We start from the raw sequence: 72,089 nt of genomic DNA, 5'->3' as shown, positions 1-72,089 counted from the left end.
CTATCCACACAGGGAGGAACCAAACCCACAGTCTTCCACAGTCTCCTTACTGCAAAGCAGCAGCACTACCACTACGCCACCTATGAGGATTAAAAGCGTCTTCCATTAAGAAGTGTCTATTGAGTGTAGAATGAAGGAAGGAGTGAGCAAAAATGCTTGCCTGGCTAGAGGGAGAGAGTGAGAGAAAAAGAGAAGATTTGAAAAGATGTGGGATATGAGATTGCTGTATTGCATATACATATTTCTACCTTTGTTCATCCATCATTTGTTTAACAAAAGTCAGTCAGTCAGTTATTTTGTTAGTGGCCTCAGTAGAACCATTTTGGGTTTGAGGCCACCACAAGAGCACCATTAAAATTAAAGAAAACAGAGGGCAAGCTAGACAATAGAGGTGACCAGGAGGAGAAAAAATATCTAAAAATCTTAGTAAAAAGTTCTGTACTGAGAATTTGTCCTATTTTTCATCAGAACCTAAAAGCTAATAATCAAAGCCAAAGACAGAAAAAGGGTCTATAATGGCCAATGTGAACATGAAAACCAACATGCAAAGATTTCTTTTAAATTATCTGCAAACTCAGATGCCTGGGAAGTGTCCAGTGTCAACCTTTTATCCTGTCATAGTTATACATTATCTCTGTGTCCCTCTGAAAGGTTGTTGCATATCATAATTAATGGTCAAAATGGTGAGACCCAGAAAAACAAAAATGGCATCAGAATAAGACATGAAAAATATAAACTATTAAAAAAGAATCTCCAGTCTACAACTAATGTCAAAATTGGGCTCTATGACCCCAAAATCCAAAATTCAGATTTATAATATTATAAACAGTGCGCCAATCAATGCATAATTAATTTAAAATGGCCACAAATCATACCACCCTTAGAACCCACAACGCATGTTATACAGTATTTTATCAGTATAAACTTCCAAATTATTCAGGATATCTTCTCTGCAAAAGAGAACACAATCTGTTTTGAATCAGTCTCTGTTTGCTAATGCAAGTTGGACAGTGGACAGTGACAGACTGTCAGTAAGGACAGTAGACTTTTATTATGTAGCTGGTAGCCCAGAAGTAAACATCTGCTTAGCAGAAATAAAGTGGTGTGCCCCGATAGTACCACCTTTGTATTTTCTATAATTAGAAACACAGCAGGATCATCTGCATTAAGACCTCACATGACCAGAGGGTACTTTCTAGCAAATCACCTAACCTTGAAATGGAATCTGGTCAATATCTACATGCAACACTTAGAAGAGGTAAATGGAAGTTCCTCCCAAAAGATCCATGAGCATTAGCAGGCAGATCATGTTTCCAGCTGTGTTTGAGAAAATCTGAAGCTGAGGTAAGACAAGCATGTTTAGTGGGTTAGGATGTGTCGGTAGCATTTAAATGTCTTCATTATTTTCTATTATGTTTTTCGAAGAAGAGCATCTTTGGAGTGTTTTTGTGCTTGTCTGTAAAAACAACAACAGAAAATCTAGTGTTTGGTGCTCTGGTTTTCTCTCACCTCTCAAAGGCATGTAGGGTAGTTTGATTTGTGACTCTAAACTGACCTTGAGTTCAGACCAGATTTGTTTCTAGTTTTGTGCCCAATGCTTCCAGGATGGCTCCCTGACACCCTGTGTTGAAATAACCAGGTTTAGAAATATATGATTATTTACACCTTTCCAAAATTATAGAATAACCTTAACTTTGATGGCAGTTTGTGACCATTTCCTTTAGTCTGTTCTAGTAATTTTTCATCTATTTAGGGACGTTGCATATCCTACTTAATTAATGACTAACATTTTTCTCGCTGAAAACTCATTAGCTTCTGCATATCTTTACCCTATTGCAATTCATCTCACTGTTTACGAGACTCTAAATGCCACAGGAATGTTGTTTCCAGCAACCAACACCCACCATGTAAAAGAATACTTCCTTCTAATCCATACTTTGGGCTTTTGTTCCCTGTTTTATAAAGAAAATACTTCCTTGTTTAGAAACTGTTATCTCTTTTAAGAAACACAATGTTTATTTCTTATCTACTACAAACTAATGCTCACAAGGTCAGACATATCCTTTTCTTTCACTTACTCTACTTTATTTTACTGCTCTCTTCTGAATGGCCTCTAAACTGTTTATGTCATTTGGTAGTGAGATTACTCAATCTGGAATATCGCCAGCTGCTTGAGAGAAGCAACACGAATCTAGCACAGCCAGTTTGTTTCTTTGATTTTAAATTGACAAGAAAAGACAGAAGTGGGGAGGGTTTATATCATGTTGTTACTATATCAGCTTGAAATACACTACAGTTTGGGACTGTTATTTTCTTTCACAAAGTATTTTAATCATTGATTTTAGTGATTAGCTTACACTTAAAGGTAACTTGAACCCCCCCCCCCCCCCCCCCCCCAAGTGACTCACATGACACACTGTGACTGTGCAGCAATAAAACTGGCCAATGAATATTCCATTGTAAAATCGTAGGGCCTGCTCCTCACAGTTATCACTTCAAATTCTTAGAAAACAGTTCAGTACTGAGAATCTGTCCTATCCTCTATAAGATGGTTGGAAATCTTTATAGCATTACCTACTTTATTACATAAGGTATTACACTGGCAATATATTTTAATATAATAACCAGGAGCCCAGTGATGGGCCTGTGATCCTGCAACCATCCCTGAACTCAAATCTAGTCACAAAGCCTATTGACCACTATTATTCCAAACAAAATTTATATAACACACTATTAAGTTATTTGTACATCTTCCTACAAGAAACCACCAAATAGAATTATTTAAAACATAAATTACAGAACTACTTCAGGGCAGGCAACACTTTAAATTGAAGTCATAACCATGCACAAAAATGAAAAATGCCTCTTATAAAACAAACAAATCAAAAACCAGCCAAACAATATCTTATATGGAATTTGTTCACAGACACACCCACACACGCACACGCACACACGCATGCACACCCACACCCACACATGCACACACACGCACGCACACACACACACACACACACATACATATTGTAAGGGACAGTGGGCAGCCCAATCTGGCCGGGATGCCCAAGAAACATGAGGATTGGGGAAGGCAGCTTCTTTAGGGTGCTGCCTCCCCCAGAATACTAGATAGCTGCTCCAGTAGGTTGCAGCAGTGCTGATGGACCACATGTATGGAAGATCGGAAGCACTTCTGGGGCAGATAGAAAAAAAAGGCACTGCCTGCCTCACAGAGATGAGCCAGAGTCAGATGGAAGGTGGACGAAGCTTGCTGGGAGGAATAGAGAAGGCAGTGATCAAGAGAGGGAAAAAAGTAAAAGAGTAGTGTTGTATTTGTGCATAGTTGTACTTGTGGCAGTGGGCGGGGAAACGCTTGTTATAAGAAGTGTTTCCCACAATAAAAGGCTCTTTGTATTTTAAACTTGTGTCCGGTGTCTGTCTGTGTTGGGTTTGGGGAGTTGGGGCACCCCCTGGTGTCCACAATATATATTGTGCATGCACTTGAGAGACAGCTTTAGAGCTCTACTAAATGTAATTACCTGCTGAGCCAGGGGTTGGCACTGTTTTATGCTCCTTTCTCTCTTTCTCCTTATACAGATGAGTGATTGAAGGCCCTACTATTACTGATATCATCTCCAGTGTTCTTCCTCCTGGACCATCTTTCTTCACAAATCGGCAAACCAGTTGCCTACTTTGGTTCTGTTTGGACTCGTGTCTGTAAAACCATCATTGCAACTAATTGCATGTTGATTTACACAAAAAACCTGTCAAATTACATGGGGTTTAATCAACCCCAACTTTTTATCTGTGTTCTTTGTGTCATTTTACAATATATATTGTCATGCATGTGAGTGTGAGGGACACCTCAAAGACTCATCCCAGGTGTGTAATACCCCACCAGGTTGAGTGGGGGTGCTCCTGCAAACAGGCTTGTCTGTTTCTTCTGCTTCAGCCCAGAGAAGATGCCCCTGAGAGTATCTGACCATGCCCCTTCTGGCAGGGCCAGTATAAAAGGGAAATGCCCCCAAATGTTGGCATCCCATTTGAACCCAAACGTCTGAGGATGGAGCTCCCCAGACCTTTGGAATGAATGAATTGGTATAGCCACTGAGGAAATGTATGTTTATTTCAGCTGCATTTGTTTATTTTGTATGTAACCAGAATAAAGGTGGCGACCCCGTTTGCACCCCAGCATTTCACAAGGACTAAGAATATTTCTTCTATCTGTCCACAATATATATATTGTAAGTACTGATCTCTTGTTTTTATTTTTAGATTTTATTTTTTTCTCCAGCCTTCTGGAGTTTTTTTTTTGTTTTTTCTGTCCACCCTGGCCATCAGACCTTACTCCTTTTCTATGTTAACTAATGTTGTCTTATTTTAATTTCTTACTTTGTTTTTTATTTTTCTTTTCTTCATTATGTAAAGCACTTTGAGCTACTTTTTGTATGAAAATGTGCTATATAAATAAATGTTGTTGTTGTTGTTGTTGTCTGGCTGGGAGGCTATAATGGAAACACAGCATGAATGGAGGCGCAAGCCAGCTGGGATGATTGTCAATTCTTATCCTAGTCAGGATGAAAGAGTAATGGATGGACTGAAGGAGACTTGGTATTTTCAACAGTTCATTCTCCAGTACAAGAGGTGGCAGTGCTCCTCTGGCTTGGTCCCAGTCTAGATACACGCAGAGTTGCCTGGGACTTGTAGTTCAGAAGGGCAGTCCTGTTGGGGTCCTTGGAGATCCCCATTAGATTCTGCTGGGAGAGGACCTATCTATTATGTGCAGCTTCCATATGGCCCAGAAGTGCTTATGTCATTCAATGTCATGGCACCGGACGTTCTCTGGGATCCAACATGAAAGGAGGCATCTCACCTCACTCTGGAAGTCAGAGTCAGGAGGAAAGACAACACTGGCTGAAGAAGAGTGCAAGGAGATGGGATTATATATCTGCTTAGTTATACCGTGCTGGCTTAATTAAAGCCTATTTAAGGTATTGTTTGTTTACTTCAATCTAGGACTGCATCTGGTCAAGTCTGGTGTTTGGGGTTCTAGGGTTCCACCTAGTGGTCATTTTCTTTGCTTTTGGCATAGATAGATAGATAGATAGATAGATAGATAGATAGATAGATAGATAGATAGATAGATAGATAGATAGATAGATAGATAGATAGAAAATGAAATACCTTGACACCACAAAAAGGTTTGGGGCAGCCTCCCTGTATACTTGAATATACTTGAAATTTGACTGAAAAAGCAAAAATAAGCAATATGTTGTTTACAGACAAGAGTTCAAAATAGAATTGACTGGCAGAAGAAGTACAGTACTTTTTAAAGTCAAGAGAAATTACATCATCTGGGCAGGACCCGGAAGTGACATCATCCGGCCCAGAAACGGAAGTGACATCATTGAGTCCAGGCAGAATTTTCTGTGTTTGGTCTGCAGGGAGAAAAGAGAAAGGATTATTATACTCTGCCACCCCCTGGTTTGGCTTGGAATTACCTTCTTTTGGCCCTTTAGCTGCCTCCCATGTGCACGTGTGGGACAATAGATGGGCACTTTGACCAGTCTGTGGCAACACAGCCCCATATGCAGCATGCTGCGATGCACTGTGTGTTCTGACACCTTTCTCTCATGTCCAGCATTAGGTTTTTCAGCAATATGTGCTACATACAGTTGCTGTACTGTGGTATTTGACCAGATGAGCAAGCGCCCATGCGCATCAGTAAGCCTTGAGCAAGATCCTATCACTAATTCAGTGGTTGTCCTTCCTTGGACCACTTTTGTAGGTAAGAATCACTGTATACTGGGAATACTCCATGAGACCTGCCATTTTGGAGATGCTTTGACCCAGTCAACTAGCAATCATAGTCTGACCCTTGTTACAGTTTGTGGAAAGCATACCTCCAGACACAGACAGACAGACACCAGAATGTCCAAAACACACTTCTTTATTTCCTTTTCGCACCACAATGCCTTCCTTCACCAACTCTTTCTTCTTTCTCTTTCTCTTTCTCTTTCTCACCGCCTCTCCCCTCCTCACAAGCTTTGTCTCCTTCCTCCCAACTCTGGCTCAGCTTCTGGAGGGAGGCGGTCCCTTATATACTGACCTGGATGAGCTCCAGGTGCTCTCCTTGATGACACTTCCTGGTGTGGCGGAAGTGTCAAGAAAGTCCCCGGAAGCATTCCGGGTGCCCCTGGGAATTCTTCCGGCAGCACTTCCTGGTGTGGCGGAAGTGCTGCCATCCAGGACTTCACGACTGTCTGGGCGCCCCCTGGTGGTGATCACGTCCTCCGGTAGGGATGAGTGTCCCAGCTCTGGTCCAGTGGCCCATAAGCAGACCCGGGCTGCTGCCCCCTCGTGGCCCAGGGGAAGTATTGTCCATCACGGGGGACCATCCAGGCGTCCCAGCTGGGTAGGGTCCCCATCCATCTGGGACAAGTTGCTCAGATCTTTATGCTTGCCCATTTATTCTGCTTCCAACACATCATCTTCAAGACCAGTTGCTGCCTGATATATCCTACCCCTTGACAGGTGCTATTGTAACGGGATAATCAATGTTATTCACTTCACCTGTCAGTGGTTTTAATATTGTGGCTGATTGGTATATATGCCAGAAAAGTTTTTCCAAGCAGATGCAAGTAGGTTGTTTTATCTTGGTGTAAGTGGAATTTATGAAGCTTGTTATGGGTTGTGGCAACCCCTAACGGGAGCAGCCGAAAGAAGAAGAAGTTATGGGTTGGTCATCTGGGCAGGAACCGGAAGTGACATCATCAGGCCCAGAAACTGAAGTAACGTCATTTCGTCCAGGCCTAATTTCCTGTGTTTGGTCTGCAGGGACAAAAGAGAAAGGATTAGTGCACTCTGAACACCCCTTCCCCTGGTTCGGCATGGAATTACCTTCTTTTGGCCATACAATGAGGAAAGTGAAGCTGAACTAGTTTTGAGTGGATTATAATGGTGCAAAATTTCAAATGCCCCTTTAAGCTAGGGAAATGTCTGTCAATTGTTCTAGAATGATTATTATGGCCAAAAAAGTGACCTGAGCTCTGAGGCAGCAGTACTAATCTGTGATAAAATTTATAGAAATTAATGTTAGCGCTGTAACATTTCTTGCACTCTTTGGCAGACAGGAAACATGAATCCACTCGTCACTCCTCCCTGTTTCCATGAACTGCCATCTTTTACAATATATCATGAGCACTTACATACTGGTTTTACTGACTGCACTGGATGACAACACATTAGAATAAAAAAGGGAATAAGAAGAAGTCACAAACTCTAAACAACAAGCAAATAGTTGTAAATGCGAGGACAAAAACAGATAAACAAAAATCAGAAAGTGAAGCACAGATTTATATTGAGATACAATGTAAGATTGCTTAGCCAAAGGAAAAACTTAACCAGAGTCAAGTTGAGCAGATATATTGTGGTTAAGGAATAAAATAAATTTTGGTAACAAGAATATGCTAACAATAGCAATCACATAAACTTTATTTTAGGAGGAATCTATAATCTCAGACAATCGAGAAGTACACAACACTGGCAGTCATCTTGCTTGGAAACAGCTTAGCAACCATCAACAAAAAGGTCTCAACATGGCGGCCCCAATAAGAAAACAATACGGCGTCACAGGACAAATTACTTTTTAATATTATTAAAAGCATGTTGAAATAAAAAAATAAAGGCAATAAGTGGATTCATTAGTCTTTAAAAATCCTAGAGTCAATATTCAAAAAATTTGAGAGAATAGTCAGAAAAATTGTATGTCGCCAGTCAAATAGTAACATTGCATACAGTGATTTGTTAATTTTGTTTGAGAAAACCAGGAGACCACCCAGCCTGGGCTGACACACACATCCCTCTCACAGAGACACAACCACCTGAAAGGAGAAAACACTATTTACAAATACAAAACAAATGTAACATTATTTACACTTGGTAAATCATAACAGCTACAAACCACAAACCATTAACATACATAAACTCAATCCAAAAACTCAGACCAGTTAACAGTTGCTGAAGACATAAGTTAACAGTTGCTGAAGACATAAGTCCAAGTGAATTGGCCCTAATGAAATCTGGAAACCTTGCAATACCGTATTAAGATCTACAAAGAAAGGAGTATGTAATGATGATTCCTGACAAACAATCTAGATAAACACTCCAAATGCTGTGAGAAAGAACACCAAATCCCAAATTAATCTGTTATCCTCAGATATGTGCCAAATGATGAGACGTATTAATACAAAAAAAATGAATGGAAAACACAGTTCTGCAGCTGAAAACTAAAGACAGATGCTGAGAGAATTTAAGAAATCTCAGGAACACAAAAGTAATTTGCAAGTATTTGTAAAGGAAGAAACAAATGGAATGACCCATGCAGAAGTGAAAACAAACTCAGAGTTTGTAGATTTTAAAATAGAAGTGTCAGATGTGCTTTAATCCCTCGATAAATTGAAGACTAATAAAACCCCTTGAACATGATGGGATTTTACAAATTGTACTGAAAGAAATGAAAGACATCATCTATAAATTCTTATTAGGCATATTTGAGCAGTCACTTTAAAAAGGAGAAGTACCTGAGGATTGGAAATTTGCAAATGTGACTCCAGTCTTCAAGAAGGGAAACAAAATGGATCCAGGTAATTACAGACTAATAGGTCTTTACTTCTGTAACATGCAAAATGTTGGAACCAATAATAAGAAATAAGTTAGAAAAGTAGCTATATAAAAATAATTTACTAAATAAAAACCTGCAGGGGTTTATCAGAGAAAAATTCTGACAAAAAAATATTAGTTTTGAAAAGGCACCTGGAGTAGTTGGTAAAAACGAAACATATGACATAATGTATTTAGACTTTCAAAACGCCTTCGTTACAGTCCCATACTGAAGATTAATTTTGAAACTAGAAGCAGTAGGCATCAGAGGTAACCTAAAAACAGGATCTCAAGCTGGTTAACCGACAGGAGAGAAGGAGTACAGATAAGAGGAGAATACTACATGCAGAGTAAGGTCATCTGAGGAGTCCCTTAGTTAATGTCCCTTCTGTTAGTTTTCTCTGATTTATATTAATGGCATTGGTTCTGGTATAGTTATTAAACTAGTGAAATTTCCAGGTGACAGAAAAACTAGAGGAATGACAGAAAGTGAGAAGACAGTAAAACAATTCAAATAGACTTGGGCAAGTATCAGAACTAGGTGAACACTTGGAAAATGCAGTTTAATGTAGAAAAGTACAAAGTACTGCACATGGGCAAAAGAAATGTCATTTATAAATCCAAGATGGGAGACACAGTTCTACAGGAAGCAATCTCTGAAAAGGATTTAGGAGTTTATGTTGATACATCGTTTTCATTGTGAAAGCAATGTGCAGAAGCAATTAAAAATGCAAATGAAATGTAAGGTTTTTTAAGATGAAATAATGCAAAAGTGTGACCACATCTGGAGTATTGTGTTCAGTTCTAGTCACCATGGTACAAGAAAGACATAGCAGCACTTGAAGCTCTGCAGAGGAGAGCAACCAAATGAATCCCAGAACTTAAGGACATGTCGTATTCCAATATACTCGAATTAAACGTGTTTGGTTTCAAGCATAGAAGTCTCCTTTCGGACCTAATCCAAGTCTTCAAAATTCTCAAAGGCATTGATAAAAAAAAGCACAGCTGATGTCTCCAGTGGAAATAAAAGGAAGTGCATTTTAGACTGAAGTACTTATACAGTATATATGACCTGTTTTATATATACAGTATATTGTAAGACTCATTAAGACACCCCAATGCTAAAACGTGACACGCCCATCTAGAGAGTTGTCCATTCACCCGCAAGGCAACTGCAGGTTCACACGAGTTTGCAGCCTCGCTGTGTAACATGTCCGCCACCCGATGGTTAATGTGAGGAGTATTTTAATCCAGCTAGTGTTCTGGCCCATTTTTTTTTTTTCTCTGTCTTCTCCCCTCCAGGGTGACCCGATCCCAGCCGCTGATCCACAATTGCTGGACCGACCTAACGAGGAGGACTATCCTTTCCTGAACTGAAGAAGGGCAGGACAACTGATAACGTCACTACTTTGTTTGCTGTATCTGTGTGTATTGAAGTGGTAGCTCCCATTTCAATAAATACCGTGGCTGTTACTGTTTGAACTAAATAAAGCTGGTTTTCCTGAAGCCCTTGGATTCAGCCTTGTCTTTCAAGTGCAAGACAGCAACTCTCATGTCACTATGTACTGTATATATACAGTACACATATATACAGAAAGAGTAAAAGTAATGAGGTCCATTTTGGCTTTCTTCACCTTTCACTTTAGTTTTCCTAGCTATTCTTTCTGCATCTCTACTTTAATTTAAAACTTGACTCTCTTGTCTTTTTTTTTTTATTGACCTAGCCTGACTCGCTGTGTGTTTTTATCTCCTGGTCCTTTTCATCTAACAATAATTTACTTCTACTGTTCTACACACAAAATATTGAATATCAGCAAAAGACAATGACTGACAGCCTAAGAATATTTTAAAATTTGAAATATAAGTTCTTCAAAATAATGATTGAAAATATTAGTTCAGTTAATGACACCCTTACTTTCTTGAAAAGGGAGGTCATCTGGCTGAGAAAGGTAGTAAGGTGACACCCACAAATGTCTGTAAGTAGTGGAATCAGGGAGATGTTTATGCAGAAATATATTAGTAAAATACTGACCAAAACTGAAGGAGTAAGAAAAATCACTGGTCTGAGGAGTCAACATTAGATATTTGTGTTAGGAGAAATATTTGAGGATACGTGGATGCTGTGTGTGGGTGCCTAACTCACAGTCAGCTTGTAAGGATCTACCTAAGTCTTTCCAATCATAACCAAACTACAGTATATCTTATCCTTACACTTCTGGTAGAAACTGTGACTCCTAAGATTAATAGTCTTGGAATTACAATCTTCTTATAATAAACTACTATCACACATGTATGAAAAGGGGGCACTCTGTGTTCTGACAGTTATTCCATCCCAGGTTAAGAGGGGTGTGATGGTGTGGGCTGGCTATGGCCAGGGAGCCTCTTGAACCTGCCTCCTTTGATAACGTTATCGAGATTAGCCGGGCAAATACATTGCACATACATAGCAAGGGGTAGGTGCAAAAGCGTGAACTGTGCTTTTATTAAAACTTCAAAAGCAAAATAGTGTCCAAATTAAAGTCCAGTGCAATCAAAAAGTAAATAATCCATTAAAAGTCTGCCATTGTGGAGGTTGAAATATTTAATAAATAATTCTTTAAAATCAAGGTTTAAAACCCTAGGCAGGAAGCCATCTTTTAAAACTCCGAGCCCTGGTGCAACCCTTTTAACCTGACGTCTCCTCCCCTTATCCTGTCTGGACCTTGCAGAAGGATGAGATGCTCAATCGACAGTTACAGCCATCCAGCTTCTGCAGGTCCAGGTCCCTGCTGTCCCATGGCTCCCAGCAGGGCTCCCCATCCAAACCTCACCTAACCAAGCCTTGAGTCCCTGTGACCATCTGTGGCCCAACAGGGCTCCTCATCCGAACATCCCTGACTCCTGCTGCCTTCCCACACTTACAAAGCGACTCCCACCAATGGGTTACTTCACCTCCATAATCGCTCAACTAGAATAGCCTTCTCCAGCTCCTGAGCGTCATCCACGTACTCTCCTCGAAGGTTCTCCTCCAGGCTGTCTGCTTTTTCTCTTTCTTTCTCACTCACGTACTGGCTCTGTCCGGCTCCTACCTTTCTCTTCCATTCTTTTGTTACAACCTCCAACTCCTTCTCTCTGTTTCTGCCAATCTGTTTCTTCTCCCTCTTTGTCTGTGCAGGCTCCTTATACACTCTGCTTCCTAATTGGGCACCGTTTCGATGAGATACACTCTCCACTGCACTATTGAAGCATCTGACTCATCCACCCACCTCTGCATGTATATGCAGTGTTGTCAGCCAGCTTCTCTATTAACCGCACGGTGAAACGCACTAATACACACCTGCACCCATTTGGTGCCTGCACTTTCTTCGGGCACGATTATATATTTAAAATTTACCTGACACTACGGACCATCTTTCACAATGGGGTGCTGTTATCACATCATGTTCTTCATCATCTGCAGATCAGAATCCCCCAATGTTGAGGACCCATGACATCATTTTTGCTTCATTCCCTTAAAACCACCTCATCCAGTCCAGAAGCCTTCTAAAGCAAAATCTTGCAATATGGAGCCAGTCAACATATGGACTTGCGTCTGAGATGATGTATTACTATTATGCATATTTTCAAACCTTTTACAATTTTGCCATCAATATATGGGGATCACTGGCTGACACTCAAAACTTTTTTCTGTTTCGTACATTTTGTTTAACACTACCTTTATTAAAAAGGTGTGTTACAGGGGGATTTAACGGTTCAACAAATTCAAATACAAGGGTACAAACCACTAAACCATTAATAACTGATGTCATAATATTAAGTGGATTTAGATAGAAAAATTATTAAAAAGTAGAGAAAAGCAAATAAAATTGAAGCTGCATTTTCTCTGCCTATTCCTTGGCCTCTAAAAATAATGGAGATATCATTCTGGGGTTTTAAAGGTCAAGGAATTAAAAGGTCAGATCATTTTATTGATTTGCCACATTTTGTTGTTCAGTGGGCACCTCCATTGTTTTCAGTTTGTGATGCAGGGTTGCAGGATGATCAAGAGTCTGCAAAGTGTGACCCCTTTGTTGCAATAGTATAAAGATCAGCATCATTTCCTAACTGTCCAAATTTGTGAATTTCAAAAATGTAAAAACTCAGTCATTGTTTAACTTTCTTAGTCCTGAACAGGGTCACAGGAGCTTATCCAGGCTAGCATATCTTGCAAGGCAGGAACAAACACTGGACAGGGTGCCAGTCCAATGCAGGGCAAACACATACACGCACCAATTTAGCATCACCAGTCCACCTAATCTGCAAGTCTTTGGACTATAGGAGGAAACCAGATCACCCAGTAGAAATCCATGGGGAGAACATGCAAATTCCATGTAGGGTGGACATGGGATGCAAACCATGGTCTCCTTACTGTGAGGCAGCAGTGCTACCACTACATCACCATGCCACCCATGTAAAAGATCTTGTATTATTATTGTTAAAATATCTTGACTCCCAATTATTTTCTGTCTTTTGAGTTTGACTTAGATGTTGTGTTTTGGCTTAGACTATTAGGCTATGAAAAAATATTATGGTTTTGACTGTGTCACAGCATTTCACCCTCTATGATTCTGTCGCACATGCTTGTCTTTGTTTATTTAATTCCTGCCCTGCCAGTTATGGCTTTGGCATGTTATTACAGTCACGATCCATGTCCTGATTCCATCTCACTTTAAACTGCTGCCACCCGGTGCTGCTAGTACATCCAGTTGTTTGATAATATGATTGAAAAATTTGGTCAAAGAACCAGAAAAAAGTATGCTTTGGGCAAGGACTGAGTTTAATCATTCCAGGATTCCCAAAAATGATCAATTAATATTTATTTTATAGCTACTGTTTCAATGAACTTGACAGAGCAAACAAGAGTACACTGCAATTTACCTGAAAAAAGTACAAGAAATTTTAATTGTCTGTTATTGACAATGTCTGCTGTCAGAAGTCTAAGAAAGATATGCAATTAAAATGTAATTGTACTTGAATAATAAAGCTGTAAACAGTATAGAAAAAAAATATATAGAGTTATAGTTGAATTGGGACTAGTGTAGTAAACACTAAATATGTGTACACCTCGGACTTGACAGATAGGAAGTGAACATAAAAAAGAGAGAGATGCAAAGGTATTTCTACATTAAAAGTCAGTGAGCCACAGTCCCACTAAATTTTATGCAGAGTAAGTAAGACATTTCCCACAAGAGTTAACTTATTATTAAAATATGTATAACTTTCAGCTTTTTCTTCTTAAGCATTTATTCCAGATTTCTAACTTACACTCAGTGTTATTATTTATCTAATAAAATATTGCCTCTTGTTAGGTAAGAAATTGCCTTCACGCCACATGCTACAAACCTATTTCCAGCTAAAGGGCTGAACAAATTGGCCCTACAGTATTCTCTATTCCCTTTGGTCTGTATTTACATGTCCATCCTGAACTGTCCAGTTTAGTGATGGGGCTTGAAGGTCACCACCCATATTAAATTGAAGACCTCCTGTTATTGCTGTTTTATTTTTTTAATCTTGTGTTTGCACTCCCATTTCCATCTTTTGCCAGATTTAGCCATGCAGCACTCAACAGTGAAAAGGTATATAAAGTACTATTTAACCACAAAAAGAAAGCGAATCAATATTAGGAATACATCATGCACAAGACATTACACTGGATCTTGATTTTCACCCACTGCTGAGGAGGGCCAAATGTGAAAAAGCCATCGATTAAGCCAACATACATACTCTTACCTTTTTGTGAACAAGAAGCCAACAGTCAGATGTTCCTGTTTCAAAAAAAGTGTAGAGTCCTAGTGCAGAAAAAACAGGTAGTTATGTAGAAAATCATAATTTAATTGTTTGCTAGACACTTGGATGCATTGTAGTTATAGTGCTGCTTATGGACAGGCAGTATGTGTAGTCTGTGTATTCTTTGAGTGTTATTGTGGTTTGATCTTCTACACCAAAAAGGTGTTTGTTTCTAAACTTAGAGGTCTTTGCAGTTCATGACCAGTGATGGGAACACTACCAATGAACTTAATCTTGTTTGCCTTATGGAGCTTTTTCAAAGACACTGAGCTGTTAAAATGTGCTCACCAGGGTTTAAATAAAATCACTCTTTATTTACATTGACTTGTTTTTGTGTGCTTTGACCCTAGGAGCTGGAATGGCCTTCATCAGAGTTAAAACTTGTGAGTCCTCAAATGGCTTGGCAGGCTGTTCTGCATTAAGTTCATTTGGCCAGAGGCAACAAGAAAGGCAGAACTTCCTCCTCGGATATAAAGGTGTCACTCACATGTTTCCTTGGAACTACAAGATCAATAACAGCTGTTTTTCAGGTTCTCCCAGTGCTTGCTACAGCCAGCAATGCTGTTTTCTTTTTTATTTCTTTAGAAGCTTAACAGATTAATCCAAATAAAAGAATGTGAAAAATGGTGTACTTAGGATCCACATTCCCAGGTTCTAAATGCTAACTTTGCTACCTGATACATTCAGTATCTTTGACTCTGCTTTGACAAACAAATATAAAAGTAGACCAACCCTTGATATTAATTGTAGCCCATGATCTTCCCATGTCACAGCTAGCCAGGTGTGTTGCTTAAGTTGTTGTTTATGGTAGACAGAGTGGTATAGTAGTCAAGGCTTTGGACTTCAAATCCTGAGGTTATGGGTTTAAATCCCACTACTGACACTGTGTGACCATGAGCAAGTCACATGACTTGGCTGTGCTCCAGACAAGACAGACAAGTAGGTGACAGAAAAAGAAGAATACCAGGGATGGGAAGAGAGAGAGAGGTTTACATATGCATGGTGAGAGCAAGAGAAGAAGAAGAAATCATATCAACCGTGTCAAATGAGATTATGGCAGCAGGCTGTTATACATCACAGTTTGTACTTGAGAAATGCTGGTCTGTGAGTACAGACAAATCTACCATGCTCTACACTGAAATCCATTAGTGAGAATTTTCTAGCTTACCAACAGGTTAGATGTATATTCTGCAAGAACATATGAATGAACATCATTTACATTATTGTAAAAACAGAATTTCCTACAGAAGGATGTTCTTGTGTTTCTGCTTTACTACAAAACCTAATGACTATTTCTTCTCTTGGTGTTATCTTGGACAGTAACCTCTCTTTTGAGAAATAGATTAATTCTGTAGTCAAGAGTTGCTTTTTCCAGCTTCATCTTTTAGGTAGGATCAAGCCTTTTTTATCTTCTAGGGATCTTGAGAAAGCTACTCATGCTTTTATGTTTTCTCTCCTTCATTACTGCAACTTGCTGTATTCTGGGATTAGCAAATCCCTGATACGCAGGTTACAGTTGGTCCAGAATGCTGCCGCTCACTTTCTGGTTGGGGCAAGAAAGTCTGATTTTGTTTCTCTAATATTAGATTCTTTACACTGGCTGCCTGTCAGTTTTCAAATGGATTTTAAAATCTTATTGCTAGTTTTTAAATCTTTACATGGGCTTGCTCCTGCCTATTTATCTGAATTGTGTGTTTTACACCAGCCATCTAGAGTGCTCAGATATTCTGGTCAGTTGTCTCTTGTTGTTCCTTGTACCAAGTGTAAAACTAAGGGGGACAGGGCTTTTGCAGCTGCTGTTCCTCGCCTGTGGAACTCTTTACCTCATTACATAAAGGAGTTGTCTACAATTGAACTGTTCAAAACAAGAATAAAGACTCATTTCTATTCACCTGCTTTCTGTGACCTTCAGTAATACTGATGGTTTCCTCATTGTGATTATGTAATCTTACTTAAATTTATTATTTATTTTATTTATGTTCATTTATTTTATTTATGTTAATTGTATGTTTTTTTCATTTTTTATTGTAAAGCACTTTGGCCACAGCATTCCTATGTTGTTTTAAATGTGCTATATAAATAAATTGACATTGACATTCTCTGGTGGGAAGGGAAACATTGCCACTGCTGTGGAAGAAATTGTCATTATTGGTATGGTGATTGCCGACAATGCAATAAAACTATAAGAAATTCAAGAGAGAGTATTGGCAGACAACACTGACTTTAGGAATATCCAACATGAAAGCATAACAATAATTTCTGGAGTCTTAAACAAAGCACCAAATAAGGATGAAAGAGTTGTACACTCCCTTTTGAAACAAATTCTGAATATGTGAAGGAACTTAGATATCATTATGTTCAAGTGAGATGTCTATACTGATTCTGATCAACACTAAATGACACAGCATTACCAGGTTTGTTTTACAGTGAGACAAAACGTGACTTGTATGTCATTTTTTGTGTTTTGGTCTTTCTATATTTTAGAGAGTTATGTTGCTTGAAGCAAACACCCCATATATTTGTCTTTGTTCATTAGACTGGGTTCATCATAGTCAAAATACACTGAAGAGGAAGGACTTTTATTGGCAGAAGAGCAACCATTAACATTCCTGGTCAGAGGGGAGACAATATTACAAAGTGTGAGCAATATTTTTAGGTCCTGTTCAGCCTATATACATCGGACTTCCAATACAACTCGGAGTCCTGCCACGTGCAAAATTTCGCTGACGACATTGCTATCGTGGGCTGCATCAGGAGTGGGCAGGAGGAAGAGTATAGAAACCTCATCAAGGACTTTGTTAAATGGTGCGACTCAAACCACCTACACCTGAACACCAGCAAAACCAAGGAGCTGGTGGTGGATTTTAGGAGGCCCAGGCCCCTCATGGACCCCGTGATCATCAGAGGTGACTGTGTGCAGAGGGTGCAGACCTATAAATAACTGGGCATGCTGCTGGATGATAAATTGGGCTGGACTGCCAATACTGATTCTCTGTGCAAGAGAGGACAGAGCCGGCTATACTTCCTTAGAAGACTGGCGTCCTTCAACATCTGCAGTAAGATGCTGCAGATGTTCTATCAGACGGTTGTGGCGAGCTCCCTCTTCAACGCCGTGGTGTGCTGGGGAGGCAGCATTAAGAAGAAGGACGCCTCACGCCTGGACAAACTGGTGAGGAAAGCAGGCTCTATTGTAGGCATGGAGCTGGACAGTTTGACATCTGTGGCGGAGCGACGGGCGCTCAGCAGGCTCCTATCAATTATGGAGAATCCACTGCATCCACTGAACAGTGTCATCTCCAGACAGAGGAGCAGCTTCAGTGACAGACTGCTGTCAATGTCCTGCTCCACTGACAGACTGAGGAGATCGTTCCTCCCCACACTATGTGACTCTTCAGTTTCACCTGGGGGGGTAAACGTTAACATTATTCAAAGTTATTGTCTGTTTTTACCTGCATTTTATTACTCTTTAATTTAATATTGTTTTTTGTATCAGTATGCTGCTGCTGGAGTATGTGAATTTCCCATTTAACTCACCTTACTCTCCTTTCCTCAATGCCATAATGGAGTTCTTTGCCTTATGGAAGTGGAAGGTCTCTGACCACCGTCCACATGATCATATGCACCACTTACACACGAAGAATGCTCTGTGTCTGGAGATATCTGCAGAAGTTTGCCAGGGATGGATCCAGCATGCAAGAAAGTTCTTTCCCATGAACATAGTAAAAGAGGACATTTGATATGGATGGAAGTTTCAAGGGTCAAATAATGTTAATCTTATTGCACAAAATACCTTTCTCCAAAACAAGTACTCACAAGAAAAGTTCCAGTAATAATTCTCTTCTACTCTCCCGCCTCCAACTCACCTGGATGAATTTGAGCAGCTTCCTTTATGCCAGACCTGGGAGTACTTCCGGCACCACATGATTACACCCTGGAAGCACTTCCAGGTCAGGCAGAACCTCCTTAAAGTGTGTGAGTCCATTCCACACAGCTCCCTCTGGTGGCACCCACATACCCCAATGGGGCTGTCCATCAGGTGGTCGAGGAATGCTACCACCTGGTGTGCTGGGGACTATATGGCCTCAAGAGACAGTCATTCTCTGTCCTACCATTGTATGTCCCCAGCCAAGAGTCGTACCCGCAGCCAACCCAGCTACATCTCACCTGTCCATCCAAAACCTTCCCTTATGGCCTCCTGTCCAGGTAAGGGACCATCCATCCTCCTGGTTGGGATTCTAGTCCTTCCATGTTGGTACCTAAAGTCTTCATTCATTATTAGTTTCTTTCTCCCCACACTACAAACATATCATGCTATATCCTGGAATGCCAACTGTGTTGGTTACAGTATTTTTCAGTCATTTTGCCTTTTAGTGGCAAAGCAATTCAGGTACTGTATTTGGCAATCTTTGTTAATGTTTTGAAATATGTGATATGCTTTAGTGGTTTCAGTGCATTACAGAGGCAAAATTAACTTGGGTATTGAATGCATTATGGTGAGAAAACTGTGAAGAGTTTGGAAAAAAATGAACCCTGCATTGAGAAATGCACAAGTCATTGTCATAGTGGGGGCCTTCCCCAACCTATGTACTTAGATTCCTGTAGCAGAGTGAGCCCTACCTCAATGCACTTTGTACAGTCTCTTTTTTTAGTGTTTCATTTTTTAACTTTTATATTTTTAGCCTTATGGCTTCAAGCCAAATGCTTTAATTACATGGTAGTGATAATAAACAAAAGAGAATACAATGTAAGATGGGTGGACTGTTTAGAAAGCAAATAAAGAAACAATGCCCTGTGCATTTACAATAAATCCCCCATATGCCACAGTGTAGCTTGTTTATCTTTAACAATGTTTATACAGTATTTATTAATGTTAATAAATACGACGCAGGGTTACAGGGAGTGGAGCCTATCTAGACAGCATTGAATGCAAGGCAGGAAGCAGCCCTGGATGAGTTGCTAGTCTATTGCAGGGAACACAACTTTCTAGGATGTGAATGGAAATAAGTGGACATGGCAATAGCATGTATGCTCCCCACTGACAGTGACCAAGATCACTGATCACAAGTGATTACAAGTCTGGAGCTGTAAGGCAGGGGCGCTAACTACAACACTACTGTGCCAGCCATTATGTGGGCATGCAGTACAATGTATTGTGGACTTTAAACCACAAGGCTGCCAATTCAATTGCTACATCTGATTTGCTGTGTAATCCTGAATAATTCAGTTAGCCCACTACTGCTCCAAATCTAATGTATCATGATATTGTTCAACCACAATGACTAAATACATTATCACAATAATGTTCCTATCTTGACATTATTCAGTGGAACTTCAATTTTTTCTTAGATATATGAAAAGAGATAATTATTAACTAAAAATTCAAGCTGACTTAAGGCATGGGCGGCTGTTGCCATGGACCAGTAACTTAAAACTAAAACATCAAGGGAAATGTCCATGCCTGATTTTTAACAAAAAGAACTCCAAACTTGAGACAAGAGAACTTGTTTTCTCTGAAAACAGCCTGTTTCGATCCATTAAAGTTGAAGCAACCAATAATCTCAATCCAGTCACACTAAAAGCTTTTGCATGCCTGTGGGGAGTCCTGTTTTTGGAAGCAGACACGTTACCTGAAATAATAGGAGATAAAAGGTGGCAAAGTAATCCGAGCACCTTGTGAAGCAGTTTGTTACTTGGAGACAGCAGATAGCTTATGGCGAGTTTACTCTCGCCTTGTAACCGGTCTGTTACACAACAGAAGTGTATTAACAAGGCCTTCCATGAGAGCCTCCTTTCATTTGACATTTTTTACCATGAGAAGGAGCAATGCTGTTTTGACTAGATCTGATTTTTCAGATTTTAGCAGAGAAAGGCGATTTATGGAGGTAGGTTTAATAATTATTTCTAATAGTTAAATAACTAAATATTACACATGAGGAAATACATTCTCCTTTACTGCTGCCAATAAAAAGAAAGACCCTAATCATTTTTAATGCTCTCTTTTTTTGCATATTATTTTGTCAAGTGTAATGTAGCAGTCACATGCTAAAAATAATCTTCTTTTGTCTTTATCTTTCAGTGGCAGCATGAAGAGATGAAAGAAGTAAAGTGTAGTCCTGTTTGTGAGTTAAATATAAAAGGTAAACATCAGCAGAGTTGGATTATTGAATGAATCCAAGTTTTTTGTAAAACCAAGTATATCTTACTTCCATTATCTTCATCGTTGCAGGAGCATCAGCAGGGAAAATGAGCCAGGTAAGCAGGCACGTTTGTAACACATTAAGTGAGCCTTAGTTGTTCCAAGTAAAAGATGGTTTATTAGATGATGTGGAAATAGTTTACTTTTTAAAAGAGATTACTCAGAGGAAATCATCTCCTTCAAACAGAATCATGTAATCACCAGAAAGTCATTAGAAGAGTCAGTGTTCTATTCACTCCATAACTGCATTGTGTCATCCATCCATCCATTTTCCAACCTGCTGAATGTAGTGCCTATCAGTGAGCATAAATAATAATGACTGAGTAAAGTGAATGATCAGTTAGATTATGACACTGCTGCCTCACATGGGTTTGAATCTCAGATGCTGTGTGGCACTTAAACATGTTCTCGCAGTATCTTTTGGGTTTTTCTCCAGGTACATTGATTTGTCTCTCATGTCCCAAAGATGTGCATGATAGACTAACTGGTAAGAGGTCAGGGAGTGTAAAGCGAAAGTGTGCCCTACCAGAAAGGAAATGGCACCACCCTGAGCTGAATCAAATAGGTTCCAAAATGAGTGAATGGATGGATTGTTAACTAGTAAATATAGTAAATTAACCTTCAATAATTTTATGTACAGTAAATGGAACAGCACTTGTGGAAAAGTAGCTAATGTTGCCTCTTCCTGTCTTCATAGCTGTGATAATATTGTACATGTCAAACTGATAAAATGTTTTGTTAAGTGCTAAATGGGAGCATTTTGTTCATTAAGGTCACTTTTTTGGTAGCACTTATTTTATTACTTTCATTAATAAACCTTTACAAACATTTACAATGGAAAAGTTTAAACTTTAAATTAGGTACTGCAAAAAGATGTATAACCAATGAATAAAGTATTTGCAAACATGCATTCTGTAGTGCCTCTTCTTCTTCTCATATGCCTTCTTCAATTGGATTTGAAGGATAGTAATGACTACTTTTCACTACTCCTTATTTTCTACCTTTTTTTAGCTTCTCCCATTTCTTTTGATGCAGGCCATTTTTTATATCATCACCCTGTGTTCCTCTTTGCTTTCCTTTGTCTCTATAGTTTTATCTGTTCTAGTTTCTTTCACCAATTGTGCATTTTCCCATTTGACCCATTTAACATATGTTCCACAAATGTCATTTTTGCAATGAGGCACCGACTAGTTAGCTATGACTGCTGAAACTGCTTTTAGTATACAACCCTGAAACCAAGACTGGACTTCTGCAGGAGCTAATATAGGCTGCAGGGGTTAATGTAGGCCACAGGGCCCCTGAAATTGATCAAGATTAAAACTATTTGTTATTTGTTTTTGAATGAAATATTCATGCTGCTAGACCTGCAGATCCAGTCCCATTTAACCCCTATACCATTATCTGTGTGATATCTCATCCACGGTATGGACACATACACACTGCAATCTCCCAGTTTATGAGTCTCCAGTGACCTGCTGGTAGTGGTGGAGGATGGCTGCTGGACAGCATTTCTGCCAGCAGTACAGCTGAATATGGGCTGTTGGAACAGAAATTGCTACTATACAATCATGTGACCACCCATAACAAACATTGGTTAATAACCCATAGTTCAAGGTACACTACTATAAGGCATAAATAAAGCAGTTTATCACATATAATACGTATATGATCACTAAAAACATAGGGAGAATCAGAGCAAAATCAAAGCACTTAATGCCAAATTGATATCGCAGCCATGGACCATCTCATAATGTGCAGGGCTAACAGGTTAATAACAACTGAGCTAGAAGACCACAACAAAGTGAAAAGATTTGAGGAGATTTCACCTTAAGATGGAAAGTAAGGAAATGAAAGAACAACCAGAAGAAATATGAAAGGGTATAAATGAAAGTATACTTGAAGCAGTGCAGGAATTATTGGCATTTACAGGATTTGAAACGGCAACATTCCAATTGCCAGTGCAGATACCTAGCCTCAAAACCACCACTCAAATATTACTAAAAGAGAAAAGTGGAAAGCAAACATATTTTTAATAAAACAATAATTATCATTCATGTTATTGCCAGTGTAAATGCTTAGAGGTAATCTTTAGTAAAGTGGAGAAAAATAAATTCTTTATAATGGGCGCCCCCTAGAGGAAGTGTTGATTTTTGAAAGGATAGAATGAATGGCTGCTTAACTTTGACACTTGGCTCATGACGGATAAGGAATAAAGTGTTAAAAATAATTAATCAATTCAGTTTATTTACTTTACCTTAATATTTTTTTGAAATGAACATTTCAACCATTAATAGTATATTTTTCTAAATAAATCTGCAGATAGTTCAACATACCAATTTTAATCTTACAACACATCTTACAGATGTTCTTACTGCATCTGGTGATATCCATGTTGGTCTTCGATTCTCTTTCTGCTGGTACCAAATATTTGTGACTACCATATGGTACATTTTGGAAAATTCTATCAGTTTCTCTCCATTCTCTCCAATAATACTCTTCACCTTTATGTTTGTTACTTTGATGTTAAAATCTCCATTAATTATCAACTTACCCATAAGTTCTTATTCTCTTTAATCACTTTCCTTATGTCTTTATAGAAGTATCCTTCTCCTCTTCCTTTGCTGATACATTTTGGGCCATACATTTGGATTATCGCCATTTCATAGATCTTCACCTTTAGCTTGATGACTGTTGCATTTTCTTTGTAGCATGGTAGCAGGCCAAAGACTTCATACTACTTTTTTGATTTAAAATGAAAGTTGCTCCTTTCTTACCTTCCTGTCCTCCAGAATAGATTGCCTTGTATTTATAATTCAGTCTTGGAAATGATGTTATGAATTTTATTTTTTTCTTTCTAATGTGTTTCTGCTATCCCCATAATGTCTACTTTCATATTCTCCATCTATTCTGTCACACTAATATTTCATGTGGCAGCATTGTGACAGCTTCATTAAATTATTGGATTCCTACCTGTCTAATTAAGTTCTCCCCATTTTACTATCCTTCTTTTCCAAATTTCAATTTTCATATTAACCAGTAACCAGATGCAAGTATTGTTTATGCTCCACTATCCCCAGACCAAGCAAGCCTAACATTACCTTGTTATCTGACATCTCATTTGCCAGACTGGCTTCTTTAGTAGTGTATCACCATGGTTTATTATTACATTTTTTAGGATATGTTATGGGTCCCCTGTTACCTCACATTCCCAGCAATTCAATTGTTATGGATAATTTTTTTTCAGTTGTTGCCTCTAAATGCTATCCACTTTCCATAAGTTATCCCACCATTGCCAATTTAGTGTTCTTCCGTCTACCAGACTACTGCTAAGTTTCTGCCTCCTAGCTGGTGGTTGATTCCTTTTAGTTTAGCCTGTACCCTCCCACCTTACAGGCTTGGTTAAACCTTAAAGATTTTACTCTAATCTGAATAGCTGATTGGGTCTCAGAGGCAATCAAGCCCTCCACCACATCAAAGTTTGAATTAAGGAAGGGATATAATGTTTGGTAATTATTAGTTAATAAGCTTATCATAAAGTGTTACTGGTACTGTATATGAATTATCATTTAATAACATTTATAACTATTTGAATGTACATAAACTAAAAATCTGTTAAGCAGTATACTGTTTGTTAATGAATTATTAGTAAATTTAAAAATAATAAATTATTTATTTATTTAAAAGTAAAATGTTACCCATTTTTCCTTGAACTACATACATGACAAATGAAAAATTGAGTCAATTTATAGTCACCTTCCATCTAAATAGTGCTATGAAATCCACTCTTCTATGTAGTTTTACTTACTATTATCTCGTTCACTGTTGTTTTGGTGACTAATAAGTTCTGTGTGATCAGATACAATAAAAATTTCAATATTTACAGTAGATGAAAATTAAATTTTAAAATGCTTCATGCTATAATGAGGTACATGAATATTTTGACTCACTCTTACTTTTTGTGACCCTAAATTGAGATTGGCAGGAAACATTGAAAGTTGAAGATATTCTTTGACTTTCTCCCAACGCAATTTATTATTTACCTTTCATTACAGAATTAAAAAACGGGGTGAAGGATGGCTCTTCCAACCATATTACTGTTTCTATGAATTAGTGGTTTTGTGCTCCTTACTCCAGCTCATGCGCCTTTGTGTCCTGGGTTTGGATACAAGTGGTTTCCAAATAGCAGCCCTACCTTAAATTCCAGCTTTTTGAAGTGTACAGCACACAGTTTATGTTGAGACTACATAAAAAAATTTTGGCGTAATTTTTGAGGCTGTACTTTTAGCAACAATATTGTAAATTGTCTGTATATCCCAGTCATTAAGTTTCAACTTGTCACCTCTGTTTGTCTTTTTTATTCTATATGTGGCATTTGTTGCCCTTATTTTTGGCAATGTTTCCCTTGACACAGTGAGTAATTTTGTATATTTTTTACCAATTCATATGCAATTTAGGCACTGTTGATACTGCATCTTTAGGTCTCTTTTTATGCCTCATATTGCATAACAAAAATATTAATTATCAGATCTGTTGTACAACTGCCAAATATTGCTAATTCACAATCAGTTAATAATGCCTTGTCTTTGCAGTTAAATATTTTTTCATGATATGTCTCCATTAATTTGGTTAGGTTAGGAAAAAAAATTTAGTATCGAGGACAGGGAACAGAAATCGAAGAAGGACAAGGAGACTAAGGGAGAACTTTAGTATTTGAAGAAATGTCCATTCACAGCAGCAAAGCACAGGGAATATAGGAGGTCTAGAAGAAGGACAATTGAGCATTACTTACAAGAGGTCAGGTGGAATATATGGAAGTAATGGAGTTCTGTATACTTGTGATTAGGATTCTTTGAGCAACAACATATGTTCTTCAGTTTGGTATCCTGTTTTAGAGTGGAAAGAGTTTTTGTGATACCACTCCTCCAAATGTATATCTTCTCTTAACTGTGCATATTCTTTTTAACGTGCCCACACAGTGTAACGTCTAACCTCTGCCATGACTTTTGTCTACCTATTCTTAAGCCTGTCAGCCTCTGGGAGTATACAGTGATCCCCCACTATATCGCAGTTCAGCTATCATCTCCCCGCTACATCGTGGATTTATTAATACTATTATTATTACTAGGGGGCTCCGCCCCCCGCTCGCTTCTCTCGCCCAACCCCCGGGTTTGGTTTACCGGATAAACAATTTAAAGAGATTGTTATTTTCATGGGAATTGTTACATATGCATTGTTTTCATTTTTACTTTTGTAAAAATAATATTTGTCCTTTATTTCCTGGCCCGGGCGTGGTTAAATCTCTTTCTCGTGGCACTTAAACCCCTGCTCGCGTTGTGAAGGGGGGGTCTGAACGCACGCTAAAGAGATGCAATCGGTTCAGCTGGTGTCTTGCTAATACCGCTGGCCTGCTGTGTGTTGTGCTTGTCGCACTTTGCGTCAATCACTTAAAAGCCTGTACAGCAGCTGTCCTTTTGCCACTTTGCGTCTCTGCCGCTCGCTTTGTGAAGGGGAGGAGGGAGCTGAACGCACGCTAAGCAGAAGTGGACTTTGTGCTGCTTCTGCCAAGATGCTTGCTCTGCTTGTCGCTCTGTGCGTTCTGAAGGGGGGGGGGGGGGGGGAAGGCTGAACGCACGCTAAGGAGAGGTGCTTGGATCATCTGCTGGGTTTCTGCAGCTGCTGCTGGCAAGCTGCATGTTGTCGTTGTTTTAAGAGTTGGGAGCACCTGAAGTTTGTCTACCAAAAGCATTCCAACAACTGCTAGGTTAGATGTCAGTGAACTTGTTTTAAATTGTTTGTAAGCAGGGCGCGTCATCAAAGTGTCTGTCCGAGATGATCTGGTCTCGATTGCTTCACTCAAACCCCTCCCCCCCACCCCACTCCCTGGAGGTGTGATACGCTACTGCCACTTCATGTTATAAAGGGGGAGGTGAATGCACGCTAAGGAGAAGTGGACTTTGTGCTGCTTCTGCCAAGATGCTTATTCTGTTTGTCGCTCTGTCCGTCAATCATTTAAAAGCCTGTACAGCAGCTGTTCTCACTGTTCTGTCTCACTGCCTTGTCTTGCATGACGTTAAAATATTTTATAATAGAGAGATGTTACTCATATCCTTAGCCCGACATCCACATATCATATATGTTTACAAAGTGTGTTTTAATAAGTTTACATGTGTTTAAAGTGTGTGGGAGGGATATTTTAAGGCTTAAACTATAAAAAAAAAATGTTTATTTATATGGTCTTTCTATATCGCGGATTTTCACCTATCACTGATGGGTCTGGAACGTAACTTCCGCGATAGGTGGGGGATCACTGTATAGTTCACAGGTGCAATGCACTTGCACCAGTATGGTCCACTGTGATGATGCGGGTTCTGCTCCATGCTCCCACTTTCCTTTTGGGAGCCTCTTGAACCTGACACCGTCGGTAATGTAACCGGATGAGCTGGAAAATGAGGACACCAATGAAGCAAGGGGAAAGGTGCAAAGTGCAGAAGTGCTTTCATTAACAACAAAAAAACAAAATCAGTGTCCAAAACAATGCTGTTATTCAAAATGGTCAAATAAATAATCCATAAAAAGGTAAAATCCAGACTAAAATCCTGTCGCAGACATTGGGATCACACCAGCCAAGCACAGCTCCTTCCCAGTATCTCCAGCTCACCCAAGGAATGCTCAGCGGGAGCGACTTCAGCTGCCACGGTCCTCACACTACCAACCCTGTCTTGGCTGCCTCTGTTGGCGTCTGCCAGACCACTCGGGGTCGGTTGTCCTCCCACCTTCTTTCTCACACTCGTAGTTGTCCCTGAGATCCCTAGGGCAAACTCCTCCACGATCACACCCTCTCTCCCATTCAGTGGGCGCGATCCTTCCCTTGAGCACCGATCCTTCGCTGACCGCACTGACCTCTTTCTTTCATGCTGGCTGGCTGGCTCGTCATCTTTCTTTCGCCTCCAATGCTGCTCTTGATCTCTAAGCCTTTCTTTCCTTTAAGTTTCTTTTTTTCTCCTGCTGTGCCGGCCCGTTCTTATATGGCTCCGTGGGCGCAATGCCTCAATTGCACACTGCAGGAAGCCGATTAAGCAATTGAGAACAATCGCACCCTCACGTGCAGGTGCAACTTGCTCCAATTACTCCATCAACTCCCTGCAGCTACACGATCGCACCCACAGAGACTGACATTGCGAAAGGATTATTTAAAAGCTGCCAATCTTTCATAGCCATGGACCTGCTACACCACATCCAATGCCTTCTGCTCAATAGCTCCTTCAGACTTCTTCCAGGTATGCTTGTGAGTGTAGCTACTATGTTGGAAGTGTCCTCTTTCATTCCTTATTTATTTAGCTGACAAAGGAACCTTCAGTAGAAGAATAAAGCATAGTGCAAGCAGGAAAAGAAATGTAGAGTTTTAATCTTTAGACATTTTCATAAATAGCTAGTGTCATAAATGAAAACAAATAGAGTTTGGCAATACATGCTACATAACCTGCATCATTCTGCACTTCTATACCCAGATGAAGATTTGCAACATATCCAGGATGTGTTCCAATGTCCAGGTGGCAGAGTTGCTTGATGTCTTGGCAGAGGCTTTGTCTTCCCTGTTCTATATCATCAGCTCAATGGTCTGATCTTCTACAGTTATCCTTAGATATGATTCTATCTATAAGGAAACAGAAAAAACTAAAACCCTGTTTCCAAAATCAGCTGCTTTGGGAGCTCACATGTCTGACATTAGAAGCACGAGGCTATAGCAAAGCATATTTATATAACTTAAAAACAGCTTAAAGACACAAAAGTATACAGTATGTGCTTTGGTGTAGCAGTTCTTATACATCTGATTCAAAGCAGTTCTTATCTCTTATTAGAGAAATGAAACATGCAAAGCCAACATTCCTAAAACTCTACTTACAATTCTGTAAATCTTTGACTTTTTTACTTAGAATAATTATTAAAATATTCAGGTAATTCTCCACTAAATACAAAAAAAATTACAAACAAGGTACACTTTGCTTATAACATAATAGGCCGATTTAACATAGAAAAGGAAAAGTGTCTTTTTAAAAGTCCTCAAGTTAGTTTACGTCACACTTTTAAACAATAGAGGGTAGAGTGTGGAAGATCAAGTAGCCAACCAAAGCGTAGGGAAGAGTTTTATAGACAAATCTCCATTGTAAAATGTATTGCTGAGAACTAAGATCTTTAGGAGTCAGAGAAGAAAAAAAAAGATGTGAGATAACAAGGGAAGAAAGAGTAAGTGACATTCCAGAGATTTTTATGTAGAGTGGGGTTGCAGGTTCAAAAACATGGAGGAAAGAGGGGATTTAGAACACTGTAAAAAATTTGGAATGTGCAATTTTACCTCAGTGAAAGGTATAATTTTAAGAACTTTCAAACCCACCGGACAAGTAATCCTCAAAGGAGGCAGTGCCAGCAATATATAAGTTAAGTTCTATAGTTACCGAGCCAGAAATTCTGAAAATGTTCAACCCATTCTCATCAACCCTTGTAGAATGACCAGGCTCCATGTTCTAGGTAGTCAAACTTCTAATTCAAAAGGAACCATTCAGGTATTTACCTTTCAGTGAAACACTGTACCAAAACTTTGTCCTTGCATTTACATATAAGGGGTCTTAAACTTTTCATTGACTTTGCAGTGTTGATGTACTTATGGACAGGTAAGCTGGAGTGGTATAGAGTCAAGTGTTATGTGATCAAGATAAGACTTGAAACTTACACATCTGAGATCATGTTCTTGTCCGAGAGAAGAATAGCTTGTACAGTAAGCTTTTCTTGAAGTAAGAGTTTTTATCCATTTACAAACAAAATTTGGCTTTTTAAATTTGTTCTGGTAAGGTGATCACTTTCTTACACATTCATAGTTGTACTGCATATGTATTAAGATATCATACCATTTTGTTCTCATTTCGAAATGTTTTTCTTCCTACAGGAAACTTACAGGCTGTTGGTTGATCAGCTAAAAGAACTCAGCCTTCCAAAAACAATTTGCAGAAGGCCAAAGGTAATCATTGTATGACTGAAGTGCAAACTGTACAGCTGAATTGATATTATCAGAAAAAATAATGTGCATAGTAAATAACATGTACAAAAGATCACAGATCCCAAATCTTCATTCAAAATTAACATTCAGTTCTTTTTTTATTGTGCTGTTGATTTAAAATGAAATCCCAGAACAAGATTATACCAGGATTGTGATATCTACAACATAATGGACTGATTTTCCAATTATTAGTTAATATTTTGGTCTTACTGTTGTGACCAGCACCAGTATCCACCCATCACAGTCTTAAGAATGTTTTAATGTCTTGATGCTAAACAAATTAACATTCCTGAACAAAACTCATGCTTAAGTGAGTTTTTAAAGTTTCACATTGGTGTAGAATATGACAAAACATGTAAAAGAGTACAGTTTAAAATCCATTTTTTTGTCATGGTATGGTCTTAGGGTGACATTGTTCTCATTTATACCAGACATTAACAACATGTGCCCAAATCCTCTACTCTTACACATGATCAGGACTGACTGTAGTGGTGGTTTAATACTTCTGTAACCCAAGACAATTAGACAGAGCACCAGAACAGACAGGAGAAAAAGGTTGCTATATATAGTATCGGGTGTGCTTATTGATAATGTTCTTGACATAGTAAATTCGTCATTAGATACGGGGGGTCTTCCCAGACTGTCTTAAGACTGCGGTAATTAAACCCCTACTTAAGAAAAATAATCTCGACCCCTCTGCTCTTGAAAATTATAGACCCATCTCTAACCTGCCTTTCTTAAGTAAAATTCTAGAGAAGGCAGTCATTATGCAGTTAAATGAGCACCTCAATAAACATGCTATTCTTGATAAATTTCAGTCAGGTTTTAGAACAAATCACAGCACAGAAACTGCACTCGTTAAAGTAGTAAATGACTTGCGGGGTAAATGCAGACAGAGGCCATTTATCTGTTCTCATCCTCTTAGATTTGAGTGCCGCATTTGACACTATTGATCATAATATTCTTCAGAATCGCCTTAGTCAATGGGTGGGCCTCTCTGGCAGTGTCTTAAACTGGTTTGAATCCTACCTGGCAGGGAGAAAATTCTTTGTTAGTTGTGGTAATTATAACTCAAAGACACATGATATTCTATATGGTGTTCCACAAGGCTCTATCCTGGGTCCGCTGCTCTTCTCAATCTACATGCTTCCATTAGGTCAGATTATCTCGGGACATAACGTGAGCTACCACAGCTATGCTGATGACACACAGCTGTATTTATCAATAGCACCTGATGACCCCAAATCTCTTGATTCGCTAACACAATGTCTAACCTGTATCTCAGAATGGATGAATAGTAACTTTCTCAAATTAAATAAAGAAAAAACCGAAATCTTAGTGATTGGCAATAATGGATACAATGAGGCTATTAGAAATAAACTGGATGCATTAGGATTAAAAGTCAAATCGGAGGTGAAAAAGCTTAGGGGTAACCGTTGATTGTAATCTGAATTTTAAATCGCATATTAATAAAATCACTAGGACAGCATTTTTTCACCTAAGGAACATAGCAAAAGTTAGACCTCTTATATCATCGAAAGATGCAGAGAAATTAGTTCATGCGTTTGTCTTTAGTCGGCTAGATTACTGTAATGCACTCCTCTCAGGACTACCCAAAAAAGACATCAATCGTTTGCAGTTAGTGCAGAATGCAGCTGCTAGAATCCTTACCAGGAAAAGAAAATCCGAACACATTTCTCCAGTTTTGATGTCACTACACTGGTTACCTGTGTCATTCAGAATTGACTTTAAAATTCTGCTTATGGTTTATAAAGCTTTAAATAATCTCGCCCCGTCTTATATATCGGAATGTCTGACACCTTATATTCCAAATCGCAACCTCAGATCCTCAACTGAGTGTCTCCTTAGAATTCCAAGAGCAAAACTTAAAAGAAGTGGTGAGGCGGCCTTCTGCTGTTATGCACCTAAAATCTGGAATAGCCTGCCAGTAGGAATTCGCCAGGCTAATACAGTGGAGCACTTTAAAAAACTACTGAAAACACATTACTTTAACATGGCCTTCTCATAACTTCACTGTAATTTAATCCTGACACTCTGTATATCCAATTCATTATAATAACTATTCATTCAAAATTTGTACTAACCCCTACTCTCTCTTCTGTTTCCTTTTCCGGTGTCCTATTGGTGGTGGCTTGTGCCACCACCATCTACCCAAAGCACCATGATGTTCCAACAATGATGGATGGATTAAAAGCCAGAAGTCTGTATAACCATCAGCATAAAGTGACTCCGTGAGAACCCTAACTACAAAGAGGACTATTTCATTTATGTTAGGTAGAATGCCCAAAGGGGACTGGGCGGTCTCGTGGCCTGGAACCCCTACAGATTTTATTTTTTTCTCCAGCCTTCTGGAGTTTTTTTTTGTTTTTTCTGTCCACCCTGGCCATCGGACCTTACTCCTTTTTATGTTAACTAAGGTTGTCTTATTTTAATTTCTTATTTGTCTTTTATTCTTCTTTTCTTCATTATGTAAAGCACTTTGAGCTACTTTTTGTATGAAAATGTGCTATATAAATAAATGTTGTTGTTGTTGTTGTTGTTGTTGATTCAGGGATTATACAGTAGATCAAACAGATAGCACCATAAGGGAAAGCAAAATGTGTGAACACCATAAAACATGGTATTGCTAGATGTTTAGTGTTTCCAGGTGGCCCAGTTCTTGTGTTTTTCAAGTGTCAGTAGGAAGTCAAAAAATTCTTGGATTGACTTTTCCTTCTTTCTTTCTCTTCTCTCTCTGATCAGCTTTTTTTCTAATTTATAAAGCTAATGTGGGTATGCTGTGGTCATTCTGTCTCCAAGACAAATTTGCCTTTCTTACAATTACATTTCCTTTAATTCTGAAAAGATTATTCAGAGCTCACACACTTCTGCCACGAGAGTCAGAAAGCTATAGTAAGATGTGCTTGTTTAACTAGGAACAGGGGTTATAAGAAGCACTCTTATACAACCATCCAAAGTCCAAACAATTAAAATCCTGTTTCTAAAATGAGCTCCTTCAGCTCCCATTTCTGACATTATAGGCTCAACAGCACAGCATGCTTTTATATCTTAGACATAGCTTATGAAAACATATGCTCAGTTTTGCATTATAGATAGCAGAATAAACATACATGCCCAAACAATATTTTAGACTTGCAATATAGCAGAGCTGCACTTTCTACTTTAATTATCAGATAATTTTTAAGCAAACACCAAAGCATAAGTGGACAAAATACATTTTCAGTACAACCACAACAACAACATTTATTTATATAGCACATTTTCATACAAATAATGTAGCTCAAAGTGCTTTACATGATGAAGAAAAGAAAAAAAAGACAAAGCAAGAATTAAAATAAGACAACACTAATTAACATAGAATAAAAGTAAGGTCCGATGGCCAGGGAGGACAGAAAAAACAAAAAAACTCCAGATGGCTGGAGAAAAAAAATAAAATCTGCAGGGGTTCCAGGCCACGAGACTGCTCAGCCCCCTCTGGGCATTCTACCTAACATAAATGATCAGTCCTCATTGGATTTAGGGTTCTCATGGAAGGACTTGATGATGATGGTCATGTAGACTTCCGGCTTTTAATCCATCAATGTAGGAACATCATGGTGCTTTGATTAGGTGGTGGTGGTGCAGGTTGCCACCACAGAAAACCGGGGGAAAAAAACAGAAGAGAGAGTAGGGGTTAGTACGGATTTTAGAGCCACCATGAATAGTTATGATAATTAATTGAATATACAGAGCATCAGGATTAAACTAAAATGAAGTTATGAGAAAGCCATGTTAAAGTAATGAGTTTTTAGCAGTTTTTTTAAAATGCTCCACTGTATTAGCCCGACGAATTCCTATTGGCAGGCTATTCCAGATTTTAGGTGCATAACAGCAGAAGGCCACCTCACCACTTCTTTTAAGTTTAGCTCTTGGAATTCTAAGCAGACACTCATTTGAGGATCTGAGGTTACAATTTGGAATATAAGGTGTCAGACATTCCGATATATAAGATGGGGCGAGATTATTTAAGGCTTTATAAACCATAAGCAGAATTTTAAAGTCAATCCTGAATGACACAGGTAACCCGTGTAGTGACATCAAAACTGGAGAAATGTGCTCGAATTTTCTTTTCCTAGTTAGGATTCTAGCAGCTGCATTCTGCACTAGTTGCAAACGATTTATGTCTTTTTTGGGTAGTCCTGAGAGGAGTGCGTTACAGTAATCTAGTCAACTGAAAACAAAAGCGTGAACTAATTTCTCAGCATCTTTCAATGATATAAGAGGTCTAACTTTTGCTATATTTCTTAAGTGAAAAAATGCTGTCCTAGTGATCTGATTAACATGCGATTTAAATTTCAGGTCACAGTCAACAGTTACCCCTAAATTCTTTACCTCCAAGTTTTAATCCTAATGCATCAAGTTTATTTCTAATAACCTCATTATATCCATTATTGCCAATCACTAAACTTTCTGTTTTCTCTTTATTTAGCTTGAGAAAATTACCATTCATCCATTTAGAAACACAAGTAAGACATTGTGTTAGTGAATCAACCGAGTCGGGGTCATTACAAGTAGTCAAGTAACACTCCAAGCTGTTGACAACTGTGTAAAGGTTCACTTTTTAAAACATTACAAGTAAAGTCCTTTGCTTTCTAGTAAGATCCTGCTCATTTCTTCAACAAAAGGCTTCTAGAGTTCTATAGTGCCAAGTTTCACTCAATTTGAGTGGTTTATGTTTTAATGAACTCACATTCAGCCACAGAAACATGCATAGACATCACTAAAAAAGGCAGCCAAATTTTGTTAAGACATGCCCAAAATATCTAAATTCATTAAAAACTTAAAGTTGAAAGTTTCACCCAATCATAATTTTTTCTTTATGTATTTTTATTATACTCGTAATTATCTCTGTGACTAAAATCTGCTACAGGAATTTTGTTTAAAATCAACAGGCTTTTATAAGACTGAGCTAAGCTTCACTCATATTGAGTGATTTATGTTTGAGTTATCCTGTCCACAATGTGACTCACTGACAATCCGATGCACACACATGAGTAGCCATTGGAATATATGAAATAAAAAGCTATCTTGGAAAGTAATGTGTTTTAAATATAGACAATTATTTTAACACATATACAGTATTTCACACAATGGGCTTCTAAACTATTGGTCACTCCCTCTCTGCTTATCTCTCACATTTGTCTTGCACAGAACTACACTGTCCCTGACATAAGAACATAAGAATATAAGAGCAATTTTATCTGGATGAAGAAAAACCTGCAAACATTTCTGTAAAACATATCCTTAACCAGACTATGATTCCATTTGCACCCTTGTGTTCTTGTTGGTGAACATATTTTTAGTACTGTACTAATTCCAATCAAAAATTCTTACATCATGTCTTTTCTCAATCTCTGTTTGCTTAAACTAAAACAGCCTCTCCTCCTACCTCATACCCCACTGTCCGGGCAACAGTCTAGGTGTTTTTTCCTGTGCCTTTTCTAGTGCCGCTATGTCTTTTTTTGTTCCTATTACTGTGACCAGAACTGGACACAAGCACCTGAACTTGTACTCCACACATCAGGCTACATAGTCTAACATTTTGTGACTTTTCTTATTGTTAATAGTTTTGTTTTTAGTATGTCCAAATTTTGGCTTTGTACATATTCTCCTTTCATTATGTATTCAGTTATAAACTATTATCGTTATACTTATATATTTTTGCATTATCATTTTGGTTTTTGGCTTATTCTCATAGACTTTGCCATTTCTTGTGTTTTTGCATGATTGTGGCCATGTTGTTTATGGTCATTAGGCTTGTTGCTGGATATCATGGAAAGTTCTTGTATGTTTTTAGTTCATAAACAATCTTATTACAGAGTCAGGGATTTGTGTATGTTCAATGATTTTGATTTGGTGAGCATATTGGGCTTTGGTATTCTTGATACTCATTAATCTTTCCCAGATCCCATCTCTGACTGGTTCTCTCGATCATTCTTTCTCTCACCTCATGTGTGATACTTTAATATCTCAGTCCAGACAGGTAAAATCTGTCCTTTGGGATAAGCCACTGTGATCTGCTTAATGACTTCGCTACACTGTCTGCATGCCCAGTAGATAGTCCTACTCATAAGGTGTATTTCCAATTTTACCGATTGTGTATTTATATATATTTATACTGTGTGCAATATTTTATGTGTATATTAATTTAATGTCACCTGGTAAATATCTCCCCAAGTCTTAATTCTTTCAATTAAACCCCTCACTCAAGTAAGTAAGTAAGTATCATTATAAAACTAATTATAACAGAAGACTGAACAAAGGAAGAATCCAAAGAACAGAATAAAAGAAAAAAGTAAACTCTACTACATCTCTGGGGCTTTTTTTTACAGATTTCCTGCCCTCTCTGTGTTTTTAATATACATAAACAATGTGGACAGGAAAAAAAATCAATATGCAGGTCTGCGGATTATCCGAAACTAGGTGGAAGGGTAGATAATGTAGAATCAGTTAGATTGTTACAAGGGGATTTGGTCAGCAAACGGGCTTGGGTGGATTTATGGGAGATGAAATTTAATGTAAGTAAATGTAAAATATTACATGAGTGAAGTAAAAAATATTTTATTTTGAATGCTCTGTGGGAGGTCTGCAAATTGTAAGTGCCTCTTATGAGAAGAGTCTAGGAGTCATGGTGAGCTCATCACTATCTACATCAAGACAAAGTACAGCACTGATCAATAAACTTAATAGGATTTCAAGTTGAATAGCACAATGTGTGAAGACAAGGGTGGTTATGCTTAAGATACATAACACACTAATGAGGTCTCTCCTGGAATACTGTGTACACTTTTGGTCGCCATATTACAAAAAAGACATTAAAGCAGTAGAGAAAATTCAGAGAAAACTGATAGGCTGATTCTGCGATTAGGAAGCATGCACCATGAGGAGAGATTTAACCTTTTCAGTTTAAGCAAACAGAGATTAAGAGGGGACCTCATAGAAGTCTTTAAAAGATTTAAAGGACTTAGTTTCAGTGAATTCCAGTTATTACTTTAAGATACATTCCACAACAAGAACAAAGGGACACAGTTGGAAACCTGGTAAGAGCAGATTTCATACAAATATTACAAAGTTTCTCTTCATGCAAAGAACTATGGACACATGGAATAAATTACCAAGTAGTGTGGTGGAGAGAAGAACTTTAGGGACCTTCAAATCTCAAAATGATGTTATTTTGGAGAATCTAGGTGAATAGGGTGAACACGTTTGTTGGGCTAAATGGCCATTCACTTTCACTTTCCACCCCTAACTCATTACTTTCTCTCAATGTTTTACTTCTGTCCAGTTGGACCATTGTCATATCAATCTCTTCACTCCAATTGTTGTGAAATGGAGTTTTAAACATAGCAAAATGGACAGGACACCCTTAAAATAAGACAAGAGGCAGGCCAGGGGTTTCACTGGCCAGCCCTGATGAGGGTCGCCCTGTCGAGCTTAATAAGCTATAATCAGTAGGCTTCTGGTTTAGCAAGCCCCACAGAAGATGATCTGACAAGAAACTACAAAAGTTCCAAAATATCTCAAAAGAAACACAAAGAAGGAGGATGACTGTAAACCTGCATCTTGTTTATAAAAGGACACAAAAGGATCTTTATACTGTAAATTAAAGATTTGTTCATAAATATAGAAAATATAGCAAAATGCTCAAAAGAGCATGAAAAACATTGTGGGAGATGGCCGGCAGTTCAACCCAGCCGGGGTGCCCCTAAAATGGAAGGATGGGGAAGGCAGCTACTTGTCGACACTGCTTCCCCCAACACGCTAGGTGGTAACTCCCCTGGAGTGTAGCGGTGCCTCAGATTCCCTCAGGGCATCCTGGGACTTGGAGTTCATTTCCTTAGCCCTGTTGGGTACCGTGGGTACTGCTAGGGGGAGCTGTTGAAGGACCTGAGGACTCATGCTTTCCCTATAACCTGGAAGTATTAGGTAGTCATGAGGATGGAAGCCCCGAAGTACTTCCAGGCTGATTAAAGAACTTGAATTCTCCAGCTGACCTGGAAGTACTGGCAAGTCACGTGGAAGGAAGAACAGAATCACTTCCAGGTCAAGGACTATTTAAAGGACTGCTGGGAACCCAGCAAACAAGCCAGAGTCGGGTGGAAGTGGATGAAGCTTACTGGGGGGTGTGGAGGAGAAGAAAAAGAATCGTGATTATTGTGTTTATTGCCTGTAATATTGTGGCTGTGGTGCTTTAGGCACTATTTATAGGATAAAAGGATTAAAAACACCTCTTATTGCTTTTACTCTGTGTCCTGAGCATCTGTCTGTTGGGGTTAAAGGGGCAACAGCAACCCTTAGCGTCTTACAACATAAAAACAACAAACAAGTCCAAATCCATAATCCATAATAGTAATAATTGAAACAGAAGGAAGAAAGTCAGAGATATCAGATAAACAGCAATACTCACAGAACTCCAATAAATACAGTATTCTTCTGATATGAAAAGTTTAAAGCAAGGGCTCAGGAGTGGTGATGTCAGAGTGGCCGCACCTACTGGGCTTCACCCAAAAAGCACAAGGAACAGTACATCATTAAAAGATCCATTCATCCATTATCCAACCCGCTATATCCGAACTACAGGGTCACAGGGGTCTGCTGGAGCCAATCCCAGCCAACACAAGACGCAAGGCAGGAAACAAACCCTGGGCAGGGCGCCAGCCCACCACAGGGTGCACACACACACCCACACACCAAGCACACACTAGGGACAATTTAGAATCGCCAGTGCACCTAACCTCCATGTCTTTGGACTGTGGGAGGAAACCAGAGCACCCGGAGGAAACTCACGCAGACACGGGGAGAACATGCAAACTCCACGCAGGGAGCACCTGGGAAGCAAACCCAGGTCTCCTAACACTACCCACTGCACCACCGTGCTGCCCTCATTAAAAGATACAATATGTAATTAGAAACATAATGGAGAATACATAAAAGTATGAAAAATAAGAATTAAAAATCAACAATAAAACATTAAATAAACATACATATAGACTTATATAAAACAATAATGATGCTTGAGTCTATTTGGTCATTTTATGAGACTTTAGTTTTTGCTTGTATTGCATGGCTATCATTGTTGGATTTAAAATTTTACATTCTGAGTTAGTGTTTTTGATCCTCTGGACTTTAATGCTATTGTTATTGATTTTGCTTTTGGATTCGTTTATTTTCAGTGTTTCCTTTGAAACCATTTAGGTATTGTGACCACAAGGGGGCGCCACTAAGCCCAAAACTCAAGACACAATAATACCCAAAATGTTGTTGTGATAAAATAGGATATTTATTCACACAAAGCACTCCTTCTCTATTACCTCTTCAAAGATCAGCCACTAGTATACAAAACCAAATAAATTCTTCCTCCTCTTTACCTCCCATTGAGTGTTGCCCGCTGACTCACATCAAAGAGTGATGTGAGGCAGCGGGCTCCCTTTGAAGCTAGACCTCCACCGATAGCGCCCTCTAGCAGTACCCAGGGACCCCAACAGGGCTACACTTCGGGACTCCAACTCCCAAGCATCACTGTAGGTGTCCCAATTGGGTTACCATAGCAGGACAACTGTTACTTGGCATATGGGGGATGGAACAGCTCCCAACTCTCGGCTTCCACTGGTCCATCCATTACATCATACCGGCCAGGCACAAAGTTATTTTTCCACAACCATGCTTCATCTTTAGGTTTATGCTTACACTTCCTATTCAAAGACATCAAGCGACCCTTTTTATGATACCAGTCCTAGCTGATGGTTTGAAGATCAAATTCAAGAGAGTGAGAATCATGTAAACAAATCCCAGAATGAGACAGAAATCATAATGAAGGGACGTAGCAAAAGAGTCAAAACCAGAACAGTATGTGTACCTGAGACAAAATGTCAGCACAAGGATTATCCAAAGGATAAAAAAAAGTTTGTACCCAGAGATCAATTTCAAAACACTGAAAATAACACTAGTGTTTTTTAGTTTGTATCCAGAAACTTGGGCAATAGGGAAGTGTGCAGCATTAATGTTAGAAATCTGTTTTTCAGTAAATTCCTGTGTACCATATTTCATTAGCACAAATCAGGTGTTCTTGCTTTTGTTATGAAGTTTATTCTAGACCAGTAATCTTATTCAGAAATCATTTTAATTGATGCGTATTTTAATTGTTGTAATATTTTTTAGCCTATTTTTGGTTATTTACAGGGGCCGTTATTTTGTGTATCTCATTGTTAGAACACTGCCAAGGGTGTCTTCTCAGTGGTTATGATGTGAGAGGTTAAAAAATAATCTTTCAAAGTACTAATTCATGCAAATTAGCAGTTAACAAAATTCATTTCCAAATTTACTTTTGACAGTTTCAAAACTTTTTTTAATCAGAAGTGTCTGGCTTTGACTTGTGCTTAGTTTTTTGACTATGATTTTGTCTCTCATTTCGTTCAGCTAAGCCTGCTCATTGTTGTTAGATGTCTTGCATACAACAGCTGTGTCTTCAGCAAACTTGACAATGATGTTAGAGTCATGTGCAGATGTCCAGTCATATGTGTAGAGGGAGTACAGCAGTGGACTCAGAACACAGCCCTATGGAGCCCCTGTATTAACGGTGAGGGATGATGAGGTGTGGTATAATTGTAAATGTTTGCGAACTGCCATTTCTGAGTCATCCTTTGTTCACCATGGGTCTTTTCATCTGAATGAAATATGAAAGCCTTTCTAAATAGTTCTGAACACTAAAAATACATTTTCAATAGGTTCATTGACATTCATCATGATGTAGGATAAGTTTTAGATTGATGGGTTAACATCATACTATTTATTTCTACAGGGTGTTTATGCCTCATAAGAGTGCAATTGATTGTAACATCTAAGGTTTAAAATGTTTCCTGCACTATTACCATATTATAAGCAAGCTCTAAATGAGTGGATTTCTAGCTAGTTGCTTGAAATTAATAATAACTAGTAAATAGATAAAATCATACAGAGATGATTTAGAGATGTATCTCATTATAGCTACTGTAACCAAGCAGTTGCAGGGTCTTTCTGATTACTCCCATAATTTCACAGTACAGTACAGTACAAATGGTCACTACCCAGTGGTAAATAACATTTTGTGGTAGAAGTGTTCCAAAATAAAATAAATGAAAATTAGTCAAAATAAAGCACGCAAGGAAGAATATTCAGAAATTAATAATTCAATTTATGAAAAAAGATTTGTAGACCATAATGGCCTTTGAATGAGGTTGATCCCTTTTTCTGTCAAGTGGGGTCTCCACTTCACTTTCCCACCAAAGTATGCACCTTTCTTTTGGTTGTTTCACCTCTAGCCTCTCTCTCTTGTGCCTTGCATTTCTTGTATCCACCAGTTGAGTGACTGATTCCAACACTCCTCCTGGTTTTATACTCCATCATGGAATTACTTTCTACCACATTCCCAAATCACTTCTGACCTAGTGGGCACCTCTGTAATTGCAGCAGGAATACTTGGCTAGAGTGCAGTCATGAGTCTTTCATGGGCCATAAAGGGCCTGTTCTCCAAGGGCAGATGAGGGGTGAGGTGATGTGGTGATTGCCTCAGGCAGCACTTTGTCACTTTTCATGCATTTTTTTAATCTATTTATTTTTACATTGTGATATAATAGCCAACAAATTATTTAGTAGAAGTGTGTCAAGTAACAATACTGTACCTTGGCTCCATCATACCTATGGCAATAAGCCTCACTATGACTACTCTGTAATGATTAGCCAAGTTGGATATTTCATCTTATTTTTTTATGTTTTTTGTGGGTGTTTAAGGGGGCTGTTGTTGTCTGTCCACACAATTTAATAGAAGTTCCCATATTAATAATAGAGGCCTGTATAGATTAGTGTCCTATAGATAGAATTCACTGTATAGCTTCTTTTATAGTAAATCTACAAGCCATTCCTGTGGAAATCAATGTAAGAACTCTAATAATAAAATTAATTTTGTGTGCACATGTACTTAACCATTTGAGCCGTTCTTTTGCTTAAATGAAAAATGAAGACTGTAAAGATTCAGAAGAATGATTAACTAGCTCTATAGGTTTAATAAATTAGCCTATTTTATATTCCTTGTGTTTGTCTTTGATCTGTTTTTGATGCCTACAGTTCTCTATACTAAATTTAGAGGCTTCCTTATAAATAAAATCTAGTGAGGGATCCACATTTCTTTAACATACACATTTGTGACCAAGTAATTGAGTAAATATGTGGTATAATTCCCTTAAGGGTAACAGAACTTGACAATTTTATTTACATAAATTTGTTCATTTTAAATTCCTTTTGCATTATTGCTTTTTCAGATTTATCCAAATATGTTATATTCCCCTAAAGCTATGAAGATTCCATCACAGAACTGTTTAATGTACCATGAATCCTTAAAAAGGTGAGAAACAATGAATTCAAATTGTGTTATTGGTGTACTGCATGTTCCTGATGTCAAATGAAAATTCTACCAACATGAGAGGACCCTTAGCCCAAGCTCAAGCCTCTGCCATAAGGCAATGGAGGCTTAAGCCATTTTTACCTCTAATCATAGAGGGTCACGAATAGCTGGAGTGCCCTAAGTGCTTCAATGCTGCCCTTTAATATTCTATTTTTGTACATTGCTGTATATTTTATTGCTGTTTTTTACATGCTTTTTAATTGATTGCTACAAAGGGAATCAGCAGGCATAAGAATTCCAATGTCATGGTTGCATGTAGAAAGTATTATTCATAATTATGAACACCTTCAAATTATTTCAGCATTTTTTTTGTCCCGTGCCTCCTGGCTCATCTGTACGAGAGTCCCCCCATATCACCATTCAACCCATCTGGCTCTCTTATATGCTCTTTGAAGTCCCCATATTTTTGGCCCTCTAGGCCTGAAAATCCCTCATTTTTTTAGATCATTTTGGACCATATTTCATGCAGGAAATTTGACCGTTAATATAATATAAAGTGTAAGAAGGAGAAGAAGAGGAGGGAGACATGTCCGGAGGCAGGAGGAGAGGAGGAAAGTAAAGAGAGTGGAACTGAGGTTAGGAACTTTGAATGTTGACAGTATGACTGGTAATGGGAGAGAGTTAGCAGATATGATGGACAGAAGGAAGGCTGATATATTGTGCGTGCAAGAGACTAAATGGAAGGGGAGCAAGGTCAGGTGGATCGGAGGTGGATTCAAATTGTTCTGTCATGGTGTAGATGGGACGAGAAATGGGGTAGGAGTTATTCTGAAGGAACAGTATGTCAAGAGTGTTTTGGAGGTGAAAAGAGTGTCAGGCAGAGTAATGATTATGAATCTGGAAATTGATGGTGTGTTGATAAATGTTGTTAGTGCATATGCACCGCAAGTTGGGTGTACAATGGGTGAGAAATAAAATTTTTGGAGTGAGTTGGATGAAGTGATAAACAGTGTACCCAAGGGACAGAAAGTGGTGATTGGAGCAGATTTCAATGGGCATGTTGGTGAAAGGAACAGAGGAGACGAGGAGGTGATGGGTAGGTATGGTGTCAAGGAGAGGAATGAAGAAGGTCAGAGGATAGTGGATTTTGCCAAAAGGATGCACACTTGTAGATTACATCCTATGCAGAAGAGTTGATCTGAAGGAGATTGAAGACTGCAAAGTGGTGGCAGGGGAAAGTGTAGTTAAGCAGCATAGGATGGTGGTCTGTAGGATGACGTTGGAGATCAAGAAGAGGAAGTGAGTGAGGGCAGAGCCAAGGATTAAATGGTGGAAGTTGAAAAAGGAAGACTGCAAGGTTGAGTTTAGGGAGGAGGTGAGACAGGCACTGGGTGGCAGTGAAGAGTTACCATACAGCTGGGAAACTACAGCAGATGTAGTAAGGGTGACAGCAAGAAGGGTGCTTGGCATGCCATCTGGAAAGAGGAAGGAGGAAAAGGAAACCTGGTGGTGGAATGAGGAAATCCAGGAGAGTATACAGAGGAAGAGGATGACAAAGAAGTGGGATAGTCAGAGAGATGCAGAAAGTAGACAAGAGTACAAGGGGATAAGGTGCAAGGTGAAGAGAGAGCTGGCAAAGGCTAAAGAAAAGGCGTATGATGAGTTGTATGAGAGGTTGGACACTAAGGAGGGAGAAAAGGACCTGTACCAATTGGCTAGACAGAGGGACTGAGTTGGGAAAGCTGTGCTGCAGGTTGGGGTGATAAAGAATAAAGATGGAAACGCACTCACAAGCGAGGAGAGTGTGTTGAACAGATGAAAAGAGTACTTTGAGAGGCTGAAGAGAACGAGAGAGAGAAAAGGTTCGATGATGTGGAGATAGTGAATCAGGAAGTGCAACGGATTAGCAAGGAGGAAGTAAGGACAGCTATGAAGAGGATGAAAAATGGAAAGGTCGTTGGTCCAGATGACATACCTGTGGAAGCATGGAGATGTTTAGGAAAGATGGCAGTGGAGTTTTTAAAACAGATTGTTTAATGGAATCTTGGAAAGTGAGAGGATGCCTGAGAAGTGGAGAAGAAGTGTACTGGTGCTGATATTTAAGAATAAGGGGGATGTGCAGGACTGCAGTAACTACAGGGGAATAAAATTGATGAGCCACAGCATGAAGTTATGGGAAAGAGTAGTGGAAGCTAGGTTAAGAAGTGAGGTGATGATTAGTGAGCAGCAGTATGGTTTCATGCCAAGAAAGAGCACCACAGATGCAATGTTTGCTCTGAGGATGTTGATGGAGAAGTTTAGAGAAGGCCAGAAGGAGTTGCATTGCATCTTTGTGGACCTGGAGAAAGCATATGACAGGGTGCCTCGAGAGAGAGCTGTGGTATTGTTTGAGGAAGTCGGGAGTGGCAGAGAAGTAAGTAAGAGTTGTACAGGATATGTACGAGGGAAGTGTGACAGTGGTGAGGTCTGCGTTAAGAGTGACGGATGCATTCAAGTTGGAGGTGGGATTACATCAGGGATCGGCTCTGAACCCATTCTTATTTGCAATGGTGATGGACAGGTTGACAGACGATATTAGACAGGAGTCCCTGTGGACTATGATGTTTGCTGATGACATTGTGATCTGTAGCGATAGTAGGGAGCAGGTTGAGGAGACCCTGGAGAGGTGGAGATATGCTCTAGAGAGGAGAGGAATGGAGGTCAGTAGGAACAAGACAGAATACATGTGTGTAAATGAGAGGGAGGTCAGTGGAATGGTGAGGATGCAGGGAGTAGAGTTGGTGAAGGTGGATGAGTTTAAATACTTGGGATCAACAGTATAGAGTAATGGGGATTGTGGAAGAGAGGTGAAAAAGAGACTGCAGGAAGGGTGTAATGGGTGGAGAAGAGTGTCGGGAGTAATTTGTGACAGATGGGTATCAGCAAGAGTGAAAGGGAAGGTCTACACGACAGTAGTGAGACCAGCTATGTCATATGGGTTGGAGATGATGGCACTGACCAGAAAACAGGAGACAGAGCTGGAGGTAGCAGAGTTAAAGATGCTAAGATTTGCATTGGTTGTGACGAGGATGGATAGGATTAGAAATTAGTACATTAGAGGGTCAGCTCAAGTTAGACGGTTTGGAGACAAAGTCAGAGAGGCAACAATGTGTTGGTTTGGACACGTGCAGAGGAGAGATGCTGAGTATATTGGGAGAAGGATGCTAAGGATAGAGATGCCAGGGAAGAGGAAAAGAGGAAGGCCTAAGCGAAGGTTTATGGATGTGGTGAGAGAGGACATGCAGGTGATGGGTGTAACAGAACAAGATGCAGAGGACAGAAAGATATGGAAGAAGATGATGTGCTGTTGCAACCTTAATGGGAGCAGCCAAAAGAAGAAGAAGAAGAAGAATATAAAGAGTAAACCAATAGATGTCTTCATTAAAAATTATCAAAAGGATATGGAGTTGTGCATGCCACATCAATTGACCCCAGGTGCTCCCCCCATAGGCATGTATTGTTTTATGCTGTCAATGTTGCTGATCATGAATATGATAATATTATATTTTCTTTACTGGTGATCCTAGCCCTCTAAGAGTCAATCCCAGAAAGTTAAAAATGACAAATTTCAAACTTAAGCATGTGGGTTACTGTTTTAGACTATTTAAGGTCCTTAATTATAGATGTTTACTTTACTAGCGATCTACCCCTCTATGAAGCCCAATCAGAGGGTGAAACAATTACAGATTTCTGCCACTATTGAGAATATTTATTTAGTCTCGAAACATTTAAATTGAAGCACAAAATGTAGTTTTTCAAAAATTTCATGCAAGTATTTATGTTTATTAAGTACTTCTATCTCATGAAGTAAATCATTGCATTCCTTATAAACATGCCAAATTTGAACAGCGTTCGCTAATTCAGACTTCTTAAACTTGATTTTGAACCTCTGAAACATACCCTGTAGCTTCATTATCATCTTTCCAAAAAGAGTGCAAGTAAATATTTAGTCTGGAATGGCTGAACCACCATGGCAAACAAAAAGCAACTGATACTAGATAATGTTTCTTACTTGCTTCTATGACATTAAAAGATAAAGTTCACAAAAATGTTCAGGTTAAATAAAACCTTGTGGTACAGATATTTAGCTGAGCCTTTGCATACTAAGCATACTTTCTTTTCTTTATATTGTGTGATATCTATAGAGCCATCCATTTTCTCTACCCACTTTTTCTAATTCATGGTTAGTTGAATCAAAGTCTATTATTTTAGTGTTCACTATAATTTAGAAATAACGCTCACATGACTAGAAGTAACATATTTCTTGAAAAACTCTGCTTTACTGATCATAATGTCCTGCATTCATGTGCCTCAGCAGAGGCGAGTGGAAGGTTGTCTCATAAGGTTTGAAATTTTGTTCCCAAAAGCCAAATGCTTCAAGTTTTTAGAACTTCAGCCCATAGTAACCTCTTTTTATTTCCGGTAGTAAGGTGTTGCCAGTAGTTAGTGCAGCACTCTCATGTTTTGCTGACTTTAAATTGGCCCCATTTGGTAAGTCAATGTGGATGTATAAGTAAGAACACCTGTGATGGACTATCGCCCCATCCAGAGCTTCTTACTGACGTACTACTGATGACCGTAAAATTATATGAGTTCAGTAAATGTACTGTATAAATGGTTTGATTATTCCCAACACAAAGACAACCATGCAATTAGTAAAATACAACATTTGCTTTTAGCCGACTCTGAATTTATCCATTATTTGCAGCAGTTTTTAAATGTATGTATTTTATCTTAACTGGTATACTGTATTAGTCATTCATTTCCTGAACCTTCTTATTCCAATTCAGAGTCATGGAGCCCGTCCCCGTATCCATATCAGTTTTCTCCAAGTCAAGATTCCTCATAGTAGTATAGTTGCAATCAAAAATATTCAACCCCCTCAGTTCAAAAAATGTTAAAATGATATGAATCAAAGTTAATGGAAATATATGAGAAAAAGCCTGATTAAACAACAAAAAGTATTTATTGGCAAATTTTAGATTTTTAGTGAGAACATAAATTAAGTTAAATCTGAGTTAAAATGAAAAATTGTCGCTCAATTCATAAATGTGCATGTGCACTATTATTCAACCCCCACCTTCAGTACTTTGTGGAGCACCCTTCAGCCTTTATAACTTCTAATAACTGTTTTCGGTATGTGTTGACAAGCTTCTTACACCTCTCTGTTGGAATCTTTGCCCATTCTTCATGTGCAAAAGCTTCTAGCTCATTAATGTTTGATGGCGTCTGTGTTGCAACTGCCTTCTTAATATCCCACCAAAGATTTTCAAGATGATTTAAATCTGGGGACTGAGAAGGCCACTCCAGGACATTCCATGATCTATTTCTCAACCATGCTTTTGGTTAACTTAGGGGTGTACTTGGGATCATCTTTTTGCTGGACAGTCCAATGATCACCAAGATTAAATTTCTGAAAGAAGGGCATCATGTTCCTCCATAAAAAGGCCAGGTATTTCTGGGAATCCATGATGCCAGTTACCTGATAAAGACTGCCAGTTCCTGCAGCAGAAAAACATCTCCACATAATCAATGACCCATCTCCATGCTTGACTGTAGGGATGGTATTCTTTTAGTCATAAACCTGGCCTTTGTCACACCAGACATACCTCTGGTCCATGTGTTCAGACAGTTACAATTTAGCTTCCTCAGTCCATAGAAGTGTTTCCCAAAACCCTGCAAGCCTATCCAAATTTCCCCTGGCTTATTCAACCTTTGATGTTCTCTGTGGTCAAGAGTCAAGTGCATCTTGGAGTGCGGCTATTAATTCCTTGTTTATTCAGTGCTCGTCTTATAGTTGCCGCTGAAGCACTTGTCCCAGCTTGCATCAGGTCATTCTGTAGGTGTTTTGCAGTAACACAGGAGTTTTTCTTAGTTGTCCTGACTAAGTTGTTAAGGGCTGTTGATGAAATATTGGGCTTTCTCACTCAGCCAGACAGGTTTGCAGATAAGCCATAAGTTTTAAACTTCTTTATAATGCTCCTAATGGTGCCTCTTGCAATGTTCGATTTTTGGGAGATCTTCTTATACCCGATGCCCTTCAGGTGCAATGAAATAATTTCTTCTCTCAGCTTTTGTGAAAGCTTCTTAGTCTTACCCGTGATTGCAACTCACTTTCAACACCTTCATGGGTGAAGTTGAAGCATACATCACTGTTGAAGACAATTAAGGATCACTATAGAATTCCCAAAGGTTTAATTATGTTTTAGCTTGCTTGGCACTAGGTATGCATGTTAGATGCCATATCCTTTGCTCTGTTTCACTCAAAGAAAGAATAAACTATATAATAAATTAATTAAAGAAAAGAAAAAAAAACTGAGGATGTAACTAATAGTTTATTTTTTTCTTGTAGTTTAAGAAGCACTGGAAACATCAAACAAGATTCAGAACATTCTGCAGATCTACCTACCTCAGCCTCTTTGATAAGCAGTTCTCTCTACCATTTTTACAATATAATACATACGGAACCTGAAGTGGTTCAGGAAACAGTTTCCAAGAATGTCAAGAATTCATATAAACCAACAGATGCCACTGATGAACCCAAAAGTGGGAAAGTTAAACTTATTGCCTCAGGGCATGCCAAGTATCAAGACTCCAACACAAATCATGAAACCTCAGATGATACTCCCAGTAGCTTAAGTGACTTCATGTCAGATGATACAGATTTGTCAGATTATGAACAAGGAGAATCTTATTCACCCCAGGAGCCTTTTCATTTCAGTTTTGGCTTAGATGAAAGGAATGTTGCAGACATGAAGTCACCTGTACCTGAAAGCACAGTGTTTCCTTATTCAGAATTTCTCCCTCCTTCTTTGAGTTTAAAGTTTTTGTCAACAGAACCAAAACAAAAAGAACTTTTTGAGTATTCGGGCACACATTTTGGATCTATTATGAATCGTCTATTGGAAATGGAGAAGCTGCAACAACTTACCATACAAAAAGAGAAATCTAAGGAGCTTCGCTCCCAGATAGCAACTCCTAGGAGTAAAAAGGGAAATTATATAAAAAATGGAATCAAACTTAAGAGACAAAGACATAGGCAACCAGACTGTACTGAAATATGTCTTCCTCTATATGACTATGAACCTACAGGTTCCAAAGCTCCAATGGTTTCAAATAACAATGGCCATTATTCTAACACACTTAGTGCAAGGAATCATTCAGCTAGACGACCAAGGACTGCATGCGAATCTCGCAAAATAAGCAACAGGAAACCAAGTTTTAACTCAAAAAGATCAAATTTTACCAAGCATTCACTGTCTGCAACTTTCTGCAGTTCTCAAACAGTTTACTCGCCAAGGTCAGTTATGCTGCCATCAAAGTCTGAAGTTCAACCTTCCAGTTCTGTACATGCCAAATACCTTAATGCCAGCAACATGAGACGAAAAAGCATACCCTTGTCTTACATTGGACCGGTTTATACAGTCGAGATACTTTAAAGGAAAAACATGTTGGCTATATTGTCAAGATTCCTTCACACATTGTCATGAATAAAGTTTCTTTTTTGCTTTTAACTTTGAATCACATTAGCTTTTTTTGTATAGGCTGACAAATTAAACCAGTGTTACTTCTCTAAAAATAGGATAGTAGGCATTTGGAAGCAAGGTTCAAAGTTTAAAGATGATAACAATCAGTTAGAACATTTAGTATTAGCAAAATCCTCTTCATATCTTTTTGCTATTTGTACATTCTCTACAGATCTCTCAAGGACCAACCTGGTCTCTAAAATAACTCCATGGACTAAGCTTTATATTAATATAAGCCTGGGAAAGTTAATACATTAATTTTTGTGATTATCGTGGCCTGTATAATGTGTTAAAAAATATTGCTGCATTCCAGAGCAGGCAACAAGGTGAGCGTGTCAGGCAGTGTTTTTCTCAGGGTGGCATATTCATTTTATTTTTTTTTTTTTTATATTACAAAACAATAATACAAAAATATATTATTCATATGTATTATTATACAGTATACTACCTTTAAAATTTTACTTAAAAGTTTCAAATTACACATTTTACAGTGCCTTCCCACATATCAGTACTGTACATGGTATTTCCTTGACTTGTACATACAGACAAAGGTGCAGGGGAATGGGTGGAAGCGGGGGGGAGGGGTTATGGTCTGTGTTTCAAACAGAACGTACCTCAGGAGAACAATACAATACAGTTCTAGCTAAAGATTTCTAATTAATAAATATATTTTGTATTCCAACCAGAAAATCATATACATGTGAAACAATATTAATCACCATATATTTTTAAAAGATTTTCAAAACAGTGTTACAAATTAAATTGGTTGAAAAAACTGACAGGGAGACAGTTTAGTAAATAGAGCCATTAATAGACTTATTTGATCCATCAACGTTTTCATGACTACAGCTGTATGTGTGAAATATACAATGCCCACAACAATGGACTGGTATGTGTCTGCCATGATATTCACATAATTCAACATGTTTGAATAATGTTTGAGTTTGGGATAACTGCGATTGCTTTTAAACTGGTTTCAAGCAGTCTGACTAACAAAATTAACTAGTTTGCAAATGCAGTTTTTAGACAAAATGTAGATCAGCATAAAAACAAACATTGTTTAAATATTTTTTAACACACAGTGTAAATATCACATACTATTAATACAACTACTTCTAGTTCTAATAAATAATAATAATAATTCATTACATTTATATAGCGCTTTTCTCAGTACTCAAAGCGCTATGCATACAGGGAGGAATCGGGAAGCGAACCCACAATCTTCCACAGTCTCCTTACTGCAAAGCAGCAGCACTACCACTGCGCCACCTGTTATTAATAATAAAGAATGATGGGTCAGTTGCAGTGTACATTCAGCACGGAATCATCCCAGTGTGACCCCATCATAGTACATATTTACAGTAACAAGACTGGTATACAAGTTTAGCGTTGTTGCATTGCACACTTCAAGTTCAAGATTATTGTCATGTGCAAACAGTACAGTGATATTGTTACTTGCATGTCTGTTCAGAACACTGATACTAATAAAATGAAACACAGAAAATACCGTATACATAGAATACAATATATAGTACAGATAATTATATATGTGCAAGTGTTTATATATCATATTTATTGCTTTCTCTTGATTTTTGTCTCTATTCCCTGTGTCCATTTGGAGTAAAAAAAAATATATATAGTAAAGAAACACAAAGACCACTGTAAAGGTTTGGGGTTTTTAGGCCCTGTATACTGTAAAGTAAAAGGATTTTTGTCAGTAAAAATCTAGTACAGACAAGCAACAACAAAAAATGGCTGGCGGACAATTCGTAGTGACGGACAGGAAGTGATGAAATTGATGGGGACGTCGTGATGGTAGATGGGTAACTGATGTCATCAGGAAGGGACCAGAGATAAGAAAGGAACCCGGAAGTGGGTGTGCGTAATGGTCTTCTGGGTACGGTTATGGTGGCGGTGCTTCGTTCTTTCTGGAGAGATAAAACGAGAGGTTAGTACCCCACCATTGTCCCCTGGCACGACTCGACGCGGCGCCTGTCGGGTCCTTAAGCACTCGTGCGTGACTATATATATATATATATATATATATATATGTATATAATATAAATTAACACTAGAATTACCAAAGCCTACGAAAAAACCCACCTTGAATCCCTACGCACCTCTCCGTCAGTATCTTTTGTCTTGTAAATGTGCCGATCAAGACAAGCAGCAAGCAGTCTACTATTCCATCCCCCCACTGCCACAGAATGTGCACAAAGTTCTCCCAGCTCATGCTTTGATTATCTGGGAGTGAAGTGCTGGAGTTTTAGAGTGGAAATAATAGATTGTTATTTGGAACACATGCATTTCATGTGTGTTTCATTTCTACAATAATCTGTGTAAACACATTGTTAAAACAGAAACATTTTTCATATTTTAGTAATAAATGACAAAATGTAGGAATAAACTATATGTATGAAGCTAAAAGTCCAAAGATCAAATAAATACTTTCACAAAAGGTTCAAGGATGATACAACAGTTTCTGTGGCGCAGCGCTAAGTATTACTGACTTGTAATCAAGAGTCCCCCGGTTTGATCCTGACTGCCTTGTATATTTAACATTTTGAGTAGTGAGCTGCTCTTATTGTTAATATTACAAAATAAACACTACTTGTAAAAGTTAGCTTTTTTTCACTTTTATTCTCTTAGTCACAATCACAAAACATACTATCCCCCCAGGGATCTGACGCTGTTAGTTTTTATTTGAAACTGGGAATAACTGTAGGTATGAGTGGTGTTTTGAGACAATGGAACTGGACATTCTCTGATCTGGGTGGATAAAAGCTGACACACAAACGCTGGTGAATCTGCCTTCTTTGTATCTCACCATCACTTGATTTTTTTTATTTAGTTTTATTGAGTGTTCCTGCTCACGCTGAATTAGTATGCACCTTATGGTCCATGATGTCAAAGCCGCACTGACAAAAAAAAAAAACAGAGACATAGGTATATATGATGTTTGGAATTATTCATTTTATGACCTGTATAGTAAATTTCAGAAAACATTGTGGCACGGATGCAACATTATTCATTTTATTCATATTCGCATAACATCTTGCGCTTGTAATCAGTGAGTGCATATTTTTTTTTTCCCTGATCTTGCCAGTCTCCACATGTTGCTGTATGGTGCTGTTTATTTTGTACTCAATGACATGCAGAGGAAAGAATAGTACAGAGAGGTCAGTTTAGCGCTATATGCAATCATCAAATTCAAATGTTAACAGTTCACACACACACGCAAGGACCATCCTTCTTACATTTATGACATGTGTACCTGTTGCAATGTACTGTATACACTTCTCTCTATGCTTTGGTTACTATTACATTCAAAGGAGACCTGACACTGGCTCAGTTTACTTTCCTGGGGAAAGTGGCGGTCTTGGAACAGAAGGGACACCAAATGTTAATAGCAGGTTTACTCATTGCAAATCTAATCTATTTTCGTAAAAAAAAATTTTGAAAAATGATTTCCCCTGTCGTCTGTACCTCCAGTAGAATTAGACTAAGCAAGTCCTTGCGAAAGAACTCCTCATCAAAAGATCTTGCACACAGACATAGTTATGCAATGTGACCTCCATCTGTGGATTTGTCGATAGAAGTGACACTACACTGGCCTTTTTCAGTCTTTTTAAAAGGGTTTCGAAAACATCACTTGCTAGTACTTCAGCTCCTTTCATGGCTGGAGTATCGAACATTGGTATACAGTATTCTGAATGAATGAAGTTGTGCTGTCCGTTATTTTATTGCCTGTCACTACCTCCTCTATAATAGCTAACATGTATTCTTTAACAGTCTTTGAGTCAGTGAATGTTTTTACTTTTGTCAGAAAATCCAAGCTATACGGAGGAAGGCTCATGTAGCCTTTTCCTGCTTAGAACCAGGATAGCTCATCTGCTTTTATATATCATTACTAGCCTTTGGACTTTATGTTTATGAATATCAGATTGCTTTGTATTAAAGTGCCTTCTCAAATAGTATTCTTTCCTGACAGCAATAGACTTCTTACAAAGTCTATGCTCAAGAATGCTGGAAAAATTAAAAATAAAATGAAAGAAAAGCATTTGCAATTTCATTTTCAGCCTGAACAGCAGTGAAGCTGCAAAAATGAAAACTAAAACTCAAATAAGCACTAGCACCACCTGCTGCTCATTCTTCTTCTTCTTCTTCATTCGGCTTCTCCCGTTAGGGTTTGCCACAGTGGATCATCTTCTTCCATATCTTTCTGTCCTCTGCATCTTGTTCTGTTACACCCATCACCTGCATGTCCTCTCTCACCACATCCATAAACCTTCTCTTAGGCCTTCCTCTTTTTCTCTTGCCTGTCAGCTATATCCTTAGCATCCTTCTCCCAATATACTGAGCATCTCTCCTATGCACGTGTCCAAACCAACACATTGTTGCCTCTCTGACTTTGTCTCCAAACCGTCTAACTCGAGATGACCTTCTAATGTACTAATTTCTAATCCTATCCATCCTCGTCACACCCAATGCAAATCTTAGCATCTTTAACTCTGCTACCTCCAGCTCTGTCTCCTGCTTTCTGGTCAGTGCCACCGTTTCCAGCCCATATAACATAGCTGGTCTCACTATCATCTGTCACAAATCACTCCTGACGTTCTTCTCCACCCATTCCACCCTGCCTGCTTTTCACCTCTCTTCCACAATCCCCATTACTCTATTCTGTTGATCCCAAGTATTTAAACTCATCCACCTTAGCCAACTCTACTCCCTGCATCCTCACCATTCCACTGACCTCCCTCTCATTTACACACATGTATTCTGTCTTGTTCCTACTGTCCTTCATTCTTCCCCTCTCTAGAGCATATCTCCACCTCTCCAGGGTCTCCTCCACCTACTCCCTACTATCGCTACAGATCACAATGTCATCAGCAAACATCATAGTCCACGGGGACTCCTGTCTAATCTCGTCTGTCAACCTGTCCATCACCATTGCAAATAAGAAAGGGCTCAGAGCCAATCCTTGATGTAATCCCACCTCCACCTTGAATGCATCTGTCACTCCTACCGCAGACCTCACCACTGTCACACTTCCCTTGTACATATCCTGTACAACTGTTACATACTTCTCTGCCACTGCCGACTTCCTCAAACAATACCACAGCTCCTCTTGAGGCACTCTGTTATATGCTTTCTCCAGGTCCACAAAGACGCAATGCAACTTCTTCTGGCCTTCTCTATACTTCTCCATCAACATCCTCAGAGCAAACAACACATCTGTGGTGCTCTTTCTTGGCATGAAACCATACTGCTGTTCACTAATCATCACCTCACTTCTTAACCTAGCTTCCACTACTCTTTCCCATAACTTCATGCTGTGGCTCATCAATTTTATCCCCCTGTAGGTATTACAGCCCTGCACATATCCCTTATTCTTAAATATCGGCACCAGTACACTTCTTCTTCACTCCTCTGGCATCCCCTCACTTTCCAAGATTCCATTGAACAATCTGGTTAACAACTCCACTCCACTCTCCTAAACACCTCCATGCTTCCACAGGTATGTCATCTGGACCAACGGCCCTTCCATTTTTCATCCTCTTCATAGCTGTCCTTACTTCCTCCTTGCTAATCCGTGCTCCTTGCTTCCTGATTCACTATCTCCACATCATCCAACCTCTTCTCTCTCTTGTTCTCTTCATTCATCAGCCTCTGAAAGTACTCTTTCCATCTGCTCAACACATTCTCTTCACTTGTGAGTATGTTTCCATCTTTATCATTTATCACCCTAACATGCTGCACATCTTTCCCAGCTCAGCCACTCTGTCTAGCCAATCGGTACAGGTCCTTTTCTCCCTCCTTAGTGTCCAACCTTTCATACAACTCATCATATGCCTTTTCTTTAGCCTTCGCCACCTCTCTCTTCACCTTGCGCCTTACGTCCTTGTACTCTTGTCTACTTTCTGCATCTCTCGGACTATCCCACTTCTTCTTTGCCATCCTCTTCCTCTGTATACTCTCCTGTACTTTCCCATTCCACCACCAGGTTTCCTTTTCCTCCTTCCTCTGTCCAGATGTCACGCCAAGCACTCTTCTTGCTGTTACCCTTACTACATCTGCTGTAGTTTCCCAACTGTCTGGTAACTCTTCACTACCACCCAGTGCCTGTCTCACCTTCTCCCTAAACAACCTTGCAGTCTTCATTTTTCAACCTCCACCATTTAATCCTTGGCTCTGCCCTCACTCACTTCCTCTTCTAGATCTCCAACGTCATCCTAAAGACCACCTTCTTATACTGCTTAACTACACTTTCCCCTGCCACCACTTTGCAGTCTTCAATCTCCATCAGATTGACTCTTCTGCATAGGATGTAATCTACCTGTGTGCATCTTCCTCCACTCTTGTATGTAACTCTATGTTCCTCCCTCTTCTTAAAATACATATTCACCACAGCCATGTCAATCCTTTTGGCAAAATCCACTATCATCTGACCTTCTTTATTCCTCTCCTTGACATCATATGTACCCATCACCTCCTCGTCTCCTCTGTTACCTTCACCAACATGTCCATTGAAATCCGTTCCAATCACCACTTTCTGTCCCTTGATTACACTGTTCATCACTTCATCCAACTCACTCCAATAATCTTCTTTCTCCTCCATCGCACACCCAACTTGCGGGGCATATGCACTAACAACATTCATCATCACACATCCAGTTTCCAGCTTCATAATCATTACTCTGCCTGACACTCTTTTCACCTCCAAAACACTCTTGACATACTGTTCCTTCAGAATAACCCCTACCCCATTTCTCCTCCCATCCACACCATGATAGAACAATTTGAATCCACCTCCGATCCACCTGGCCTTACTCCCCTTCCATTTAGTCTCTTGCATGCACAATATATCAACTTTCTTTCTCTCCATCATATCTGCTAACTCTTTCCCCTTACCAGTCATACTGCCAACATTCAAAGTCCCTACCCTCAGTTCCACTCTCTTTACCTTCCTCCATCCTCCTGCCTCCAGACACATCTTCCCCATTTCTTCTCCTTCTTCTTTTTCGGTCAACAGAAGCCCAATTTCCGCAAGCACCCTGTTGGCGGTCGTTGTTAACCCGGGGCTCGACCGGTCCAGTATGGGAATTTGTATTGTTGTCCGTATATTGATTTGGCAAAATTTTACACCAGATGCCCTTCCTGACATAGCCCTCCCCATTTATCTGGGCTTGGGACCAACACAAAGAAACACACTGTTATGTGCATCCCCTGTGGACTTTGTTCTCACTTCCAAACAATATAGTCAGTAAATATGTTTAAAATTTACTATTAAGCTCTACTAGATCACATTTCTCAATGAAAGTGCTCTTTGATTCTTGTTATAAAATTTGAATGTTGTGTTCAAAACAATAATAATCAAGATATAAATGGAATATATCATTAACATTTAAAAATATAAAAGATACAAGATTTCCAGAGTTATTGAAGTTTATTATTTTGAATTGAATAAATTGAAAGGACATACAGGATTATATTAAAATGATACAATTAGCCTGGTTGAACACAAATTTATAACATCTAGACACCAATAAAAGGCAGACTTTCAAAGTGTGTTCCTTGCAAATGTATTTTTTTGCAACTGAAGCATGTAAACTGGGTCTTTCTGTCCCTCTTGGGTCCACAAACATCACAGCCTTTCTTCTTGCAGACAGTGGAAGCAACCTAGAATGATGAAAATGCTAGTTAGTTCTAAAAGTCTAAGTGTGTCTATCCCTCACACAAATGTATAAATTCAGGCTCACACACACTTACTTCTGGTGTTGGAATGCTGATCATAATGGCTGCAAAGGCAGGGGTCCTCGGTATGTGTGGTCGATTTGAGGTCTTATCAGTTCCTTGCCAGGCTCTTGAAGAAAGAGTCTTCTCCTCTGGAGCATTCGTTTATTCTAATTTGTTGTCCAAATGACAAATGCGGTATATGCAGAGACGTTTAAGATATTAAAAACTATTACAAATGGCCAGCGTAGGGTTCTTCTTTTGCAGCTGTAACCACTTACTAACTTATCTAGGTTATCTACTCCTCCCTTTGTAGCATTGTATTCCATAATGATTTGTGGTTTATGATGTTCCCTGCCACAGATTTTCAATGCAACATGCTCATAAGTACCATATTTTTTTCCTTTTCTTGAGATGTAAGACACCAGGGATGTGTCGACTGTAAACAGAAACTTACTGTAATTGAAAGGCATGTTCTTTGTACTTTGAGGTGGGAGGTATGGGTTTTTTGTTATTGTTCCTACCATTGTCAGCTTTCTTTTCAAGTGTTCCTGTCCCAACTTGTACAAAGTAAAAAAATGTCTTGTGATGTTGTGACCACGGAGTCCCTATGTCATGTCCAGGACAACCCACAACCCTTGGTTTTTCTCAGGTTGCTCCTCCAACAGGCTTTCCAGTGTATATCAGCATGTTCCATGCATAAGATGAAGCAGTGTCACAGGCAGCCCAGATCCTGATTTCGTATTTGGCAGGTTTAGATGGCATGTTCTGCCTCAATGAGCAGCAGCCCTAAAATGGTATAAGCTGCTCATAAATTTAAGGCATTCCACCCACTTGTCCCAAACACTGACTTGATTGTAGCTAGCTTGTCTCTCTGTCATCAGGCTGGTCAAGTGAATTGGTTATCAAAGCAGATAATCTTGGAAATACAGTGGTACCTCGCTATACATCCTTAATCCGTTCCTCCTTTGACTTATACCAAACAGGACGTATACCAAACAAATTTTCCCCATAAGAAATAAGGGAAAATGATTAATCCATTTCCCATGAAAAAAATCCTATTGTTATTGGCATATTATACATTGATGGGGTTGTATAAAATAATTTAAACACTGCTTAATACTAAAATACATAAATGCAAAAGCAATTAGATGAAATGAATTAAAATATTACCTCACTTTACTTTTTAATAATGTCTTTGTTTTTCACAATCGTAGATACCGTCATTCTCGGCATATGGTATGCAGCAGCCATGTCCCGGATACGCATGCCAACTTCATACTTTTCAACAATCAATTCAAATTTATGCGAAAAAAACACAAAATCACGTGAGAATTCACAGAGAGTTAAAGCGCGGGTTGTTCACTGAATGCTAGCAACTGGCGTACTGACACTCATGGGCAGCATAGGGTAGTGCGCGGTGTGACGATGCAGGTGTGCTCCACGCTCCCATACGTCCTTACGGGGAGCCCTGAACCCGACAGCGTTGGTAATGTCACCGAGATGAGCTGACAAATGAGGGCAATTCTCAAATGAAGCCAGGGGATAGTGCAAGAATGCCAAGTGCTTTTATTTAAACAGAAATCAGTGTCCAAACAAAATGTGCAGTGCATCTAGTTTCAATAAATAATTATTTAATAAATATCCATAAAAACAACAATAAATAAATCCGATAAAATCTGAGGTTAAAAATGCAGTCTCACTCTTCCCGATCACAGCCCACCTGTGCAGGTGCGACTCACTCCATCTACCTCATTAACTTCCCCGCGGTAGTGCAATCGTGCCCACAGAGAACGACATGGCTATACGGGTTAAAACCTGGCCCTTTTTTTTGAAGCCCCGGACCCATTATACCACACACGAGTCGTATTCCAAACAAAGGTTGTATACCAAGCAAAATTTTTCGTGTCCAAACAGGGCGTATACCAAGTTGGACTTATTCCAAAGCAGACGTATACCAAGGTACCACTGTATTGTGAATGTCTGTCAGAGACATTGTTGCACACAGAAGTGCTCAGCCAGCTTCTGGATTCTACAGGGATTCAGTGGACTCCCCATTGGATCTGAAAACACTAGCAAATATAAGAAGCCCAAAGTATGCATATAAATTGGTTTGGTCCATTTCCTTCCACCTCTCTCCAGAAACACATCTCCCCTCCAAATTAGTGCATTCCAGAATGATTTTCTGGATGGTGTCTGGAATAAAAAATTCAAAAGAAAATATGATGTCATGTACATGCCTGACTGTGTTGGCCCTGGTTGCATCTTTATGCCATTGGCAGCAAGGCACTCTGGCTCTTTCCATGGACAAGAATAACATTCAGTGTCATTAGTTTTTGATATCAAAGTTTCTCCGCTTGTCTGAGAGACAGTTCCATCCTAATCCTCAAGCTCACTGTCAGACCCTGAATTGACAGAAATATAATCCCCGTATTCCGAAAATTCTTAACCTTCCAAAGTGAGCACTCCCTCTCTTGCTTCTAAAATGATGTCTAAGGCTATCTGAGCAGAGATTTTCTTTGTCATACTGGATTGTTTCTGGAAAGAAGCCACATACAAACAGACATTTATTTGTTCTGTCCTTCCCCAATTCCATTTTGAGATGAGATTAAGGATTGTACGTGAATGGGAAAGTTATTGTTGGAGGTTGGATGGGCATGGGGGAAAATAGGGGTATTCATGGTTGACTGTGATGTAAATGATTGCTACGAGTGGTATAATGGGATTAGATTTGAGGTATGTAGAAACAATACTTTAAAAGTGATGTTTTTGTTGTCTTAGAGACAGTTTCCACAACTGCATTGCTCCTGGATTGCTACTGGGGCAGACCCAATACCATCAGCAATATGTAAATGGGCGGGGGTGGGGCACAATACGTACTTGACAAAAGCATGCTCTTTAAAGAAAATGAGCCAAGGACATTGGATCTCAGGTTAAAAAAAATGGCCTTTTTTTTAAGGAAAAATTGAAAATGGGTCCCACATACCTAGTACCCACACAAAGATGCTTTGAAGAAAGAAAGAATGCATTGTTAATGCATATAGGGATGCTCAGATATATAACTAGAAACTTTGGAAGAATGTTCTCCTTGATAGTATCGATTCTCTCTGCTAATACAAGATGGAGGGTAGACCATCTTTCACATCATTTGATTTTTCCATGCTGATAGTATTGAAAAAAGATCTTTATGATTCCTTGTGATGCTTACACTTAGATATTTAAACTGTTCTTATATAATGAATAGGTAGATGTCCAGTCTGATACAGTGCGCTAGAGAATTCACTGGAAAAGCACTTTTCTGCAAATTGATTTTTCAGTCCAGATATCTTTTAAAATTCTGCTAGTGTATTAAGGACTAATGGTAAAGAAGTTTGTGGGTCTCATATATACAGTACCATGTCATCTGGATATAGTGATATTTTCTGTTCGAGTCCTTCTCTGATATTCCCTTTCATCTCTAATGTATTTTGAAAATGAATGGCTAATGGCAATTATAAAAAACAAAGGTGAAAGACAGCACCCTTAGCAAGTACCATGTTATATTTTGAAGTAGTTTGAGTTTATGTTGTTAATACAAATTGAGGCTTCAAGACTAATGACAGGGGATTAAGACACCAACTACGAAATGAGTGTGTAGGGCATAGTGATTCTAGCTCCAAGATCAGAGGAGCATGATCAGAGATAACAGCATCTGTTTTGTCTTGGTAGAGTAATATATTGCTCTACTTTCCCCTGTTGTATTATTAATATGAGGGGGGGACCCAAAAATAACCGGAAATATTTTTAAAACGTTTTTAATTTAATTTTCTGTACAAACTACAATTAGTCTCCTTCAAAGTACTCTCCATTGGCAGAAATACACTTATCTAACCGTTTGTTCCATTGTTCAAAACATTTTTTAAATTCGTCTGAAGTAATGCCCATTAATGCTCTGGTCGTTTCTTGTTTTACCTCTTCGACGTCAGCAAAACGCCTTCCTTTCAAGTCTTTTTTCATCTGAGGGAACAAAAAGAAATCACATGGAGTTAAATCCGGTGAGTATGGTGGGTGGTTCAGGGTTGTCATATCGTTTCTTGCCAAAAATTGGCGAATGCTGAGAGCAGTGTGAGATGGAGCGTTGTCATGATGAAAGAACCAATCGTCCGACTCCCACAAATCAGGGCGTTTCCTTCTCACACTGTTGCGCAACCTACTTTTACAAAAAAATTCACTGAACACAAGCACAACCTTCCAGACTGATGGCACTTGGCAGACTGACTTGTGAGGAGTGTAACTAGATTGCCCTAGCGGCCCAACCACGTACTACAAGTACCAACCTAACAACAACAAAATTCTGGTTATTTTTGGGTCCCCCCTCGTATGTAGCCTTTGTCAGAATGCCTAATCTCACAGACTTACCACTGTGCATAAGGTATTATAGTATATAACTTATCCCCGCCTTCCCTTCTATATCTATAAACTCAGGCAATTAGGTGTAGTAAAAAGACAAGCAGGAGTTAAGTTACACATAAAATAATGTATTATTAATAATATTCATAAATAATAACAATATGCAAAGTACATTTGAATATTGGCAACCATACAACCTGATTAAATGGTGATGTGTAGTTCAGGCGGCACACAGACTTGTTAGTTATTTAAAATGTCTCTAGTTAAGGCATCATTGGTGCTCAGCTTTCTTCAGAACAGGCCGCAAGCCTGTTCAATATGGCTGCTAAGCTGTGCTCTTCATTGTGTTGTCTTCATCATCAGAGGTTAGTAAGAGATGCTTCTTTCAGATGTTAGTAAGAGAGAGAGAATGTGGTTGAACAAGCAGATTTATAGATTCTCTGTCCAACCCCTACAGCCAATAGGACATCATGGTACTTAAAAGCTTCTGATCCAAGCCAATTCAAAATAGCCATACTTCAGACCAATGGGGGAATACAACATCTTAAAACCTGCCACCCCCAAGACCATATGTCTTTATGGCTTTCATGCGGAGGTTGAAAGACTTTAGCAGAGAAACACTTGCCAAACTGGTTTAAGGCACACCACCCTCCCCCAACTCTGTCGTAAAATTCAGAGAGACCCATTCCTAAAGGGGTGGGGGGGGGGATGGGGGGGTGGCTAAGCACTAAATCACATTGCTTTGCCTAAATTACAAATAAAGACATACAAAATATTTATCACGTTCTATGCAAAATCTTACATCACAACACTCCACCTCGATAAATGTTTTGTACAATGTCTTTATAAACAGTCTTAATTGTTCAAAGAGTCTGTTGCATAACGTGTGCTTTGGTTTGCAGTATTTGCTCTCCCAGTTTTAAAAGTTGTTCATGACCACTTGTCCATTACATATCTTCTATTTCAAAGACAATCTGAAGAACTTGGGTTTGCTTCTGATGACTTGTATCTGCTCCAGCTTGCTTCAACTGTTTGTTTAGCTTTCTGCAGTCTTCATATGCCATCAGATCTGGTGGTTCAAAATGAGACAAGTCCACACCTTCCACTAAACTAGCCCACTGAAATTTAAGTCTATTGTGAATTTCAAACACTGACCTTTGTTCTTTAATGGTTTTGTGTCTAACTGCTAATTGGACCTTTGTCCCAAGCTATTCATTTAAGCATATGCAGCTGTACAATTAACATAAAAATTTGAAAGTTAACATGCCACAGGTGCCAGTACAACCACTTCTGCCCAAGTGAGAGCACATGTACCACTGCATAAACTGTTCACATACCAACATTTGTGGCCCCTAATTGTACATTTGGGGTTGACTTAGTTGCCTCTTGTGCTTTTCTACCCATGGTGTAACCTTTGACTGCCATCAGCCTTTACCAGTATACAATACAATACAATACAATACAGTTTATTTTTGTATAGCCCAAAATCACACAGGAAGTGCCGCAATGGGCTTTAACAGGCCCTGCCTCTTGACAGCCCCCCAGCCTTGACTCTCTAAGAAGACAAGGAAAAACTCCCAAAAAAAACCTAGTAGGGAAAAATGGAAGAAACCTTGGGAAAGGCAGTTCAAAGAGAGACCCCTTTCCAGGTAGATTGGGCGTGCAGTGGGTGTCAAAAGAAGGGGGTCAATACAATACAATGCAGTACAGTACACAGAACAATTTCTCAATATAGTAAGAAATATAAAAAAAAAAAAAAAAAAATATATAAATTTTAGAAGTACAGAGTAGAATTTAACAGTAGATGATATATCCCATAATTAGATTTGTATTTGTATAGAGTCCTGGAGACCTCATCCTTCAAGCTGCCTCCCCCATTTGGCCATTCCACAGCTGAGACAGTGCTGGGCCAGCCAGTATAGGCTGGCATCACCACCATGAGACATCACAGCTATGCAACCCTCATCATTCCCCCGGTAGGCCACCCCTAGAGTTGTTTGCTCACCATATGCATACTCGCTGTGCTAAACACCTCGGTTCAGAATTGGCCCACTGGTCCTCTGTTTGTACCACAGCTGACAACCTCAGCAGGACTTCCGTATTTTCCCAATTAGACCATACCTAAACATCGGAGCCCATATGACTTGCAAATGTACCAGCTACACCTGCTTTCCTGAAATATTCACCAATTTTCTTAGGATACATTTTCCTTAATAATAGTATTAATTATATTAATTATCCCACTTAATTAATTAATACCCAGAATGTATACTTTATGAACCCAAAATTAATCCTCTTATTTTGGCATTCCTTACTGGTTTGTTCAGTTTCCACCCCTTGGAATACAATTTTGCTGCAGTAATGAAATAATGAACAAACTTTTCCTTTAAAACTATAGCTATTGTGACTAGCCTTCTTATTGCATGACTTGTGGACTTGTTACTCACTTAAACCCCAGTAAGTGTCTCTTTCTTGCTGTCTCTTGTGTTCTTCTTCATGTCTTTGTCTTTAGTCTTTGCTTGTTGTCTTTTTCTCTTTCTTTTTTCATTCCGCTATGTAGGCAGGTCTGCAAAATGGAAGGTGACAAAGCAGTTTCTGTCCATCTTAGCTTCTTGGTTGTCAACCTGGTGCCAACACTCAAACTTTGCTTCCAAGAATTCATTGGAACAGCTTGGCCATTACTGCCACTCCGCTCCAATGTGCTAGTTGTAACCCAATCTCCTGCATGGATTTTACTCTGCTAATTGCCTTCACTATTTGTTACCTGCACCAACCCAAAGTCCATAAAACCTTACAATAGAAGTAGCACTATTGCAAAAGGCCAGAAAATGGAAACAGAAATAACTATTTTCCATTTCCTGTCTTCCTGCGCAACCATTCTATTTTTTTTTTCATTGCCTGTGTGTCCTTCTTTTTTTTATTTTATTGTAACTGCTACCTGAAAGTGTGGGCTGAAACCTCTCCAAAATCCAAGTGCCAGATCCAGCATCTCTCCTAAAACTGACCTGTGTTCTTTACTCAAGACCAGCTCACTTTTCTCCATTTTATTGCCTGGAGATTCATAGGCTGTCTTTTTAAACAACTGGTCAGTCAGGTTTCGAATTACTGAACCTAAGTGTGTGTGCTTTTTAATTACTGCTGGCCCTAGCACAGCTGTTAGGAATTTCACACCCCTGTGCATTCCTGACTTGCTGCCTGAGTTTGCAACCCTTCCTGCTGCACCATCCCCCATCCTTAGTTCTTTGGCTTGTCCTGGTTCATTCAAACCAACTCCTAAACTGGTGCACTTTCTTTCCAACTCAGCCATTCTTGCACTAGCACATTCAGACCTTCCACACACAAACACTTGAATTCCCTTAATTTCCATTGTTCCTTGTTTAAATTCCATACTTTCTTTACTCAGCATCCTTATGCCATTATCCATTTCATGCCCTTCAATCAACAATTGCCATTCACACTCACCAGCTCCTCTGCCTTCTATCTGATTTCTTTGTCCTAAATCAAATTTCAGCACAGCACTGGTTATCTTTCCTAACAGTGGTAAAATATCTATTGGTGTAGCATGTTCTTTAAATACTGGACAGACATTCAGATTTACCTGGAGATTGTGGTGCAGTGAAGAATAATGGAAGAAAACATCCTTGCTGTTTTCCCTTCCTTTCATCTCTCTCCTTTTCCTCACACTCACATTCCCACTCTTTTCCTGAGCACTGATCTATCTCAGGTAAGTCACCCACCCATGTTTTAGGGTTCCAGTCTGATCCGGTTACTACTGCCCTAACTTTCACCATAGGTGGTTTTCTCTCCTTGTTTCCCCTGCTTTCTGTGTTTTCCACTTCAGCAGTGGGTGTTCTACATGCTAGCACTTCACAACTGTTACATCTTTCAAAACTTTCACACAACATTCCACGACTTTCACTTTCTTTCTCATACTGATCTTCCTTATTACCAGTAATACAAGATAGTAAACCTCTTATAACAGCAGCTGTCTTCTTTAAACCAGATTTCTATTTTCCTGATTTTAATCCTTCCTGCCCCCTTCCATTTTGTGGCATGCTCAGCTCAGCTTCTGCTTTCTCTACCTGCACTACAGGTTTGCATTTCTTAGCTTTAGCCTGCTTGCTTCTGCCACTCCACTGGAAGATGGCTGACTTTAATATAAATTTAGGCATTTCTGAGTCTACAATTTTACTTTAATACAATTTGCCAACTTCGTTATGGGTTTGCCTACTTTTGCCCCTGTAAGCAAACATACATGTACATACACAAAGATCCTAAACGAATAAGTGCCGTATGAATGATGTATGCATGTCCCATCACTCCCTAGCACTTTAACCACTTAAATGCCGTATGAATTATGCATGCATGTTCCACCACTCTCTAGCACTTTAATTAGGGACTCACTACCACCAGCACTAACAAACATGCAGGTGTCCTTGTGACACACATGAAGCCTCTACACTTTGTTGGTTATATTCCATTCAGCAACCAAACAAGGTTCACTTCCACCGCATTTGTACACTGGATGCCCTAAAATTTACATACATAAACACATATACATCAACAGTATTTGCAAACAGGGTGCAAAACATGGTTACCCCAAAATCCTACTGATTACGCCAATTGTTTTGTCTTGGTAGAGTAATATATTGCTCTACTTTCCCCTTTTGCATTATTAATATGTAGCCTTTGTCAGAATGCCTAATCTCACAGACTTACCACTGTGTATAAGGTATTATAGTATATAACTTATCCCCACCTTCCCTTCTATATCTATAACCTTAGGCAATTAGGTGTAGTAAAAAGACAAGCAGGAGTTAAGTTACACATAAAATAATGTATTATTAATAATATTCATAAATAATAACAATATGCAAAGTACATTTGAATATTGGCAACCATACAACTTGATTAAATGTAGATGTGTAGTTCAGGCGGCACACAGATTTGTTACTTATTTAAATGTCTCTAGTTAAGGCATCATTGGTGCTCAGCTTTCTTCAGAACAGGCCACAAGCCTGTTCAATATGGCTGCTAAGCTGTGCTCTTCATTGTGTTAGTAAGAGAGATACTTCTTTCAGATGTTAGTAAGAGAGAGAGAGATAGTGTGAGGTTAAGCAAGTAAATTTATAGATTCTCTGTCCAACCCCTATAGGCAATAGGACATCATGGTACTTAAAAGCTTCTGATCCAAGCCAATTCCAAACAGCAATACTTCAGACCAATGGGGGAATACCTGCCACCCCCAAGACCATATGTTTTTATGGCTTTCTTGCAGGGGTTGAAAGACTTTAGCAGAGAAATTCTCGCCAAACTGATTTAAGGCACACCCACCCTCCCCCAACTCTGTCGTAAAATTCAGAGAGACCCATTCGTAAAGGGTGGGCGGGGGGTGGGGGGTGTGGGTGTGAGCACTCACTAATGAAACACTAAATCACATTGCTTTGCCTAAATTACAAATAAAGACATACAAAATATTTATCAAGTTATATGCAAAATCTTACATCACAACAGCATCATACTTACAAGATTTGATAATGGGCAATAATGAGGAAATAATCAATTTTTGAGTAACTAGGATATACTGGTGAGAAGGAGGACTATTATCTTAAATCTGGATTTAAGAATCTCCATAGCTCTGATAAGTTATGATCCATTACAAGCTGCGCGATTGTTTTTGCAGTATTAGATATTATCGCTACTATAGTTATGATCTTTCCAGGTCTGGATTTAAAACACAATTAAATCACCAGCCATTATAATTTTATGCCTGCTCATATTGGGAATTGATGTGAATAAACTTTGAATTATATCTCTATCATCCATATTACAAATGGTACTTTTTCATCAAAATGACTTGATGAATAATTTATTTAAGCCTAAACATGACATAGTGACATTCAGGGTCAGATACTACATCTGATGCTACAAATGACAATGTCTTATGTATTAAGATTCCCACACCTTTGGTTTTCTTTGTTTAACTGGAGTGAATAATTTGGTCAATCTAATCACTTTGAAATTGAAACTGTTTCGTACTTATTAAGTGACTCTCCTGTAAAAATACTATCTCAGCATTCAGGCCTGTTACATAGGAAAAAACATTTTTTTTCTCTTTACATCATGGTTTAGACCTTTGACATTCTAGTCTACAAAGTTCAAAGTTCCTGAAAAACAGAAACAATAGAGTGGCAAGGAGATGCTGTGCTAGCATTGTCTTCTGTGTTCCCTGTATGGACAATGTCTCCAGCCATGACCCGGTTGGCGGCATTCATACCATAGCCACCCCTTTCCCGGTGCCTGTGTCCCACTTGTTTGAAAATAGGATGGAGTGTCCTGTTTTGCCCCACACCAAGCTGAGGTTGGCTTATCCCTCCACCTGTGTGAAGAGAAGCCTCCAGGCACATGTGACTGCACGGACTCACATCCTACAGTGTCAGGAGATTTGTCCTTTTCTTTATTGTCCCCTTTTTGCCCTGGGGTATGGCAACAATCTAGATCTCCCTATGTAATAAACAGAGTCCCATCACTAGCTGCAACCCTATTGCTTTTTGGGTGTCAATCAATGCTTTTTCTGGGGGTGAGGTTATGGTGGTAGGGGGCACCTGGATGACGGGGCCAATTAACTGATCCATCCTCGGCAGTCCCCAATTGTCCTCCCCCAGCATGAGCATTTTCCTCTGGGCACTCCCAACAGCAGATGCTACTCCCAAGCAATCGGCCATCACGGCTTTGTCTCGTGTCGTACTCGGTACTACTCGACTCCCCTAAGTTCATTGCGGAGTCAATTTGCACAGAGTTCTTTTTCTGTGTGGTACCAGTGTCACTTACCTGCACCACTGTGTCTAGCCTGGAAGGAAGTTCACTCCCCAGTCGCCGCAGATACAAATACACCTTCTCCAACAGCACCATTGCGGTATTCTACAGTTCCATGATAATTGTCTTTAGACCACCAATGATTTGCAATAAAGTACGTACGGGTTGAAGGACCCACTCCAGCTCCCATACATCAAAATTATTAGTCAAATCAGCTGGTGACGGGAGCAGATATTTGTAAGTTGCGGTCACTGGCTGTGAGTCGGTGTGCATGCAGTTGTCCTACACATGCGCTGAAGGCATATGGGAGATGGAGTTTTGAGGGACAGCCAAAAGCTGTATGGACTCCCCATGCATAATGACCTTGACAGATCTCTCAGTCACCCACCATCCCTCCTTAACTTTTCCACAGGCAGCAAATTTGTCGCTCACCTCCCCCATCCCTTCTGAAAAGCAGGTGACTAGCAATCTGAGGTCCAGACAGTTGGAGAATCCTTTCAGACTCCATTCCTCTGCTGCACTTTTTGAGCAGTGCAGCTTGTCATTACTCAGGAACAGGGCAGCAGGATCCTCATGACTTGAGTAGTCTAAGCCAGGGTCAGGGTGGTCTTGCCAGGGGTAGGCATTCTGTGGTTGACCAGCTTCCGGGTCTGTGCCATCTAGGAAGTACGCAGCCACAAAAGAAGAAAAACATTCCCAGGGTTTTTCAACAATGCCTCTGGTGCATACTTCCTGCCAGGTTTCTTCCAGCGGCACGCAATGTCCCCAGTTGGCGTCCTTTTCCCTGTGTTGGATCCCTTATCGTTACTGCTGCCTTCCCGGTCTGCCTGGTTCTCTTCTTGCCCATATTGGATAGGACAGGACTTCAGTGAGTCTTGTGTGGTTCTTGGGCTGGCTGTAGTGCATGCTGTCATGATACAGTGTACGTGTGCGGTTGTGCTGTGTGTTGGGAATGCCTACAAGAAAAAAAAAACTTAATAAGGGTCTCTTGCCAACTGACAGCCAGGAAGTCCATTCTGGGATGCCACTTGTGGACAGGAGGAGGTGCGTCGCTCCCCAAACACCTGACACAACAGACACAGAACCCACAAGTTCAGCACAGTACTCATTTAATTCAGTGGGGAAGCCCTTTTCCCTCACTCCCCACAACACAGCACAATACAGTGCAGTTCAAAGCACCAAGCAGAATAAATACACAGTCATTTCTTCTCTTCACTCTTTTTTTCCACCTCCACTCCTCCCTCAAGCTTTGTCCACTTCCTCCCAAATCTGGGTTTCCTAATGGAGTGAGGGGGCCTCTTTTATAAAACACCTGGAAGTTTTCCACAGTCTCCTTCTGGCAACACTTGTGGGTGTGGAGGTAGCCCTACAGAGGAGGACTCAGCATTGTTGAGCTTCTATGTTCCAGCCCCGTGGCACTGTAGCAAGCCAGGGGGGTTGCCCTGTGTTGTCCTGGGGGGAGGTATTGGCTTGTGAAAGCTCCTTTCCCTGGTCCTTCCCTTAAGAAGGCATCCCAGCCAGGCCAGAGTCTTGGCTGTCCACCACAATATATTTATTTATATATTTATATATATATATATATATATATATATATATATATATATATTGTGGCAGGCAACCGGGTCTCAGCCCCTTCCACTTATGTTCCAGGGGAGCAGCCATGGGCTCCTCAGTACCTCCATCAGGACGCTTGGTGGCTGACGATGGTGTCTCAGTTTCCCGCAGGTTTCCATGGGAGATGGAGTTCTCCACAACCCTGTGGGGATCTGGGGTGGCCACCAGGGGGTTCTGCATGGATCCTGGAGCCAGCCTGGACAACTCTACAGCCCCGCCCAGAAGTGCAATCAGGAACAGGTGATCAAGCACCTGGAGCACTTCCAGGTGGGCTATAAAAAGGGCTGGCAACCACCACTCAGGGCCAGAATCGGGAGGAAGAGGATGAAGTTGCCTGGGAGGAGTGGCGGTGCCAAAAGAAGGGTTGTGATTTGTGTTTGTTACTGTGCTTGGGACTTTTTTGTGGCTGGAGGGTACACGGGGAAGACGTGCCCTCCAGCTGAAGAAAAATAAAGTCTTCTTATGCTTTTACACATGCCTCTGTGTAAGTCTGTGCCGGGTCGGGCGCTTTATAGCATCTAATTAACTATATATATATATATATATATATATATATATATATATATATACATATACAGTGGTACCTCGGTATACATCTGCTTTAGAACAAGTCCAACTTGGTATACGTCCTGTTTGGATGCGAAAAATTTTGCTTGGTATACGACCTTTGTTTGGAATATGCTAGAACACCGCGTGTGGTAAAGCGGGTCCACGGCTTCAAAAAAAGGGCCAGGTTTTAACCCGTATAGCTGTGTCATTCTTGTGGGCGCTGTGGTACCCGGATGGGGGTGTAACCCAGCCGGGATGCCCGAGAAGATCGGAAGAGGGCTTGTGCCTCCTCCAGACCTCGAGGGGGCGACCGCCCTGGGGGCCGCGGGTACAGAGCTGGGAAGCTCGACCCTGTAGGGGCCCGTAATCACCGCCAGGGGGACCCCAATACCTGGAGGACCCTGGACCGCAGCACTTCCACCACACCAGGAATGCTGAGGGGAAGAGGAACAGGGACACCCAGAGTGCTTCCGGGGAGACAGCCGGCACTTCCGCCACACTGGGGCGTGTTGGTGGGAGATTGCCGGGAAAACACCTGGAGCGCATCCGGGTGCTTATTTAAAGGGGCTGTCTCCCTCCAGAGATGGACGTGAGTCAGGTGGAAGAAGGACAAGGTTCTGGAGGAGGTCTGAAGAGACAGAGAGAGAGAAGGCATTGTGTGGGCCTGGACTGAGGGGTATTGGGGCTTGTGAGTAGTGCATTTGTATACCATGGAGACCCTGAATAAATGTGTCTGGGGTGATTTAAACGTGTCTGCCTATCTGTGTCCGGGTCATATTCCACAATGGCGCCCAACGTGGGGCCCTCCGTCTGTTCCAAGACGGGGACCCCAAAACAAATATTTTGTGGACAGCCCGGAGCAGCAGGCACCCCCGCACATGTTCCAAGTGTGCGGAGTGCTCACGGCCCCAAGAAGACATGAAAACCCAGAGATCACCACCGGAAAGCGGTCGGATCCCTACCTGGTGCGGCAAAGCATCGATGGGTGTTGCAGGGGAGCAGTGGGCTCCTATGAGTGTGCTGCCAATGAAGGCGTCCGGGACAGTGTGGCATATAAGAAGGCCAGGCAGAGGCAGGCACCTCGGTCAGACAGGATCCGGGAACCACGGTCCCTCCGTGCTGGCAGCCAGCCAGGGAAGGCTGCGCTTGTTTTGTATTTAGCAGGCAGGGGCTGCCCGGGTCCCCATGGATCGAAGATGCACGCCGAACCACGGCGTTTTATGGATGCGGCAGCAGCAGAGAGAGCTGCCATGAAGGAGACGCTGCAACCTGAAGAGC

At 39.7% G+C, this 72,089-nt stretch overlaps 1 protein-coding gene across 1 annotated transcript; it reads left to right on the top strand.

Annotated features, from left to right (window-relative positions):
- The first annotated feature begins 20,184 nt into the window (after window positions 1-20,184).
- On the top strand, window positions 20,185-49,665 carry LOC114653946 (uncharacterized). Its single transcript, XM_028804468.2, has 6 exons — window positions 20,185-20,342; window positions 20,537-20,597; window positions 20,687-20,712; window positions 29,598-29,669; window positions 42,062-42,144; window positions 48,536-49,665. The coding sequence occupies exons 1-6, from the start codon at window positions 20,238-20,240 to the stop codon at window positions 49,620-49,622; spliced, it is 1,434 nt and encodes a 477-aa protein (XP_028660301.2). The 5' UTR covers window positions 20,185-20,237; the 3' UTR covers window positions 49,623-49,665.
- The last annotated feature ends 22,424 nt before the right edge of the window (window positions 49,666-72,089 follow it).

This window comes from Erpetoichthys calabaricus, chromosome 6, assembly GCF_900747795.2.
Source record: "Erpetoichthys calabaricus chromosome 6, fErpCal1.3, whole genome shotgun sequence".
Lineage (NCBI taxonomy): Eukaryota > Metazoa > Chordata > Cladistia > Polypteriformes > Polypteridae > Erpetoichthys > Erpetoichthys calabaricus.
The sequence above is the reverse complement of the archived record's forward strand: the minus strand, read 5'-3'. Positions and strand labels throughout refer to the sequence as shown.

Coding starts and splice junctions, on each gene's coding strand:
- LOC114653946 (XM_028804468.2), top strand. CDS start 20,238: ATGAGAGCCTCCTTTCATTTGACATTTTTTACCATGAGAAGGAGCAAT. Junction 20,713..29,597: donor CAGCAGGGAAAATGAGCCAG/GTAAGCAGGCAC, acceptor TTCTTCCTACAG/GAAACTTACAGGCTGTTGGT. Junction 42,145..48,535: donor TACCATGAATCCTTAAAAAG/GTGAGAAACAAT, acceptor TTTTTCTTGTAG/TTTAAGAAGCACTGGAAACA.